Source organism: Crotalus tigris, unplaced genomic scaffold (assembly GCF_016545835.1).
Source record: "Crotalus tigris isolate CLP2741 ecotype Arizona unplaced genomic scaffold, ASM1654583v1 scf7180000018701.437623, whole genome shotgun sequence".
In the NCBI taxonomy this organism is placed as follows: domain Eukaryota; kingdom Metazoa; phylum Chordata; class Lepidosauria; order Squamata; family Viperidae; genus Crotalus; species Crotalus tigris.
In genome coordinates this window covers 47,604-115,224 of record NW_024097155.1, presented here as the reverse complement: position 1 = coordinate 115,224, position 67,621 = coordinate 47,604, and the positions used below count along the sequence as shown (strand labels likewise).

Here is a 67,621-nt window from a genome sequence, read left to right as displayed (position 1 = left end):
AGTCCATGAGTCGTAAAAGGCAAGGTTGCCTACCCCTGCCCTAGACCACTCCAGTCAAATAGCTGTCCAGTCTCTTCTTAAGAATCTCCAGTGATGGAGCACTCAAAACTTCTGGAGCTGGCCGTTCCGCTGATTAATTGTTCACACTGACGGGAAATTTCTCCTTAGTTGTAGGTTGCTTCTCTCCTTGATTAATTCCCATCCGTTGCTTCCTGTCCTGCCCTCAGGTGCTTTGGAGAATGGGTTGACCGCGTCTTCTCTGCGACAGCCCCTCAAATGTTGGAAGAACGCTATCCCGTGCCCAGTTCTTCTAATAAGTGTGTGTATTCCTGATGGGAACTGAAGAAGGCAGGTTGAAGAACACCTAACTTCACAGGACTATCTGACCTAGACAAATTGTTGTCACAGGTATTTCTCAAATACAGCCAGCAGGGGGTGTGCTTCAGACAAACAAGGATCCCTGTGAATGCAATATCTACAGGAATAATGGTTTGTTTCCCACCAAGATGTTTCACTTAACACTATTAAAATAACGTTTAGGATAGAAATAGATAACATGAAGGCTCAACACACAGGCATAAAGATAGTCCTTGATGTATAACTATCAACTGAGCGACTGAAGTTATACAGCACTGAAAAAAAATGATGTTACCTAATTTGGTAATGAAATGTCAGCAAGAAAACCATCAAGCTCGGAGAGCACCCAACACCCCACCTCAGTCCCTTCTAGCGCTGATGCTATTACTTAGTTGGGTAATGAAATGTCTGCAAGAAAACAAGCAAGCTTGGAGAGCACCAAGAATCCCTATAGTTCAACTTTACGCTACAAATATTCTCTTCTATTGGCAAAATAATCCTGTTGAGTGGCTATTTTTGTTCAGGATTCGATTCAGGCCCGAAGAACAAAAACAACAAAAATACAGTAAATATTTTGATTCCTTTTCTCCTCCCAGTTCTAATCCTTGGACTTCACATCCCACTACACATACTTCCCTTATGACCGTTTCCATTTGCACAAATTAATGCCTCAACAAACAACCGGCCAAGAAAAGTGTGGAAAACAAGTGTGTGGAAAACATTTACAGGCAGGTATTTAGTTTACTTTCATTTTGGGCACCATGCAAAATGAATTGTGTTTAATAGCACGTCAGTATTAAACACTGCTAAAAATATTTCCTTCCAATAAAGTAGTAATATTTTGTCAATTGCTTTAATTCTTAGTTTTATGGCTGAGGATTTGAGAATGCTGGATTGCTGGCAACAAGCAGGCCTTACGGCTGTTTAATGATAACTGTTTAAAAAAAATGAAAAAAGCAGGGGTAGACCTCAGGAAATGATTGTTTAAAGTAGATTGGAAGAAAAAGTTGAACAGGAATTTCCTCCCGAAAAGGACGTTGTCGGAGGGAAAATGCAAATATTATTCAGCGCACACAGGCCACGGGAAGCAGGAAGTTGGTGAGGGACAGGTCCGATATAGTCTGGCAGGCAAACAGGAGAGGACACACATTTTGCTTATTAGTAATGTTTTTCTTTCCAATGCCAGGATAAATCACAAATCCGTGCACTGTAGGAATTTTGCAAAGCACTTTGATCCACTCTCTGACTTAATAGAAAACAACTTCCTTTCACTAGTCTCTCCCCTTCGAAGCGAAAAGTTTTATTGGATTTATTTTTTACAAATGCACTTCTCTTAAATCGCAACAGCACTTAGACTTATATACCGCTTCATAGTGCTTCACAGCCCTCTCTAGGCTGTTTACACTGTCAGCAATTTGTCCCCAACAATCTGGGTCTTCATTTTGCTGACCTAAGAAGATGGAAGGCTGAGTCAACCTTGAGCCAGTCAGGATCAAACTGCTGGCAGTCGGCAGAGGGAAGGAAGGAAGGAAGGAAGGAAGGAAGGAAGGAAAGAAGGAAGGAAGGAAGGAAGTTTCTCCGATGCCAAGTCAAACTCATCACTAAAGCAAATGGTAAAATCCTGCAAGGGAACCAGCATCCTTTCGCAAGCACATGAAGGAAGTTGACTTTGTGCTGCTTCAGTGCAAATCTGCAAGCTTGACTCTAGTCCCACCTTAGGCATAAAAGCCAGCTGGGTGGCTTTGAGTCAGTCACTTTTTCTCAACCCAACTCACCTCACAGGACTGTTGTTATGGGGGAGGAGTAAGAAGGTGTATTGGATATGTTCTCCATCTTCAGTTATTTGTAAAAATAATAAAAGCAGGATACAAATAAATAAATAAATAAAGTCCAAAACACAATCACATCAACCTAGGGGTTCTGAATACCTTACAGTTCCCATATGAGAATATTTGGTATAGCCACCAAATATAAAATATAGGTTACTTTCTATCTTCTATATTGCAATCTTTATGGGATGAACCTGACATACGAACACAGGTCACTGCTCGGCCGGTGGGAAAATCAAATGTTAGGATGTTCAGTGCCATCTCCCCAATCCTTCATGATCTTAAGAATTTTCAGGCTGAGTTGGCCATAATAGGAGCCTAAAAATGCATGTTTGGAAATGTGACAAGGATTGTCATCACTCTGAAATAGCACACGCAAACAATGGAAGTTGGAGAGTTTTGTTGACAGTGGAAACAGCACTAAATGGTGACATTTTCCAGATCATAAAAATGCTCTCAAATTGCTATCTGTGCCTTATCCAAGGTCACCAGCGGAGAAGGGTGAAGCCAAGGATTTAAAGAAGCTGAAGCTGAAATTGCGGAGGAAGCAATCTTGATTGTACAAGAGAAGGATGTTGTTTTTTTTAATGTACAAAAGTGTGCAATCCAGAAATAAGCAGACTCAGGTGAATTCTACACACTCAGCAACGAATCAAAGGCCTGAGATTAAGAATCTTTACTTCAAAGCTGTGGAACAAGAGTGAGATATGAAGAATGCAGTGAAAGAGTGAGATATGAAGAATGCAGTGCTCTTCATACAAACCACATGCTAACACAGCTCTTGAAACACAGGTCCACGGCTAAGCATGTAGGTTGGTTCCAAGTCTCAGATGAAAAACAATGAAGCTATTTCACAGCAGCACTGTGTGTCCCACAAGGTCAGAAGGATCAGTCCGGGGGTGGCAACTTCCTTAGGGTTATCTTGGAAAAAGTTGGGCAATTAGTCATGGTTTAATTCATATTTTTGGAGTCAGTTACTGAGTGGCACTTGATCTGCAAAACTTAACCAGGCTAGCTTTGGTTAGACTGCAAGGGTGGGTGAGATTATTCTACCTTGGACAAGCCTCCAAGACTGATTTTGATAGAGCCCACGATTCCTTTCCCCCATAAAGCAAAAACCGCATCAACCTTTTTGGCTGTCAAGCATCTCACGAATTCTTGCTCTTTCGTAAAATCTAAAACTCGTATCAACAGGATCCTTTGAAGATGCTCCTGAAACTTCAGAAGCTAAGCTCTGGGTCCATTGTCCAGCCTTGCTGATTGTTGATGGTTGCTAATCACTTTTGCTGCTCTGGCTTATAGCATCATCCCTTGCTAGTCATCCTTACAGTATGTAAATGTAGGCCAGGTATACTTAAGAGGCTTCATAGATTTCTGAAGAGGCCTCTGAATTTGATAATAAATATCCTAACCCTAAACCAAGTGGTTTATGTGATCGCTGGGAGTCAACTTGATGGCACCTAATAATTCATCCATCCATCCATCCTTCCACCCTACTTTTTCTTAACATATCTGAGTAGATTGACATGCATAGGCTGAAGCCGTCACCCCAAGCTTAGAATAATTGAGATGGCAAACCAGATCCCTGGAACTTCTTACACACAAACTTTGCTTTCCACCACACACCTGCATTTTTCTGGATGGTAGCCCATTTCAGCATCATGTTTTCCACCATGATTTCCATTACATTCCCCACACCCACTCTGAAACCTGGGAAAAATAAACGCCTATTTTATTTTATTTTATTTGGCTATGTGGGGTTTTTGTTCTCTACCTGGCATCGTTCAGGAAAAGCCAGCCAAGGCCTGATTCGTGATGATGAACCTGCTTATTTATATAGCCGGCGTTGTGACATACGGCGGAGTGAAATCTGCTCGGCGGAGCAAAATTGGGGTTTCCATGCTCATCAAAACAAAATAGTCCTAGCAGGGTCCTGAGAAAGTAAGGAGAGGAAGCAGGAAGAAAGCCGAAAGGAAAGCTGGCAGGAAACCACCTACCGTCAAGCTTTCTAGGGACTGCAAGCTGGAACAACAAGGAAGATCTGTTTTTTAATAGCCTGAGATGTTGCAGAGATGCACAAACATAACAGTGCCAAAGACAAGCTGGGTGGAGTAGAGAGAAGTACTGTCTGGACATGAAAACAAGCCAATGGAGGAAGGTCTAAATCACTGTTTTGTTTTGTTTTTGCGAGGAATGGAGTTTGAAGGCCATTAATGAAGGGTTCCAAGTTGGACAACCATTCTTCTGATATGGGGATTCTTGCTCTAGAGAGAGAATTGGTCTAGACCAGGGGTAGGCAACCTTGGCTCTTTTATGACTCGTGAACTTCAACTCCCAGAATTCCTGAGCCAGCTGTGCTGGCTCAGGAATTCTGAGAGTTGAAGTCCACGAGTCATAAAAGAGCCAAGGTTGCCTACCCCTGGTCCAGAAGACATCCAAGTTCCTTTCTAAGTTTTCTCTGGTGTGCAATCCAAATCTGGAGTGGGATATAGAAAGAGAGACTAACTTCCTAGAGATGCAAACCCCCCCCCTTTTTTATTATTTATCAGTACTTCTGAATTTATCTTCTGGTTTTTTTTTTTCCACTCATGCCTGCAATTTTTTTTGTTGTTGTTGCTAGCTCACGGATGATCACGGGATTACAGGTGGAAAGAAAGGAAGGAAATAGCAAAGCGTACATTTCAAACAATGTAGAGGATCAATGGAGACAAAGAAGAGGATATAATGTTCCAAAGGATAATGGAGATAATTGCCATTTCCTTCCCATCTAATATTTAGCATTCAGAAAAAGACCCTTTCCCACCCGTAGAATAAATAATTCGTATACAGAATATCTGGCCAATTTTATCCTGAACGGTGGGAATACTAACACCATAATCTATTGTTCCATTATTAAGCGAAAGCATAAACAGCGTTCCCTTCAAGCAAATTCATTATTCATGAGAAAAGGGGTACTATTTGCTGCTAATTACGTGGCTCTCTTCTGCCCAGGTTGTGAAAACTGATTGTAAAAAGTTGATAGGATAAAGATTATTATTATTAATATTAATAATAATAAAGTTGGAAGGGACCTTGGAGGTCATCTATCCAACCCCCCGCTCAGGCAAGAAACCCTGTACCATTTCAGACAAATGGCTGTCCAGTCTCTTCTTAAAAGCTTCCAGTGTTGGAGCATTCACTGCTTCTGGAGGTAGGTTGTTCCACTGGTTAATTGTTCTAAACTGTCAGGAAGTTTCTCCTTAGTTCTAGGTTGCTTCTCTCCTTGATTAGTTTCCATCCATTGCTTCTTGTCCTGCCTTCAGGCGCTTTGGAGAATAGCTTGACTCCCTCTTCCTTGGGGCAGCCCCTGAGATATTGGAATGCTGCTATCACGTCCCCCCTCGTCCTTCTCTTCATTAAACTAGACATACCCAATTCCAGCAACCGTTCCTCATATGTTTTAGCCTCCAGTCCCCTGATCATCTTTGTTGCTCTTCTCTGTACTCTTTCTAGAGTCTCTAGATTGAAAGAAAATTCACCACCAGAGGAAGCGATGAAGAAAGAGGAGGGCGAAAGAGACTTTTCTCCCTCCCACAAGCACCCTTTAATCCCTTGGTTTTAAACTTAAGGTTCATCAATAATACAAATTGTTTTCTAAAGGGAGTACTTGAGCAATATAGTTGCAAAGCTTACGCCTAATATTGCGTACCAGACTTTTAACGAAATGTTAAGTGAAACATTAAAAAAAACACCTCATTTTTTTTTCCCCTCGAATTATAAACCAACGTGTAAAAATTCTGGTCCTCCACAAATTCCTGATAAAACTCTCAGTATCCTCTCCCACCTTGAGAAAGGTAAAGAGGAAGGAATTTAATTTTCTCACCTCTGAGAGGGCCATAGAATTTTACTCCAGCTATGAAAAATGTCTTTGCCATTGAACGCTCACTGTTTGCAATCTGCTCCCAGGCTCCATTCTATCATGTGCTGCTGTTTTCTTTCTTCCTTCCTTCCTTCCTTCCTTCCTTCCTTCCTTCCTTCCTTCCTTCCTTCCTTCCTTCCTTCCTTCCTTCTTTCCCTCTCTCTCTCTCTCTCTCTCTCTCTCTCTCTCTCTCTCTCTCTCTCAAATGCTTTATTGACCTGTAATGAAATCTAATTACTTCTCCTAAAATCTGGAAATGAAAACATTAGCAGCCGGCTGAAATAACATGCCATCTCTGTAACCAGTGCTCTTGCTATTAATACTGGCAGTTTATCTTCAGTAATGAGATTGAGAGATTAAACAGCCAGCGAGCTGGAAAAATACTCAGGGTCTCTGTTAGCACCCAACCTTCCAGGGCTGATAGTTTAACCCATCGCTCCACAAAGACATTGTCCTGGATGTCATCCAGTTAGGAACAAGAGAGAAAGAGAACTTGGGAGAAGAAGAAAGAGAAGAAATAAATATATATATATTGGCCTCCAGGATAGCTGTGATTGCAGAATATCTTCCCTTGCGTCTAAAACTCATGGAAAGATGGGTGATCTAACAGTCTGAGGAGCCATAGGGAAATTGTTCTTTTAGCCCTGATTTATGGTGGAAAGTAAAAAAAAGTAGACCTCTCCTGATCTAACTCAATCCTTCTAATCTGTTTTTAAAAGGAAGATATTTTTAACCACCGCTGTGGTTTTTCTGACTTCTTGGGACTATTAGAGTTTCAAAAAAAAAAAAAAAAATCTCTTCTCAATACTTAGTGACTAATCTCAGATATTAAATATTTTAAGGTTTTATTTCCCCCAAGCGTTTTCTAGTCCATGCTAATGGGATAGGAGAGAGACAAAGAAAACGAAGGAAAGAAATGGCAAATAAAATAGTAAGGAATATTGCCCACTTGGAGGAGATTAAGGAGTTTTGATGAGATGCTTCACAGCCTCTGCAATTAAGAGTTTGCTTTTCTAATCTCAATATCATAACAAGTGAAGAAAACAGTCATCAACATCTTAAGATCACAAACGCTGAAAAGGAAACCAATGTGCTTTGTTTAGAAGAAGAAGGAAAAAAAGACAACCAAACAAGATGCTTTATAAAACAGCCACTCACAGTTCCTCACAAAGGGAAAAACTGATGTTCAAATTGATTACTGTCTCACAGGAACCTTGTTCACCCACCTTAGGAAAGGAACTAATATTTTATAAGCTGGCAAGAATGCTAGAATTTCAGCAACAAGACTAACCCTTTGATCCGTGGGGAGGATGAAGGAGGGATTGAAAAAATAAAAACAAATATATCAGAAAGCTCGGAGAGAAAATGCTCTCTTCACACAGAGTAACTAACTGCATCAAAAGAACAGATTAAGTGACTCATTAACAGCCTCCATTGACTTCATTAGCTCTAGCCCAGGTGACAAACGTTTCAGAAGCTTTGCAAGAAAAATGTAGAGCATGGCTGGCTGAGGAATTCTGGGAGTTGAAGTCCACAAGTCATAAAAGGGCCAAGTTTGAAGACCCCTGATGTAGAGCAAGATTCAGAAAAACATAGCGATGGCGTTTGGTGAGGGGGCTTCCATAGTCATCACCATCAGCCATTCAGTCCCACCCTTGATCACTGTATGGATCAGAAGTCAGAATAACATAGTTGGAAGACACTTGGAGGTCAAACCCCTTGTTCAAGCAGGAGACCCTGTACCAAGTGGTTGTCCAGTCTCTTCTTAAAAGCCTCCGATGATGGAGCACCCATAACTTCTGAAGGCAAGCCGTTCCACTGATTAATTGTTCTCACTATCAGGACATTTCTCCTTAGCTCTAGGTTGCTTCTCTCCTTGATTAGTTTCCAGCATTATCCTGGGAAACCTATATTTGCCTTCATTCATAAAAAAAGACACCTTCCACAACACAAAATTCTCTCCTTCTATGCCTCCAGGGTGTCATTTCAAGATGATGCTGGAAGCGTTCTTCAAAAAAAAAAAAAAAAAAAAAAATCACACGAGGGGTGGATAACTATAGATTCTTTCTCTGTCTCTTGGATTTTTCACGTCTGCATCCTGCAAGTCATTGATGCAAAGCAGTATTGACTAATCTATTTTTGACCGTGTTGTTGTCTCTTAGGACTTGAGTATAGTTGCTCAAAAGGCAATGCTGCAAACTATCATTTGTTGCCCTTTGGACACCAATGTCCTCTGTTTACATAGCATGACTCACAAAGGGGGGGGGAGCTCAGGCAGGAGAAGAGGAGGTGTACGGAGAGAGTAATGAAAGGGAAAAGATGCGAGAGGATGCTTCTGGCTGCAATGCTCTGCTGGAGGAGCACCAGGGAAGCCTCAAACCCAAGAGAATGACCATCCTCTGTCGGCTGAATCCATTTTATGTAAGGATTAAATGCTGAACGGAGAAGCAAATGGGTTATATTAGAATAACAGCCGTTCTTTCTCTGCTGGAAAATATTGCCCATCTGTGGAAGGCAAGATTTGGGAACCAAATAATAAAACACTGGGGCCAAGGATTTGTGGGGTTGCACAAATGGAAATATGGCATTATAAGGCCTGGGAAAAGAAATCAAATCTTTCCTGCTCTGTAGTCAGGAGAAACCTTGATTTAATTCCACTGTTCGGTTCATTCCATGAATTCATTATTTATTCTATTCTGAAATGAACAGTCCATCCTGGATGTAGCTTGGACCCAAACAACACAAGGCTTCATACATTACTGTATTCATTGTATACGTCAATGATTCTCAACCGATGGTCCGTGGCCATAGTCCGTGACCACAAAATGTATTTAAAGGGGGTCCATGGTAAAGAAAAGATTGAGAACCACTGATCTACATCACTGTAGAAAAAAAAAGAGGATGCTGGTTGGGACAAGTAAAAGCCAGCATCCCCCTTCTTTAATTTACAGCCCCTGCAAATCTGTGTTTTAGTGGAATTACATGGTGGTCTCCCACTCCTGAGGTGGTCTCAGGATGCCACCAGCAGTATTAAAAATGGTGTCTTGGTGGCCAGGTTTGAAAAGAGTTCAAAAGAAGAGTGTAAATCTGTGTTTTAGTGGAATTACATGGTGGTCTTCCACTCCTGAGGTGGACTCAGGATGCCACCAGCAGTATTAAAAACGGCGGCTTGGTAGCAAACGTTTGAAAAGGGTTCAAAAGTAGAGTGCATAACTCAGTCTCTTTCTTTGCAACTCCTTAGGTCCAGTTGGTGTGTGCCAGCTTAGGCTGGACACCTGGTGCCTCCAAAGGGTCTCTTTTGAAAGATGTGTGAAGAGGTAACTGCCAGGTCTCTTACCCCATGCGACACTTCAGGTCAATTCTCCCTCCAGCCTGTTTACAGTTGCAACAGATGCTTAAGGACTGTTCTCTTTTGTGATACGAATATGGAGTGCATCTATGGGAGTACAAATTTGGCTTTGTGTGCAATTAGACAGCAGGTATGGCCACATGAATTATGCATCCAACTTTCCCCTAAATCTGTTCCTGGGTAGAGCTGAAGGATGCCATAAAAGCAGAGAAAGACCACTTGTGAAATAACAATGCAAGATCATTGAAAGAAAACAACAGCATGACTTTAAAAAGGTCCCAGGTTAGTTTGTTTTGAGGGTGGGTCAGTGAGATTTGAAGCTCTCCGCCCATTGAAACATTTCCTTCCATTCTTCTGTTGGGATGTTCTGTCTTCATTGAAAAAAAGTACATCAATCTGGGGAAACACAGACAGGAAAACATCCCAGGTTTTACTTTAACAACCACACTTTATTGAAGCTGTTGGAGATAAAAAAAACAACAACAACATTGTTCTACAATGCTGTGAAAAGCAATTGAGTAGATGGTGAATCTTGGATGGAAACGTAGCTTCTAAGAAATGATGGAGAAATGGTGATTTGGTGATCATGACGGAATGTGCGGGAATTGAGAAGGATCTGGAAATTGTTCCCTAATACTTCATAAATATTAAATGAACAAAATCCCTCAAAGTGGCTGAATACTTTATAAAGAATAGAAGAATGGAAGGATGGGAGGGAAAAAATGAAGGAAGGAAGGAAGGAAGGAAGGAAGGAAGGAAGGAAGGAAGGAAGGAAAGATAGAAGGGTGGGAGAGAAAAAGGAAGGGAGGAGGGAAAGGAAGGAAATTGTACCTCAAAATGCATTTTTTTAAAAGAACTAAATTAGACTACTTTTTCTTTTAACACATTCCACAGTCTACAACCAGGAACATTTTTCATTATTTCAATATTTCAGTATTATTTACCTCACCCATCATCAATCTCCCACAATACAGCCACAAGCAAACAGCTCACTGTTACCTTGATTTGATGTTCCTGGCAACAGAGATGGGTTGAAAGAAATGAGGGAAGCCAACTTCAAGTCCTTGTCACTTTGAATTACTGCATAAACTCTGGGGAAGACAAGGTGCCTTTTCCTCATGAAGTTATTAAGAAGCCAGCTGATGGGTCATGAAATGGAGAAGCAGCTGAAACTCAACCATTTCCTTTCCTTTCTGCTATCCCCAGTTTTGGGAAGAAGAAGCCAGACAGAAAATACAGGGCTGCATATATCACTTAGGATAAATCATTTATTTTTAATATTTTTAGTCAATTAAAAAAAAATCCAACACTTATAAGTAAGTATCAAGGTAACAACGACAAGCCCATGGAACAGAGGTTTTGGGCACTCCAAAGTAATGAGTCACCCAAGTGGGATGTTCAACATGTTCAAAGCTGTTTAACCCCATCCTGATACGTTCTTGGGTTGGCCCCCAGGATGCAGAATTGTTAGCTGGGACATTTCTGTGGAAGACACCTCTGCAGGGTTTCTAATAAATTTCTAATACATTTCCAAGTCATTTCTCTCAGTTTGAGCATGGGCCAGATAGATCTGAAATGTAAACTTGGTGAGATTGAATCGGACAGAAAAAGAGTCTCTTTGGAGAAGGAGTATCTCCTTCTGCATAAGAACTGCCAGAAATGAAAAATAAGAAGAAGAAAAACAGATTTATATGCTAATATGTGTCACCCAAAGCAGACACTATGAGGCTAAGTGATGAAGGGAGGATGTTTGAGGTCCTTCCACACTGGAAAGAATTGATGGTATGACAGGTTGTTTTCCCACTTCTGAGCCAGGGATTCGACGCTACAGAAATGTCCTTTTTTTGTGATCAAGGTATCTCCCCTGCCAGGCAACAGACAATCAAGATGATCAGTTAGAAAAGAAGCTTTATATTGAGGTGGTTATTATTTGCAGAAATGTTAGAAAAATGTTTATATTTAATTGCTATTTATCAAATCACCAGCCACCGGCAATATAGTGGTCACTATCAGAATTAATAAATCACATGAAGCTATCACTTGCTTAAGCTTACGTGTAAGCTTTTAAAAAGAAAATTAGGAATCAACACACCTAATGAAAAGAAAGGAAGGAAGGAAGAAAGAAGGAAAGAAAGGAATGAAAGGAGAGAAATAAATAAATAAATGAGGAAAAAGTACAAGAAAACATAGAAAGTTAAAGAAAAATAGAAGAAATAAAAAAGTGCAAAGCAGTGGCTTCTGATATTCTTCACAGCAGTTGTAAGTACAACTATATTTTAGCCTGAAGTTACACCATAATACTTTTCTTCCTATAATCTATTCTACACACCAAAACTATAAATGACAGTTCATTTTTTAAAAAAATATTTATGCAAAAAAGTCCATCAGAGGTTTCCAGTCAGCCATGAACCTAGACAGTGTATTTTCTCTGATCCAAGAAGTTAGTGTCTCCATCTCAGCAAGATCTATCAATTGCTCCCTCTATTCTCCATCCTGGGTAGTATCAAAACCGAGGCCTGTTGACTAAAATGACTTTGCTCCCCTAATGCATGTTCAGTGAAATCCCCCTCTTAGAATTTGACAGCTGCCTAAATGATTTGCATCAGAAGCTTCCTTTAGCAAAGGCATTTTCCGGGACCGAGTGCCCCAAAGTCAAAACCAGGAAGAAGGAGAGACTGACTGACTGAGCGATGTGTACTTATTCCGTCAAGACTTAACCAAGCTGTTGACTGAAGATCCACCATGACAACTGTCAAACACCCCTAGAAGCTCAGTTCAGGGCTACCTCAGAAGCTTTTTGTATAATTGACAACTCTCCAACTATTAGTAATCCAAGTCAGAGGTCAGAATGGAAAGCTAAGATGCTTCTCAATGTCCAGATGCATTAAATACCACGAGGCCACTCTGAGCTTTCTTATATTGCCAATGACCAACGGGGTAGACCTTTTCTCACACATAAAAGAAGGCATGGGTGAAGATGCGTCTGTTAATTATAGCCTGAGTGAAATGAATAGCTCTTTCTAAAACAAAATTCCACATAGATCTGGGTTCAAAGATCACCCTGAGCTGTTGTGCATTGAACTGTAGTTTCCTATCTAAATCACAATTTGGGAGCTGTCCAGGATCACTTAAGTGAGATGGCTAGCTATATAAATCAAAATCAAAAATCAAATCAAATCATCAATGTCAATAAAGAGGGAATACAGGAACAGCAAACCAATGGAGATTGGATATCACTGAATTATGGTCTCCCAGCATGCTTAGGAAACATAAGCAGTGGTGAAGTAGGCTAGGGTCTGTAGTTCAGCTTCACTGAAATTTCACTGGTTGACTATTCTTGAGATAGCACCAGATCCTTCTATGATGCAAGAAGGCACAAATGAAGAGATGACCCAAAGAACAAATACACAATGCTGGGAGACACAAAACAGGCCCAGAGCAAAAACTAAGAGCAGGTCCAACTAAGAGCCTGGAACTTACCTTTCGGGTTTTTTCTTTCACCAATATGTATTAACCAATTCTTATTCCATATTATTTTCCTGGCAGGATTGCTTTTCCTGTGTTTTGAGATCCAAATAAAAAGAATAGCTCCAAGGGTTTTGTGCTGTTATTGTTTTGGGCAACTTCCTCAAATTTTGGATGGCTTAATTCAAAGTCTGACAACATTACCAACTCAATCTAATGTCAACTACCCTAAAAAAAAATGATGCTAGAGAATCTAAAAGATTAAAATAGACATCTGAAGACAAGAGGGAAACAGTAAAATCGAATGACAGCATACAAATGTGCTCTTTTACACCAATCTACTCAAGGATTTGGCCATAAATCAGACAAGGGACATACAGTTGCTCCATACGAGAAACAAATGGTGTGCAGACAGGTAATTCATTTATGAAAAATGCAATTGTTTGCCAGAAAGAGAAGCTGGCAGAGAGCATGTGATGAATTCTGTGCAATTTTCAGTGAACTCAAAAACAAAAGTCGAAGATGCCTGGGAGGTAAATGCATCATTCAAAATGCTTTTCAGGTGCTACCTTTTTTTTTTTTGGTCTCTTTTTCGAGATTAAAAAGAATACAACATATACAGTACAGATCATTTACTGCGGATATGGAGAAAAATAATACCAAGGTGGTTTAGCAAAATTGGTTTGAATGCAAAGCATCTCCTTTTTACCTGGAAAAATCGTTGAACCTCTCAACAATTGTTAAAGAACATCAAAGGGTTCTAAGGAGCTGAAATTTAATAGACCTCTAATCCTGATTTGCAAGAATTCTGAAAACACAGCCAATATTTCTGAGTTTCTAGAAGTGTGCAAACCACAAAATTGGAAATCTGATTCTTAAATTTGCCAGTCATTTTGAACCTATTCGATGGATTTATTCAAACAGAGCCAGTATGGTCTAGTGGTTAAGGCTCCAGGCTAGAAAGCGGGATACTCTGAATTCAAGTCCTACTTTAGCCATGAAAGCCAGCTGGGTGACCTTGGGCCAATCACCAGGAAACTGGGAGTCCTACTGCTGCCTTAGGCATGAAAGCCAGCTGGGGGACTTTGGGCCAGTCACCAGGAGACCATGAGTTCTAGTCCCGCCTTAGCCACGAAAGCTGGCTGGGTGACTTTGAGCCAATCACCAGGAGACTGGGAATTCTAGTCCCACCTAGCCATGAAAGCCGGCTGGGTGACTTTGGGCCAATCACCAGGAGACTGGGAGTTCTAGTCCCGCCTTAGGCATGAAAGCCGGCTCGGTGACTTTGGGCCAATCACCAGGAGACTGGGAATTCTAGTCCCACCTTAGCCATGAAAGCCGACTGGGTGACTTTGGGCTAATCACCAGAAGACTGGGAGTTCTAGTCCCGCCTTAGCCATGAAAGCCAGCTAGGTGGCTTTGGGCCAATCACCAGGAGACTGGGAGTTCTAGTCCCGCCTTAGGCATGAAAGCCAGCTGGGTGATTTTGGGCCAATCACCAGGAAACTGGGAGTTCTAGTTCTGTCTGAGTCATGAAAGCCAGCTGGGGGACTTTGGGCCAGTCACCAAGAGACCATGAGTTCTAGTCTTGCCTTAGCCATGAAAGCTGGCTGGGTGACTTTAGGCCAGTCCCTTTCTCTCAGCCCAACTCACCTCACAGGGTTGATGCTGTGGGATAAAGTTGGAGGAGGAAGGAGTGTTAGATAGGTTTGCTGCCTTGAATTACTTGTAAAAATAATAAAGGCAGGATATAAATAAAAACAAAAAGAGAGGCTGTGTGCCTGGGCAAATGGCCATTGAAGCTTTGAGGCAGCTGAGTCAGTTCGACACATCGAATCGATTTAGTGCTATATTAGTGTTTTGCCTCAGTGGCTTTCAGATCGATGCTTGGTGTGGGCCACACTCCTTGCTGATGCGTGCTTTGCTAAATAGTCTACAGATACGGCTTGCTGGGCCCTGCAGTGCCAAAGCCTTCAAAGGCTCAACAGCCAAATGATTCCAAGATACTTTGATACACAAGAATGAAACAAATCCTACGACAATGTTAGGGTCCGGTGTGTACTTTATCGGTTCTTTGACCCGCGCCTGACTAAAATATAAGGGAGAGGCTATCTCTATGTTGCAGATCCAGAGAATGTGGTTTCCTCCCGCAAAGGGTGTGTTAATCTAAACCCATGGAATATAGTCAACCGAGCAAATTGCTATTCAGCTAACCATGGTTTCTCACTGTGTAAGCACAGCTCTTATGTACCTGCCTTTGCTATTTGACCACGAAGGACAACAGGCAAATACAGGGTTGTCCTGTGTAGCTGGAAAAAGCTGGAAGAGTGGCTCTAATTTTTTACTCTTCTATTTCTTTTTTTAACAAGCAAGTTAAGTTAGAGGGATGTACATATGTGTGTAAGTAGGTGTTTGTGTGTGTTTTTGTGTGTTTGTGTGTGTGTGTGTGTGTGAGAGAGAGAGAGAGAGAGAAAGCAAGAGCAAGAGAGAGAAAGACATTTGCAGAAAAAATATAAATGTCCAGACTGAATTCTCTTTTCCCCTCTTTCTTAAAACTATCTCTATGCTCTACCTATCTACCTACCTACCTTTCCCTTTTGATGCAAATCCAATATTTCTCACTGCAGTATTTGGCAATAGAGGATATTTCCAGACCAACTCCGCTATAAAATAACTAGCTCATGCCACAGCTTGAAATACTCCAAATAAAGTAGACTTCCTCAGCAAGAGAGAGAGCATAGAGCTGTATGAAAAATCTTCCCGAAAGCAGGCGGGAGCTTAAGCTGGCTGCTTTTACATTCTTTGTGCTGGTTTAAAGTGGCCAACGTGCTTGTTCCAGGTCAGATTCGCAAGAGTCACAAAACAGCACCCAAGCAAGAAATCTATGTTCAGCAAGACACTGCTCAGTTGCTGGCATGGTGCATTTCATGTAATAGCTCTGTTGCCCATAAAATGCAACACTGTGATATACCTCACATAAGGAGTCCCTGGTGCTTTCTAAGCTTGGTTATTTTCTTAAAAATCTTTCGTGCTAGCACTGATGACATTACCTAGTTGGGTCATGAAATGTCTGCAAGAAAACAACCCAGCTCAGAGAGCACCAAGAACCTCACAGTCCTCCTCCTCCTCCTCCTCCTCTCCACACACCCCACTCTCCTCTAGCACTGATGACATTACCTAGTTGGGTCACGAAATGTCTGCAAGAAAACAACCAAGCTCAGAGAGCACCAAGGACCCTTCAGCTCAACTCTGAGCTACAAAAATTCTCTTCTCTTGATATCTAACCATGGTTAATGGGAAGAATCCAATGACCTGAGATTGCATAGTACATTGAATCATAAACTAGGGTCATAGGCTGGTTTCAGTTCCCACATCAATAAATTAATCTAGCCTTTTACTTAAAGCTAGCTGAGGAGGCACAAAAACTGGCTTGGAGGCATAATTATAGTGATGTTTCCCTTACAGCACTTATTGACCCTTCTCCACACAAATATGCTGTTGTCTTTTTTTTTGCCCTGATTTTTAAAATATGCACCAAAACTTCTATGGAGTCTCTTTTTCATCAAAAATAAAAAAAAATTGGATCGTCAATACAGGGAAGGTTATTTTTTTTGTAACCCAGTTTAGGAATACTCGAAGGAGAGAAAGCCAGAAGATAAGATTATTCCCTTTAATTGAAGTTGCCTGTGGTTAACAGAAAGCAAGGCCGGAGAACATCCAAAACACAAAGACGGATTTCTCCTTTTTGTTCCAAGCGGTGGCTTATCGAAGAAACCATAATCAATCAGGCTTACCTAAAGTCTAAGGCTGTAAACTGTGAAAGTCGAAGTACAGACGACGAAGAAATATCTTGTTACCAAAAATAAGGGGGGGGGAGAAAGTGCAAACCAACCGATTTTATTCCAACCACTCACCTCCAGCTTTGTCAGCTTTATGTGAAAAAACAAGTTCCTCCCATGAAGGTTTTAAAAGTTTTAGTTCTTGGTTCTCGCCCATCCATGTTATAGATGTAGGTCATCATTGATGGCCTTAATATTTCCTAATGAAGAGGACTTGACTCATAAGTGGTATGAAGGATATTTATGACACATAAGGATCCTGGTTTTCCTTTTGCATGCCACCGTATTCCAAGCGCAGAGATTTTTTTTCCTTTTCTTTTTTTCCTGTGTCAAAAGCGCCAAAGCGCTTCTGTGGTAAAAGGATTTGCTGGTGACATCACCACTATCCAGGGGATGCCCAGTTGAGGGTTCCTTTCACGTCCCCATGGAACTACCCACTGAACTTGTACCCATTCATCTCCTCGTATTCGCCCACTTTTGAACCCCTGGGCCAGGAGGAGCTAGAGCAGTGGTTCTCAACCTTTCTAATGCCGTGACCCCATAATACAGTTCCCCATGTTGTGGTGATCCCCAAGTGGGTCCCTCCCCCAATAAGAGGGAGTAGGACAGCTAGGGAAAAGGGAAAAAAATGGCGGACAGTGTGGTTTGGCGACCCCCGTGAAATGGTCATTCGACCCCAGATGGGGTCCCGACCCACAGGTTGAGAACCACTGAGCTAGAGCATGTGACGGGAGCCCACCCTACCTCACAGCAGCAACGGGTTTCAAACACAAGGCTGCTGATAGTCAGCCCAGCATTCTAACCTCATGAGCCACCAAACTCTATAACACAGAGATGCATCAATCAATCAATCAATCAATCAAATAAATAAATAGTTCCTCTCTTGAGTTAAGATCAAAGGACTTAACTTGTGGACTCAACCCATTATTGGCCTTCTTATGCTATTCTCTTCTTGGAAGGTTTTTGACTGGCTAATCTAGTCTAGAACCCTGGGATTTCTTTGTGGTTCCGGATCCGAGTGCTAAGACAACCTACCTCATACTGAGTAATGCAAAGTATCCCAAACGACGTGACGCCTGTCTTGAAGAGGAAGCCCTCAAACCAGCTAACCCTGTTTGTTTGTTGTTTGTTGAATGTCTACGGAGATTCTCAGTCATCCAGGCGATTGTCCCAAAGGTGCTTTTTCCCAAAAAATAAAAATCAACTGGACTTTCTTGTTTTTTTCTTTGAAACTGCCAAGAAAATCCAGTTGCCTTTGGGAAAAGCATCTTTGGGATTCCAGGAGATTGCCAAGTTGAAATTCCATGGCCCAAAGTGAGGAATGCTGGGAGTTGTAGTTTATTAAGATCTATGTTAATAACATAGTAACATGTTAATATCATTGTAGTTTATTAACATCTATGGCCACGTGTTTCTATCCCTGCCATAGATGAGGTGTATGGGTGTTCATTTAAGAGAATGAATGAGAAGGATGTTTACATAGGCATGCAGCCAGGAAACCGTGTTGTGCTTTCAACTGATGTGATCCTTTGAATGGGGTGGAGATGGGGGGGGGAGGTCTTCTGGGTCTTCTCCTGCCTCACTTTCTATGGCAAATGTACAAATTGGCATCTAGAAACTCACTGGAGGTGGTGGGGGTGGGGGATGGAGAAAGAGAGAGACAGAGAAACTGATTTTATGCAAAAGCGTGCCATGGATTTTAAATGCTGTCTCTTTCATTTAAGGTAACGTTATATGATGTATTCCCACTTATTTTATAATTCACGGGTTCCTGGACTGCAGAATAAGCTTAAAGGGAAGCTGAACCTCTAGAGAGCCCATTGTTAGTAAATCTAATTTTTTTTAAAGCTCCATAAAACCATTCTCCCATTACAACCCATCTTGACTCGAAAAATAAACCTCATCAATTTCAAGAGGCCTTTTGCTAACAAGCCAAAATTAGAATTGGAGAGAGGAGGGGGGGGGATGCAAAATTGCAGTCAGGCAGAGCTGGATAAAATAAATGGAGTTTAGCAGCAGGTAAGCTTAACCAAGATTTGAACTCTGATGCAAGAGAAAAAAGAAAAAAAAAGAGGTTGCTTTCTAATTTCAATTTTTGGGGTGGAAGAAGTATGTATGTCAGGGTCTGGATGTCCAGATGGTATAAATATGGATTGCTTTCTTTTTCTGTTTTGTTTTGTGTTGTTTTTTGTTTAACAAGCCACTGAAGTTGCAGAGAAAGATCCCTTAGGATGATAGCAGGGGAGGTTATATATTTGACAGCACCGGGCGACAGGGCTGTGTGTGAGTGTGCGCGAGAGACCGAGAGACAGGGAGAGAATCTAGCAGCAGATGCTTGCTTGGAAACTGAGCTGAATGACTTGTTTAAGATCTGACCTCATCCTTTCCCCCAGAATGGATTCACCCCACCGCTACAGTGAGTGAGATTCTTCCTCGAGTGGCAGAACTGTGGAAAGACCTGCAAAGACAGGACGAAAAGGAGAGAAGCAAAGTCAGACCTTAGGAAGACATGCTTTTCTATCTGAGGGGATGGAGACCAGCGACTGAGCAACTCAGAAGATAAACAGGATCCTATTTCCTTTTCTTAGAATAACACACACTTTTTTTTTTTGCTTGCTTCCTTGCTTGATTTCTGGACTGCCTTTCCTTTTATATATATATATATGTATATATATATATATATATATAAAACCTTCGGCTTGCCAAGATGTCAGTCTCCGGAAAAAAGGAATTTGATGTGAAACAGATCTTGAGGCTCCGCTGGAGATGGTTTAGCCATCCGTCTCAGAATGCCACCAGCCCCGGAGTCTGGCTGCAACAGGAAGGATATGAACACCGAGGGACCTCAGTTCAAAACAGGCTGAAGAATCACTCCTGGGACAGGAGTCGGCTGAAAAAGAACAGCAGCCCTCTTCATCCTAACCTCCTGGCGCCAGGACCCAGCCTGACCCCTTTACCCCAGCAACCGGCTTCTACCTGCCCCCAAGAGAGCCTTCCCACACCTCTGCAGGTAACTGAGGAGACGCCAAAAACAACGGGAAGCCCAGATCTGGCCGAGAAAGGAGAGGGCCACAGAAGCAGCCAGGAGTTACAGATGATTACCGAAGAGGACAGCAATGAGTCGGCCAAAAGGTAATCCTTTTTTGACTTCACCATTCAAACATCTGCAGTTCAAACTCTTGCACCTAAGAATAATCAGTTTGGTGGGAATCTATCCCAACGTCTTAGGGTAAGATATGTAGAGATTAACAGCAGTGTGATGACTCAAGATCAAGTACACCTCCTCCCAAAAGTCTACACCGAAGTGTCCAACCGTGACAACTTCTTTAAGACCTGTGGACTTCAACTCCCAGAATTTTTCTGGCTGGGGAATTCTGGGAGTTGAAGTCCACAAGTCTTAAAGTTGTCAAGGTTGGACAGCCCTGGTCTACAGTCTAGAATTGGACTCCAGAACTACAGTGAAGGGAGGGTTTGAAGTCAGGAGAGGAAAAGAGGACAAATTCATGGCTGAGTCATACACACACACACAACCTGAAGGGGTGGAATTAAAGCCAGGTATCCAAAGCATTGGCTCTAGAAAAGATGGGCTTTCGACCCAGTTCCTTGCTCTTTAAATGAAACTAAACTGAGTTGAAATACTCACTTCCTCTGTAGCAATGTAAACAAGGCATTAAAAAAAGGGTTTTTTTTTTTTGTGCTGTGCAAAATTGGGTTGTGTTTTGTGCCTTGTGCGGGGGTGGGGTGGGGAATATTCCTGCTTCATTTGTTTCTATCCCTCGCTTCTTCTCCTAGCGTTTTCAATAGCTCTACAGAGCATTTGATCTTCGGTAAATAAACCAGCTGCCAATTGTCCTTTGTAGACATTTGAATGAATGGAACACATTGGGATCCCCGGCTCTATAGACTCCGACATATTTACACCTACACCAACACACACACACTACACACATACGCACTATATTTGTACAGATGCATGTACACTTCCTGCTTTTGATCTTGCTGCAGCTGTCCATTGCCTCATTGATAAAATATAATTAATCTTGAACTGGGCTGAGATACAGCTTTACAAAGGTTTACTGTACTTTCAAACTGTGTTCATCTCCAGGGCAGTGTGTTGTAAGATGAAGCTAAGGCTGCTCTCTATTGCAGAATTGCACACTTAAGTTTGGACTGAGCTTCTTGGAATCAAGTTAAATGGTCTTCAGGATTCAGTAGGACTTGAAATGTGTGACAGGGCAAACTTAGTGGGCAACAACTTTGCTGTTAATGAGCAATAAATCCTGTTCAGGATTCTCATATACCCACAGTTATCTTTGTGCTTCTTTGTTATCCACCTACCAAATCCTATACTAAATTTGAGGGATCAAAAATTTCCCTTTATGGGTATGATAAATGTTTTTTTATCATACCCATATTATTATTTGACTGTGTTTTTACAGCAGTCTTCTCAATTATTAGCAAATCAGGATCATTACTTCTGCCCCTCTTTTGATAGTTCACATTTTGCTGGCAAACAGGAAATGTCAGGAAGGGATGAAAACGTGAAATCAAAGATGGATGGATTAGGGTAATTTTTGTCTTCACAAGACCAAACCTTGCAGTCTGTCACAAGCCTGGATAGATAAAAGAAAGTACTTCTATTCGTTTTTCAGGCAAGCTGAAGGGACTCCCTGCCACAAGCCATTAGATGGCTTTAAAAACAGTCAAATTAATGACTAGCTGTTCATTGATAATTCAATGCACTGTGTAAATCCAGAAAAATGAGTTAGTTCAGTAAGGGGATTGTCTGATGTGAAGGCAGCCAGTGACTTAAACACTAGCAAAAATCTTTAATTTCAAGGCAAAATTGGGACATCTTAGACTTCCATGGTATATCGGTGGCAGGGCTGGTGCATGATCCAAGCCAAAACTCTTTTGTTCATGTATGTACCAAAGCTTGGTCCATGATAACATTCATATCACCGTGCAGGTTTGCCCTCTGTGGGCGCCATTTTGCTTTGAATGATCATGAGAAATAGCCACAAAGTTTTGGGTACATAACTGGTTGCTGTGCCTGCAGGATGCTGGGCTACAGAGACGTGTCACTTTATTTTGCAGTACTGTAGATAACCGTCCATTATAAATGCTACTTTTATTGCCATTCTGGATGGCTTTGTAGCAGGCAGCTCCAACAGGGTACAGTAAGTCTTGGTGGAAAGCCTTATGAAGCTTCACGCAGGCAAAATGTTCTGATGGTTTTAGAAGATCATCTGAGAATGATGTCATCCGTTTATCCAGAACCTCCCTTGAAGTTTTCTTTTGTTTTGAGTCACTTTTCAGGAATTCCCTTTCCCTGTTGGTTTGCCAAAACTGGAGCGTTTCCAGGAGAAATAGAAAAGTAGAAAAACTTGGGAACTGATCTGACTTTTGAAGAAGTCAATGAAACCTAAGGCTTGTCTACTTCAACGTTATTTTCTCTCAATCAGAAACTTGTGAGATGTAGACTAAGGAAGCATTGAGGCAACAGTTGTCTCATGGGTCAACCTTTCCACTGTTTCTTCTCAGTTCAAAAGGACAATTAGGAGGTGAACTCCACTAGTGGATTCGTCTACCCCAAAGAAGTAGGAGTTTTCCCACCCGTTTCATCCATCGGAAAGCTAGAAGGGTAGAGATGTAGCCATAAAGACGTGAATAAACTTGAAGCTTTAATGTCAAACAGACCCAAGAGGTTCACGACTAGAGAAGTTCAGATACTGATCAGATGTGTGGATTGTTGCTTCCTGCAGACAAACCCGTTTAAATTCCAGGTCACATCTGTGTTTTCTGTACAGGTGACACTGAATTGGACCCACAAGCTAATAGAAGCGTAAGCTTATTTCAGGCTCCAGTAATGACTGCTAATCAGCATCCAAATAAGGTCAGGGTTGACTATGCAGAAAATCATTAAATCCTGAATCTGCAGACTATCAGTACAAGACCGAGAAGGTTAAATGTACACGAACCTTACTTTCAGAAAATAATGCCCACAGACCCGTGACAGTTTCAGCTTCTATTTTCTCCGTGGGAGATGATCAGATCAATAGTTTATTGTGCTTTTATCTATAACAAAAGGGAGACACGTGAAGAATGTTTATTAAAGTTAGAACACTGACATGCTTTTTTAAATTAAAAAAAGGTCTATTTTCCCCCTCCCCCATTTGGAATAGCAATTTACCAGGAAAACCATTTTGGCTTATTGTCACAAATACTTATGATCAGATCTTTAGTTTTCATGAGATGTTCTCAAGGGAGAGAAAAAAAAATAAAATCTGGGCCATGAGGTAAAAAGCAAGAGATGATTGTTTCTTTGGAGTCAGCTAGGCTTATTAGAAAGAGAACCGTGAAATATCCAGGAGTTGAAGTCCACAAGTCATAAAAGGGCCAAGTTTGAAGACCCCTGACTGATTTAAGACACTGAGATAGTGGCACAGCTGGTCTCCCAGAGTTGCTGGAAGTTTTCAAGAAAAGATTGGACATTCATTTGTCCAGGATAGTATAAGTTCTCCTGCTCGAAACAAGAAGCAATGGACGGAAACTAATCAAGGAGAGAACTGACCTAGAACTAAGGAGAAATTTCCTGACAGTGAGAACAATTAATCAGTGGAACAGCTTCCCTTCAGAAGTTATGGATGCTTCATCCCTGAAGGTTTTTAAGAAAAGACTGGACAGCCACTTGTCTGAAATGGTGTAAGGTCTCCTGCTTGAGCAGGGGGTTGGGCTAGAAGATCTCCAAGGTGCCTTCCAGTCCTATGATTCTATAATTCTAGCTGGACACTGAATCCAATGATTTTCTGCTCTCTATGACTAATAAGCTAGACCTGTGGTATAAACAGCTGAAGGAGCAGAAGGAGCACAGAGAAAGGACAAAAGACTTAATAGGGAGTAGCAGACCTATCCGAAGGGCATATGCTTGCATTGCTAACAGATGGTTTAATTAAGTGGTGAAAGTCTTTAGTATGTTGAAAGAGAGAAAGAGCTGAGAAGGAGCTCTTGCCCCAAAGACGGGCAGAGGTCAACCCATTCTCCAAAGCACCTGAAGGCAGGACAAGAAACAGTGGATGGAAACTCATCAAGGAGAGAAGCAACCTGGAACTAAGGAGAAATTTCCTGACAGTGAGAACAATTAACCAATGGGACTTCTTGCCTCCAGAAGTTGTGGGTGCTCCGTCACTGGAGGTTTATAAGAAGAGATTGGACAGACATTTGTCTGGAATGGCATAAGCCTCCTACTTGAGCTGGGGGTCAGACTAGAAGACGTCCAAGGTCCCTCCCAACTCCATTATTTCGTTATTCTCTTAACTATAAGGACATACAATATTTGGGGTGCACAGGATGCTGGCGATCTTCCTTTTGATGCATAATTGTTCATCGGTCCAGCTTGTCCAATCAAGAAGAGAATATGGCCGTGGGGGAAGAGTTTTGGACAAACAGAATCCTCTTCCACCCCATTTTAATGGTTGAATAATGAATGCATAACCATTAGACCCCCATGCTGGCAACAGGGAAAGACTTAGTTTGCTGCATACTACCATTTCATTCCTCAACTCATTCCATACATAGGTGTGCCTGTAGTTGATCTGCAGATTAGAGAGAATGTGTAGAAAAATGTTACACTGGGCAGTTTCCCCAGAAGCACCTTACAGTGGAAATTTCTGCAGCCGCAGGCAGGATGGATGCAAATACTTAGAATACTCGTTTCTTGTCTACCAATTAATCCCAAATTTCAAGCTAGGCAACATTTTCTAACAACCTTTCTACTACATCCATGCAGCCTTCCTGCCATATCTTGGCTTTCCTTTCTTTCCAGGACAGGAATTTTTCTCAGGACCCGATTTGTAGAACTGATACTCAATTCCCCATTGGAAAAATTACAATTACAATCGATGTATAGGGATTGATTGATTGATTGATTGAATGAATGATTGATTAACTTTATGCTATCCATCTCTCCCACAAGGTGAACCTGGATGGCTTGCAAATTATAAAACACACAAAAATAATTAATAGTTCCTTTCTCTTAGAAAATGCAGTCATTCACATCCTCATTTAAGCCAGATTTAACTTCAGGTTTTTCTATTTCTTTTTTTTTGCTTCTGTTTTTCTGTCCACCTCATCTCAACAGCTAGCATCTTTCTTGCCTGGATATTTTAGATTCACTGTTTCCATCGCCATCCATGCTGTTCGTGTTCTGTGAAGTTGGTTTCCTAGCCAACCTCATACACTGTTTCTATTAAAAAAAAAAAAAAAGTGTCTGGATCTGTCAATATTCCTCCCTTGCAGTTCTTCTTGCTGGAGTCAGAAATGCTTGTTCAAATAACAGAGACAAAAGACAACAGACAAAAGCCAATATATGATCTTTAGTTTACTGTAGGAATTATATTATTTAAACAGAGCAGAACAGCTCCTGGACAAAGTAACTTTGAGGGTGATATTCTCAACCATGCAGGTCAAGAGAAAGCACTATATATTTTTTCTGGGCACATATTTAAGAGCTACTGTATTTTCCGGCGTATAAGACAACTTTCTCAAGCGTGGAAATTGGTGCCGAAGTCGGGGGTCATCTTATACACCGAGTCGTTTTATACGCAGGAAATTATGGTAATTTCCAGCATATAAGATGACTTTCTAGGCATGGAAATCGGCGCTGAAGTCGGGGGTCGTCTTATACGCCGAGTCGCCTTACACACCAGAAAATACAGTAGATTGAATATTTATTTATTTATTATTTATTTATAGCCTGCCTTTATTATTTTTTACAAATTATTCAAGGTGGCAAACAATAACAATAAACACGTGAGGTGAGTTGGGCTGAGAAAGAGGGATTAACTCAAAGTCACCCAACTGGCTTTGTTGCTTAAGATGGAACTAGAGCTCACCATCACCTGGTGATTGGCCCAAATTCATTGGCTAAAGTGGGACTAGAATCCTGTCTTTTGGTAATTGGTCCAAAGTCCTATCTGGCTTTAATGCCTAAGGCAGGACTATAACTCCCTGTCTCCTGGTGCTTGGCTCAAAGTTACCCAGCCAGCTTTCATGCCTAAGGCGGGACTAGAACTCCAGCTTCCTAGCCCGGTGCTTTAACCACTAAGCCAATTTGCTCTCTATTTATCCTCTAGTTTTCAATTAGAAGTGCTGTTTTGAAAGTAATATCACACTTTCCTGTTACTGCCTTCTGGTGCTTTGGAAAATTTTTGTGGTGGCCCCTCAAATATTAGAACGTTGTTCTCACATCTCCCCTCGTTCTTCTTTTTACTAGACTAGACATACCCAATTCCTGCAACTGTTCTTCATAGTTTTTAGCTTCCAATTCTCTGATCATCTTTGTTGCTCTTCTCCGCACACTTTCCAGAGTCTCAACATCTTTCTTTCCCAGCTGCTTAGTCTGGTGAATCTCCTTCTGTTTATCTTAAACAAGGGAGGTCCAACGTGGAAACAATATGTGTTTATTTTAACCGTTTTCCTCTATTTAGGATGGAAAAAGAAACATAACAGAAGAACATTTTTCCCCCTTGCCATTTATAGTCAGCAAACCCTTTCAACTTTGCGAATATTTTGTTAACGCTTGGGAAAAACAACTTTTTGGGAAAGATTCTGCAGAACACAAATGAAAAGACAATCCAGTGCCTGCAAGAAGAGCAAGTGGGTCAAAATAGTGTTTGGACCGGACTGGATTTCAATCAACAGGCAACTGTACACTCATTTTCAGAAAAACCTAAAACAGTTTATAGAAATGCAGTCTAAAAGCACTTAAGCATTAATGGACAATTGAAGGCTCTTTGATGACTGAACCATGCATTTCTAAATTATTTATAGGAGACTATAAATAAACTATAAATAAAGGAGAACAAGCTATTGGTAAACATGTCCTGGGCTTTAGAAGGTTGTCCTTACTTTGTGTTGTTAATCAAATAACAGAACATAAAAGTTGGAAGGGACCTTGGAGGTCTTCTAAGCCCCTGCTCAAGCTGGAAACCTTATACCCTTCTGGACTAAAAGTTGTCCAGTCTCTTCTTAAAAACTTCAGGTGTTGGAGCATTCACAACTTCTGGAGGCAAGTTGTTCCACTGGTTAATTGTTCTAACTGTCAGGAAATTTCTCCTTAGTTCTAGGTTGCTTCTCTCCTTGATGAGTTTCCATTCATTCTTGTCCTTCCTTCAAGTGTTTTGGACAACTGTTGACCCTCTGTTCTTTTTGGCAGCTCCTTAGATATTGGGACTCTGCTATCATGTCACCCCAGGTCCTTCTATTCATTAAACTAAACATACCCAATTCCTGCAACCGTTCATCGTATGTTGTAGCCTCCAGTCCCCTAATCATCTTTGTTGCTCTTCTCTGCACTCTTCCTAGTGTTTTAACATATTTCCATGTCTATACTCCAATATTAATGTCTGGTTCTGAGCAATATTGAATTTTAGAAATGTACTGCTATTATTTTTAACTATATTGTACTGCTATTATTTTTAACTGTAGAATCTGTATTTTTTTTTCCCTGTAGTCTCTGTAACCTTCCCAATCAGTTCTGGTGTAAATAAGAATAAATTAACCGTTTAAAAAGCCTTGAAAGAACAGGCTTCATGTGAACTACCTCAAAGTTTCATAGGAAATTGACCTGTCACTTAGTTTAATAAATAGTAGGCTGTTATCTTTCTTGGCACCTTAAACTAAACTCAAAAAGTCAAGCAGTTCAAGGTTATAAATCTGCAGCTGTAGTAAATGTGTCAAGGAAATTTCATTTTCAATTCTGGTTTTCCAAGTTTGATTCAAATGATGTCAAGCCTGATGGAATTGGCAACCAGGATGGAAGGAAAAGAGAAGTTGTAATACAGTCCAAATAAGATATCCAGGTTTCCAAATTAAATGTTGTGGTCTAAAGTAAGATCCAAACTTGGGCTATGAGAATGTTACTGTATGGTTACCCAGAGAATTAAGCTCTGCTTGAGTATAATTAAGGCTGATGAACTCTACTGAATTTCTGAGCCAGACTACTTGAGGCATTAATCAAGTCCTGAATTAATCAACCTATGACAGGCATTTTTTCCATGTAAACATAGGATCCATAAATGAAGGTAGCTGTGTTTCTGTGGGTGGGTTGGAAGAACCAAAAGGTTCAAAGGTTTGGTCCTTCTGTGTCTACTCTACTAAATGTCTCCCCATGCTCTTCTTCGTCAGAGGAGGCTTCAAGGAGAGTTCTTCAGACATTTTATATACATTTAAATTTTGTTTTTTTCCCCCTCTCTCCATTAGACTTCCCAGTCTCTCTTACATTTTTTTTGTCCTTCAGTGAAGAGTTGGCTTATCTAAGAGTTTGCGACTGTATCATTTAGAAACACACAAAAATTACTATTAAACAGAAGGCCAGTTTCTGTCTATGATATATCATTCAACCAGCTTAGCAGGTTAATTGACAATTTACTTAATAAAAAAAAAGAGCTAAAATAACTGTGGCTGGAGCACCATTTATTATTTATTTACAGCATTTCTATCCTCTGGCTCAAAGACTGCAGGTGGGCAACCTTTAAATACAACTCATGAAATAATCATGCTAGCATAACTATTACAATAGTGATATAAAAATAAGGAAAAGGTAAAAATATATATTTGATTCACATATATTTTTCCTTTGTTCTGACTCTTGAAATCTAGTCATTATTAAGGTTCTATCTACAAGATTTGGGGAGAGGAAGGGAAGGGAAGGGAAGGGAAGGGGAAGGAAGGAAGGAAGGAAGGAAGGAAGGAAGGAAGGAAGGAAGGAAGGAAGGAAGGAAAGATCCTAAAAGAGGGAGGGAGAAGAGGGAAAGAAAAAGGAAAAGGAAAAGAAAAAGGAAAGGATGTGTTGATAATGCAGTAAATGGAAGGTTGAAAAAATAAAAATTAATACTGGAGGATGATTATATTTTGAATCCTTTTACACATCTGCATCTCACTTATCTATACATTTTTAGCAACAAACATTGCATCTGGACTCAAATTTCCTAACAGAAATGAGATCAGCCTTCAGATCAGCACAGAATGTCCAGTTTTTTCCTTTCACCTCAAGCTGCAGCCTTTTTCTGTTTTTCTTATCCCAAATAAAATCACACTTCAGTGTAGATTCAGGCATCTCTCCTTCTGTTCACCAATGTTCAAAGCTGCCAATGCCTATTAATTCCAGTCAGTATCTTTTATAATCAGGGCCTGAAGAGTGAATGCAAGCTGTTGAATTGCTAAAATACACAAGTGAGAGAAAAGGATTATTCTGAGATTTTTTTTTCCATATGGCAAGATATTCCTTGGCATTAAGTTTTCAGACCAGCCTAGCCAAATTCTGGCCAGGATCTATTGTAAGACTCAAAGTTAACAATTGGAATTGTCTTCTCATAAACAGGAGCTGAATTGGTGAGATTCTACTATTAGCTTATTATTAGATTAGCTCCTGCAGCATGTTCAGATCTTAATCTGAAGACTCAATCAATCAAACCATGAAGACTCAATCAATCAAACCATGAAGACTCAGTCAATCAGTCTGAAGACTTGACAGAGACAGGTCCCATCTTGTTACAAACGGGATGATGCTGAACATGTACAGAGGAATTCTCATCGCTTCATGGGTATATCTATCCAAGATTTGGTTCATCCTACAAGAGAAGTATGTTCTTCTTGACTTTATGTTGGGTTTTTCTCGTTTTATTTTATTTTTTGCATTCCATGCTGCACTTGCCAACCCTCTCTTCCATCACTTCCATAATGTCCTCTTTTGACAGCAAATACAGTCTTTGGCATAATCAAAAGAACAGCCTCAAAGGTATTATCAGGACAGCAAGTTGCTTTTCCAATGAGGCTGTTTCTACGGAAACCACCGTTTCTAATTATGGTGGGCCTTTCTGACAGCCTCTGCAAAATGACACATCACTTTGGAGGTGTGCATCATGCTGCACACATTCTCGGCAGCTTCTCTTGTTAGTGCTCAGTTACGAGTGTCCACAACAATTTTTGGGCGAGGCTCTTGATATGATGATGATGATGATGCTATTTGTACAAATATTTCCTGATAGAACTTTAGCTGTACCTGCTAAATATGTAAATGCAAGTAGTTCTCCATGCATTACAACCAGAAGTCTGAGGGATCAAATGGGAATATGGGCTAGGAAATTCCAAATTCCAGTAAAAAAAAACCACAGTAAATATGTCAACTTGGTTTTAAATCCCATGAGTTCGTTGCAGTTTGCTTGGAACTAAATGGCTGAAAGAGTGTATTCTGAAATCAAACTTATACGAGCATAAATTCCTTGAGCAAATCCATCCCGCTGTATTAAAAAAAAAAAAGGATCTTTCTGAGCTGAAAAAGCAGACACAGAATCCAAGCAAATATGGGAATGCATTTTCCTATGCAAAGCAGTCATTCTTTTGGTCTTCCATCTTTGCCATTCATTTGGCAAGTCATTTTCTTATAATCATTCTTACCTAAATCAGATATTAAAATGTATAAGCAATTACAAAAATAAAGAAGATTAATTGCAAAAGCAATTATAAAAGCAGCTGGGTGAACAATTACTGAATCTTGCATAATTAGATCAGTAGCTCACAGCAAATAAATCAGATTTTTTCAGGCCCTAGCCTTTCTCTTCTGGATTGGTGCAATGGGTCCCAAGTTACAATAATTCTTCTGCATTTTGTAGCCTTCTGACTTGGGCAACTAATCAAACCATAATTGGCTATTTACCTGACAAGCCAAGCAAATTATTCGAGCTGCACAGCACTACCACAGTTTGATTTATTATCCTGAATGTGGAGGCATGTCTCTTGAGATATTTGGATGCATAATAAGATGTTCATCAGCTCACAATTATCCAATCCTTTCTAATACTTCATCAGAATTACCTGGAACCGAGGACAACCACCAATCCCTATTTGACAAAGCTGAGTATAGCTTATGAAACTTGGCTCACAAACCACACAATCAGCCACAATGTGCCTGGTTAGTTACGCTGTCTGTATGTCAATGGGGATTCTCAGTCATCCAGACTGTGGTTGTCCCAAAGGTGCTTTTCAAAAGACAACCGGACCTTCTCGTTTTTTTTCCTGAAGACGTTTTGCTTCTCATCTAAGAAGCTTCTTCAGTTTTGGCTGAATAGTGGGGTATTCAGCCAGAGGTGGCGCAGCACTTAGAGTGCAGTACTGCAGGCCACTTTAGCTGACTGTGTTCAGCAGGTCAGCGGTTCAAATCTCACCGGCTCAAGGTTGACTCAGCCTTCCATCCTTCCGGGGTAGATAAAATGAGGACCCAGATTGCTGGGGGCAATGTAAATATATATATATACATTGCTTACTGGTGTATACCGCTTAGAGAGTGCTTGCACTTAAAGCGGTATATAAGTTTCATAAATAAATAAATAAGTAAATAAGTAATGGAAGGATTTATATTCTTTATAGTCCTGGTTGCTAGCACTCTCAAGGTTAGTCATTAGTTCTTTGTCACTCTGCAGTTCTGTTTGCTGTTTGTAGCTCTATAGCCTGTGGCTTGTAAACATTCTATAATGGTCTCAGAGCTATAGGTGAATCTTCAAACCATGGCTGATGCTTTCACTGGTTCCATATCTTTGGCTTTGACAGGAATACAAATAATAGAAAAGCAGGCTTCTGTTAAGAAAGCTTGGTTCACCTTACAGAGCTCCCAAGAAGCTGTGTCTTGGGAAATAATTGGGTTGTGGAGGAGAAAGATGGAACTTGAGAAGATGTTATAATGATTCATGAAGGGATAGAAGAGGAAAGAGGATGAAATAACCTGGGGGCAGCCACTGTTGTTTCTATTTCTTTTGTTTGAAGGCTTTAGAAGTGATATCCCCAAAGTCCCAGAAGTTTAAGCTTCTTTATTTGAGGGAAAGGAAACTATGTGCATGTACAGCTATGTGAGGACAATCAATGTTACTACAATAAATCCTTTGAGTCTATCAATAGAAAACACAAAGCTACTCCAAGCATGGAAATAAGAGCAGGAAACTACAAAATGGGCTGAAGCAAATGCTTTCCAGGTAAAGTCCCTAATCATGCCACAATAAATATTCTACTTAGAGAGGGTGGTGAACTCCAAACTCTGTAACTTCAAGACAGAGCTGTATCTTCATTCTGTCTTCATCTGAAAAACAATTACACCAACAAGATTCAAATAGCTACCTCCAGAATACTTTAACCCTCTTCAGCAATTCGCGTTTTCTGCAATCCAAAATGCAACGCCAGTAATTTACAAATTAAATAGGAGTGACATGATAGCAGTCTTCCAATATCTGAGGGGCTGTCACAAAGAGGAGGGGCCATCCTATTCTCTAAAGAGCCTGAAGGCAGGACAAGAAGCATGGATGGAAGCTAATCAAGGAGAGAAGCAACCTAGAACTAAGGAGAACTTTCTTGACAGTGAGAACAATTACTCAGTGGAACGACTTGCCTTCAGAAGTTGTGAACAGTCCAACACTGGAAGTTTTTAAGAAGAGACTGGGCGGCCATTTGTCTGAAATGGTGTAGGATTTCCTGCCTGAGGATGGGGTTGGACTAGAAGACCTCCAAGGTCCTTTCCAACGCTATTATTATTATGGATCATCACACAGTCAGCCAGATGTTCAGACTGGATTTGGCATTTTGTCTACCTATCGAGTCCTTACCCAGGACCTGGGATAGGCAGATGTGGATGTTTGATGGTATTACAGGTATCGTCACAGGATGGAAGCAGTTCCTAGCAAGGCTACCTTTTGCAATTGACTAATGGCAAATTTGTCAATACCAATGGTGTTCAAGTGGTGCTCCAGTTGTTCTGGGATTGCACCCAAGGTGCCTATGACTATTGGTACTACCCTTGCTTGCTTTTGCCACAGTCTTTCTATTTCTATTTGTAGGTCTTTGTATTTTGTTATCTTCTCCAGTTCTTTCTCTTCTATTCTGCTGTCTCCAGGCACTGCCACGTCCACTATCCAGACTTTTTTGTCTTTCTTATAGACAATTGTTAAGTCTGATATTATTATTATTACTATTATTATTATTATTATTATTAATTATTTCCCTAGTTTATGATTCCAAATAAAAATGAATTGTAGGGGAATATCCTTAATCTACTTCCTGGGTCTCTGAATGTGGTAATTTCCGTAGCCAGCAATTACCTTGTTTAACTCAGTTCATTCCATCTCTAACAGGCTATCGGTGAGCAGTTCCTCTTCCTCCTCCTCCTCTATGGGGGTGAACAGTAATGGAGCCGACACCTATTTTCATTCCACAAACCATGCCGAGCAAACGTTCCGCAAGATGGAGAACTACCTGCAGCAGAAGCAGCTCTGTGACGTTCTTCTGATTGCTGGAGAGCACAGGATCCCTGCTCACAGGTACCTATTTGGCCCATTCTTCCTATATCCCAGAGGAAACATCGACCGGCCTGGATCATATGGAATTCAGATTGTCATACAAGTTCTGGAAATGAATGAGATTCTGCAATCTCATAAGATCTGATTACTGTCACCTTCTGCCAGGCGCAAGAAACTAGACCCACATGTGAAAGGTTCAAATGAACCCTAACCCTAACCCTTTATTGTGTTCTGCCCATTGTACAAGAATCTCCTCTGAATGCTCTCCTTCCCTGTCTCGTCTCCTCCCCATCTCTCTCTCTCTCTCTCTCTCTCTCTCTCTCTCTCTCTCTCTCTCTCTCTCTCTCTCTCACACACACACACACACACACACCTCTCTATCTAACCTACCTATCTCTATCATCCATCCATCTGTCTGTCTGTCTGTCTTTCTGTGTCTGTCTATCTGTCTGTTTATCTATCTATCTATCTATCTATCTATCTATCTATCTATCTATCTATCTATCTATCTATTAATCTATCTGAAATTTATATAGCCACCCATCTCATCAAAGGCATCCATAGGTGGTGAACAAGAATATATGATGCTTTGTGCCATGAGATCAAAGAACATTGGAATTAATCTTATTATGGTGTTCTAAAATAAGAACTGTTAAGAACTGGAGACATACTTTAAAAGCCATTAGAAGCACAAAGAAAACCTATTTTGTCACCATATCATTGGCTTGCCTACCTTTCTGGCTATTGTAGAGAAATCGCAACTAATCCAGCTGACTCTTTTGAAATCTCTGTGCTATAAACCTGTTTGTGTAACTAGCTTCCCAAAGGGTAGCAAATGACCCAAATGTCATTTGCAAAATGAAAGCAGGCTCACAAACCATAATGTAAGTGTGCAAAGGCAATAATGGTTGGCTTTGGTAATTATGTCCATCAACTTCCAAACAGGAAGATTTTGAATATTTTGAATATTTAACCGGGTATCTTGTTTGCAAGGGGATTCCTCTTTGTCTGGAAAGCAAAATATTTCTCCAGAAAAAAAAATAAAATAAAAAATATGACTATTGATTCACTCTTTTCTGTAGACTTCAGGGATGTTGAACGCTGAGGATGGGTCAAGTAAGCAGAACTCCACTGACAATTCTTTTGACTGTTAAATGTTTTAAAGCAATACAAACTCTTCAAGAATGACAATGTATGCTTCCGGCAGTATCAAGAATGGATTGAAATGCTTACCGTTTCTTTTTTCTTTTGGGATCAGGCTGGTTCTGAGTGCCGTGTCTGACTATTTTGCGGCAATGTTCACCAATGATGTCCGCGAAGCAAAACAAGAGGAAGTCAAAATGGAAGGTGTAGATCCTGACGCACTGAAGGATCTTGTGCTCTATGCCTACACGGGTAAGTTCTCAACTAGCCTCCATAGCTTGCAGGTGTTCCCATGTGCCCTTCCTTAGAAGGGCATGGAGCCAAACATTTCTCCTGAACTTTCCCCATCCCCCTCCTCATCTTCTCACTTGATTTATTGGCAGAAAATCTGTTTTTCTAGGATCCAATCTGGGTCGGTCGATGGGACCAGAGGCTTCTTCTTCCAAGCTTTTAAACTCATGCTGGAGCCCATCCTCAGGGAATTTCTCTCTAGCAGACACAGGATAGGCCCCAGCACAAGTTCAAAAGCTTGGAAGACTAAACTCTGGTCCTGGCGACTGACCCAGATTGGATCTTGCAACATTATCCTGGGATACTATTCTTCTAGTTAAAAAAACAATAATTTAATGGAATTCTTTTGGGTGGGAAGCAGAGTTGTTATAAATTAAGGGAGTTTGTATGTTCCACCTTCCATTTCCCTAGCAACCTTCTTGAGGAGGCATGCTTTCATGAAGATGTTCACTAAACTTCAGCTAGTTGGGTTTGCAAACCATCTCCACTTGAAGCTCAAAAAACACAGCCCCAAAAATTCAAAAGCTGACATAGCTCGGCCCATCAGCTAGGATGAGCCAGACACATACATTCAGTAAATATTTGACACATCAAATCAAGTTGTTGGTTTAATACTGGGGGGGTCTTGACAGAATAAATGGATTTAGAAAGATGGTGAAAAATGTATTAATGATTTCATCAAGATTGCACAAACCAAGCTTAGCAGGCTGGGCAAATATTGCTGATTAAGAACGCTGTGCAAGCTTAGCCACTAATTTCCAAACTAGACTAAACCTAAGTTATCCCCACATCTCACAACTTTCCACACGTCTCAGGACAGAAGGCTTTTTTCAAAAAAATGTAATTCATTTTCTCATGCTCTTCCTTCCTCCCTCCCTCCCTCCCTCCCTCCCTCCCTCCCTTCTTTCTTTCTTTCTTTCTTTCTTTCTTTCTTTCTTTCTTTCTTTCTTTCTTTCTTTCTTTCTTTCTTTCTTTCAAACTGAATCACCTAGGCATGCTGGAGCTAAAAGAAGACACCATTGAGAGCTTGTTGGCTGCAGCTTGTCTTCTCCAACTGTCACAAGTGATTGAGGTCTGCTGCAATTTTCTCATGAAGCAACTTCATCCTTCAAACTGCTTGGGAATCCGGTCCTTTGGAGATGCTCAAGGGTGCTCACAACTCTTGCAAGTGGCCCATGTCTACACTATGGTAAGGATGGGAACTCAATCCCACACATTCACTGCTTGCAAATGCATTGTGCTGAGGGCTGCGTTGGAAATGGGCAGAAAAGATAAGAATAACAGATTAGCAGAGTTGGAAGGAACTTTGGACCTTGGACCTTCGGATGCAACCTCCTGTTCAGGCGGGAAAACCTGTACCATTTTCAGACAATTGGTCTCTTCTTACAATCTTCCAGTGTTGGAGCACCCACAATTTCTGGAGACAAGTCGTTCCACTGATTAATTGTTCTCACTGTCAGGAAGTTTCTCCTTAATTCCAAGTTGTTTCTCTCCTTGATTAGTTTTCATCCATTGCTTCTTGTCCTGCCTTGTTGTGCTTTGGAGAATAGCTTGACTCCCTCTTCTTTGTGACAACCCTTCAGATATTGGAACACTGCTATCATGTCATCGCTAGTCCTTCTTTTTATTAAACTAGACATTAAACGACATTTCTTTGTGGCTGCCCCTTAGATATTGGAAAAGGTTGGCTGAGCCAGGAGCAAACAGGTTCAGATGTTATCCAAGCTCAGAGACTCCAGCAAGAGATTTCCATTCCTCTTTAAAAGTTTTACTACTGATCTGGAGTCTTAACCATTTCCTGCTGGCTTCCACAGATAAAAATCACTTCCCATAAACAACCAGTGCTATTTTTGAAGTTTGCAACGATTCTTCCCTGGCTCCTTTTTTTAAAACATCACGAGAGGGCAGGAAGGTGTGAGGCCATCACCTCTTTTGTAACTCCCACCAAAGGCCCTTTTCTTGCATTTTTTTTTTAAAGAAAATGCATATTCAGCAAGTTGAGGCACTGAAGAAAACAGTGTTGTGCAGGGTCAACAGCTGCTAGCAAGCAACTGCCTTAACATGCAGGTAACCCAGAGAACTTTTCTTTTTATGAGTTCCCACTGCTAGCATTGCAACTCTATAAAAGAAAGGCTAGTGGACGACCCTTTTCTTAAGTTGCTTATAACTTCTGATTTAATGAACTATGAATCCAAAAATGTCAGGAAACTGGTATTTCTAAAGAGAAAACCAAAATTAGGCTACTTTTCCAAAACACCTGAGGACAAGACAAGAAGTAAAAGATGGAAACTTACCCAAACGAGATCCAATCTAGAACTAAGGAGAAATTTTGGAAGAGCCTTACCATGGGGAAAAAGCGGGAATATCTCTTGTAAGTCACTGTGATTTTTTTTAAGTGGTTGTATTTTTTTTTTAAAAAAATGACATTTAAATACCTTTTCTTTTATTGTCTTCTTAAGGAACACTTCACCGAAGTCGTAAAGAACCAGGAGTTCCTCCTACTTCCTGCTGCTGAAATTGCTAAGCTCCTTTCCAGTGATGATATTAATGTCCCAGATGAAGAATCAATCTTCAAGGCATTAATGATATGGGTTCGGCACGATTTAGACAATCGGCAACAAGATCTTGGAATGCTTCTGTCTTACATAAGGTTGCCCCTTCTTTCTCCAGAGGTAGGTTCCAAGTGGTGGACTATGAATATTGTCTGAATAGGTTCTGAGGCTGGAGAAGGTGGAAGGAAAGAGAAGAGGACAACCACCAGCAAGGTGGATGGGCTTAGTTACAGTGGAAATGAGTGCAGCAGGTACAAAAGATCAGGTTCACATGTGAAAGTCCAAATAAACTGATTTATAGTTAGGCAACATATGCACAGGAATCTTCTCAACTAATAGTACCTGCTTGGAGTCAGATAACGGTCAATGGAATTCAAGGGGGGGGGGGTTAAACTTAGTCAGTTTATGGCTATATAGAGATTCTAGATTGATACCTCTTTTAACTTCACCCCAAGTTCTGCCACTCCTTCTCCTACAACAGGTTAGGGATAGATTGTCATGGAGAAGCTCTATCTATGTGGCTTCTAAGAGTAAAAAAAAAAAGACTTTAGTCCAAACATGCAGTTAAAACCCTATTATCAGTGGTGGGATTCAGCCAGTTGGCACCAGTTCGGCAGAACCGGTAGCTAATTTTTTGTTGTTCAGGCCCAGAATGGACTTCCGGAAGCGGCATCCACACAGAGAACCGGTTGTTCACATATTTGAATCCCACCACTACCTATTTGGTCCATTTCTAGGTACAGTATCTTATGTAGAGTTCATAGGAGCTGCAATAGATTCAGAGAACGCAACTGGAATACACAATATAGAGTCTTCACTAGGGTTTACCAGACATCTATGGAGCTCCATATTTAGTGGACATGCACATTAGCTGCACAACAGTTGACCTGGTTCCTAGTTCAGTTAGCTCTGGAAGATAAAAAACAGTATTAATAAGGACTTGCTGATAGAAATGATTTCCTGATTCTTTCAGTAGGAATAATAAGATTATGTTTGCCACAGCTTTTAGCTGATCTGGAAAACAGCCCCATGTTTACGACGGATCTTCAGTGCCAGAAACTCTTAATGGAAGCAATGAAATACCACCTGTTACCAGAAAGGAGATCCATGATGCAAAGTCCTCGGACAAAGCCCAGGAAGTCCACCGTTGGTTCTCTCTATGCTGTGGGAGGCATGGATGCCACCAAAGGTAAAGTCCGCTGTCTGATGAGGTGGCTTCTGAGATTATATGGAGCTCAGATCAGGATAAGTTAGCTGACTTCTACAATGTCACTGAACCAGTTGTATGAAATGTGGGATCTGAATGCTACATGTAGTCTATCAAACTTGCTTTGATGATCCCAAGATTCCCACAATGTCTTGCCTTTAGAGATGGTGGTTAAGTGGGGATTAGGAGGAAGGGGGGAGGAGAGGGAAAAGGAGGAGGAGCAGGCCTGTCATATCCTTGTGCTGTCTGAGCTTGTTTGTTTTCTTGCAGACATTTCATTGCCAAACTAAGTAACATAATCAGTGCTAGAATGGAGTGGCATCTACAGGGAGGAGGAGGAGGAAGGGAGGAGGGGGAGGAGGAAGAGAGAGAGGGGAAGAGGACAGAGAGAAAGGGAGATTTGGATTTCAATTTCCTCTTGTAGAAATGTTAGCCTCACACTTACAGGAAACCACCTTAGAAAAGCAATTTTTGAAACAGGTGGCTGCTGCGGAAATAGTTGTAAAACTGAATGTCTGCACTGATTTCAAGCAGGGCGTTTGGCCACCCCCTTTCATTTTATTATGCCAGATGAATATCAATATTATACAGATGTACTGGATCGCCAACTTCTAAATTGAAAAGCATGGTGCTTTACATTCTGTAGATTAATATTTAAAAAAAAAGATCGCATTGCAATCCTTGCAAAATCATAATGGCCATAGGATATATCAAAGCTGAAGTTATGGTCCTTAAAATCCATACCGAGCGCCTTGCCTTTCAAATCGGAAAGAGGGGAGTGGAGTAATTTCAAATTTCATAGGTATAAATAGGGCATTCTGCTTTCCTGTGGCAGGTTGCAGTATCCTACGGTGCCCAACTGCTTTTTTTAAAAAACACAAATGTATTCTAATTTTAAAGCATCGGGGAAAATGAAAGAGGAATAGACAGATGTCTTTGCTTTTGAAATATATAGCTCTTCTTTCTGAAAAAAGATGGAAGGATGTATTTTAGATGTTACTCCCAGGAACGCTTGAAAAATTTTGATCTTTTGCAAATTCTAGTAGGAAATTGATCGGTTAGACAACAACCAGGTGAAATAATTCAGCTTTCCCCCGAGTTTTAAGAGTGTTTCACCACAATGCTTGGCTCAGAAAAATGAAAATAAAAAAGGGGTAGAAAATCCCTTAAATGTTCACATTCCGATACAATTTTTCCATGCAGATTTTAAAAGAAGCAAAGCACCCTTTAGAGCAGTGGTTCTCAACCTTTTTAATGCTGTGACCCCCAACCGGTCGTAAGTCGAGGACTACTCAACTGGTGCAGCCCATTTGCAGAATGGGACTTTTGGCGGGCTCAGCCGGGCAGAGACAGCCTGGACAATTCCTATTGGCTTTTGAAAGCCGATAGAATTAGACTCCATTCAAGAGAGTCTATTCTATTGGCTTTCAAAAGCCAATAGAATAAAAGGGAGTAGCATAGCTAAGGAAAAGGGGAAAAAATGGCAGACTGCTTTGTTTGGTGACCCCCGTGAAATGGTCGTTCGACCCCAAATGGGGTCCCAACCCACAGGTGGAGAACCACTGCTTTAGAGCTATCGTTTTAGTCAGACGGAAATCCTAGCAACTAGGAAGGTGTTCTTCAAAATCATACTTTTAGTCTGATGCCAATATATGCAGATTAAAATAATGTACTATTGAATGAAACCATTACAATTAAATCAACTGATTAAGGAATCAGTAGGAATGTGATTTCCCTTTTTTCGGCTACTGCTACTTTTCTATTTATCTTTCCAACAGGCACCACCACCATCGAGAAATATGACTTGAGAACCAACAGCTGGATACAGATTGGAACGATGAGTGGAAGGCGGCTGCAATTTGGTGTGGCTGTGATTGACAACAAGCTCTACATTGTGGGAGGAAGAGATGGCTTGAGGACATCAAATACCGTTGAATGTTTCAACCCAACAACTAAAGTCTGGACTGTGATGCCCCCCATGTCAACCCATAGGCATGGCTTAGGTAGGATGGACAGAACCGAGATTCATGAGGAAGTATAGTGAGATATAGATAGATAGTCCTCAACTTACAAGCATTCATTTAGTGGTGGAAATTACGACACTGAAAAAAGTGACTTTTGACTGGTCTTCACACTTATGACCATTGCAGCTTCTTGATAAAAATTTGGGCACTTGGTAACTGCCATGTATTCATGATGGGTACAGCATCCTGGGGTCACCTGATCGTCATTTGGGATCTTCCCAGCTGGCTCCCAACAAGTCAGTGAGGGAAGCTGGATTTGCGAAAGGAATCCATGCGATTCATTTAACAACTGCAGTGATTTACTTACCAACCATGGCCAAAAAAAGGTCATAAAATCAAGTGTGGCTCACGTAATAACCGCCTTGCTTAGCAACAGAATGTTGGTCCCAATTGTTGGACATTAATCAAGGGCTACCTGCAGAAATGAAACCATTGGTGTGTAAGGATCTGCACCAATATGGCATTCCCATTTCTAGTCCCAGTTGTGGTTTTAAGTTCAGAACAACCTGTGTGTGTATGTGTGTGTGTGTGTGTGAGAGAGAGAGAGAGAGAGAGAGACAGACAGACAGACAGACGGACGGACAGACAGACAGACATCAAGGTTAAGATTTTGACTTCTGATTTAGTATAAGCTTCAGCTATTCATGCAGGCCTGAATGTATTGAGATGAGCTTACAAGAAAAACCAGAACTCAAGAAGAGTTAGTAATATTTACTGAAGAAAGTTAGGAAGCTGTAACCCAAGTATTTCATATCTTCAGTGCTCCAAGAGTTACCCTACTTATAAAAAGGTGGTTCACCCCATTTTTATGTTCCTTATTCTTACCATGTCATGGCATTGACTCCTTCTCCTGAGTGGACGGTCAAATTTCTTCTTGCTTTTAACTGATCACGTGAGAAGTACATCTGGCATCAATGAGTGGCCGGACAAATAATTAAGATTTTGGATTTTGACTTGGAACTGGCTAATAGTTAAGATGTTTGTGGATGCACGTCATTCACTATTGTAGAGCTGGTGCCTTCTTAAACAAGTGTGCACTGTGGTTCTAAACCCAATATTATCTATTGACCTGTTGTGCATGTTTCATCCTAAGGGGTAGCAATGCTTGAAGGACCCATGTATGCTGTTGGGGGCCATGATGGATGGAGCTATCTAAACACAGTTGAACGATGGGACCCCCAGGCTCGGCAGTGGAATTACGTGGCAAGCATGTCAACTCCAAGGAGTACTGTGGGAGTTGCAGCTTTGAATAGCAAGTACGTGTGGCGAATTTTCTCTTTAATCAGCAATGCATAGGCTGTTCTTAGTTTAATATCCCTTTGAGCAGTCCCCCTACTCACGATGACTCATTTAATTCTGCCTCCAGCTCTGCCTTCTCTTTTCCTACAGTTAACTCTGTGAGTGTTGTCCTCATGTGGTTTATTGCCATAGGTTGTATGCAGTTGGAGGGCGTGATGGAAGCTCCTGCTTGAAATCCATGGAGTGTTTTGATCCCCACACGAACAAATGGAGCATCTGTAATCCAATGTCCAAAAGACGTGGAGGAGTTGGCGTAGCAACCTACAATGGGTTTCTCTATGCTGTGGGAGGCCATGATGCCCCTGCTTCGAATCACTGTTCTCGGCTTTCTGATTGTGTAGAAAGGTATGAGCTAAAGATAGAAAAATATAGGTGTGGGAATTGGGATTGGGCTATGTGATGTTTCTGTTCAGTGATGGGATTCAGCCGGTTCGCATCAGTTCAACAGAACCAGTAGTTAAATTTTGTTGAGTTTGGAGAACCAGCTGAATGCACACCACTTCCAGAAGTCCTTCTAGGCCTCCCATCCGTGCAGAGAATGATTTGAATCTCACCACCGTATCTGTTGGATCTCAACCGATACTGGTCTTATTAAGTTTCTAAATAAATCTACAGTTTAATGAAGCAATGACCAGCTGAGCCACATTCAAGGGAATAGAAAATGAGTAGAACCATCCTATTGTATCAAATTTACATATATTTTTCTTAAAACAAAGCCAATGGTTTGACATGAAACCAATTGTCCTCCTCTGTCTCCTATACTTAAAAAGGCTTTTTAGCTAACTATAAATAATGGCTTTGCTATAATAAGTTCTCACACTTCTTTCAAGAGTTTGGAAAGACTCCTAAATTGTGACTGATTAAAATATGCAAACATATTAAATTAATGAGCAAGTAATTGCTAAGTTAGTCCATATCCCTAAATGGGATTGTGATTTAGAGCAGTCTGCTAAGAGATTTTTGCACTGTCTTGCAGATTTATCAGACATCTTTCAAGTAGAAATACCCAAATTTTTGCCACACCGCTCATAGAATATAACTAGCAACATTTTAGATTACGACTAGGCTATTAGTCTAGAAAGCCCTCTAGTGGTTGACAAAGAGATAATTGGATTTCCTATTTCCCCCCTCTATTAATAAAAAGAAGTATTCTACAATTTCTATTTAGGTTTCTGATGAAAATACTGGAGTAGTTTAGCCATTGCTTTATTCTTCTTTTTTAAAAAGTTTTTCACTTGAATCTACAACCCTGATATTCCCTGGTAGGTTTCTATCCATGTACTCACATAATCTGACCCTAGCAATTGAACTTTTGGTTCCAAATGTGATCATAAGTTAGGATTATCTCTGCTCTGGATAATGTGATTTATACTTTTGTGATTTTAAAACATTCTAATGATAATAAAATGGTGTTTCCCCCCCCCCCAAAGCCCATTTCCAAACTATATTTAGTTCAGTCACATGACCATGAGATGGGTGGTGGATAAATTTAATAAATAAAATAAATATCATCTCCCATTTAACAGAGGAGCACTCCTATCACAATTCTTTGATACAATACTTTTGTTTTGATCAATCTCCCTTTTGTGACTTTCTAAGAAAGGCTATCTAAGCCAGGCATGTCAAACTGACAACGTCACGTGACGTCATGCAACGTATCTGGACTTTTTCCCCATTGCTGGCAATGGGGTGGGTGTGGTTTTGGAGTGACGCATCCGGCCCACAAGCCGGCAGTTTGGCATGCCTGATCTAAGCCAACTATCAAAATGAAGCCAGAAGGAAAATTATAACCATGAGCTAATGCATCTGAGATACTTTGAAAAACCTCCATAGCTTATATCTGAGGTAAAATACAAGAAGGGGATAGATAACTTAGTTTAGTAATAGCCATAAAAGCAAAGGTTTTGCCTTTCTCCTTGAAGTTAGCATCTGTTAACATTGTCTTATAATATTTTAGGTATGATCCCAAAACTGATACTTGGACCACTGTAGCACCTTTGAGTGTTCCTCGCGACGCTGTTGGGATTTGTACCCTCGGAGATAGATTGTATGCCGTCGGTGGCTACGACGGGCACACCTATTTGAACACAGTAGAATCTTATGACACACAAAACAATGAATGGACAGAGGTAATTCCTTAGTTACTGTATCTCTACCCTGATTGCTTAGTTGTATCCCTCTCACGGTGGGCACGACAGTTCAGAAGTTAAAGCTGAGCATCTGCGTTTAAGTTCTGAGTGCTATGGGATGGGGTGAGCTCCCGTCCCTTGCCCCAGCTCCTGTCCACTTAGCAGTTTGAAAGCGTGCAAACGAATAAGTAAATAAAATCATGTTGACACCTCAAACTTTTGCTAAAGGACAAGGATCTAAGCCAGGCCTTCTCTGTTTTATAGGAAGTGCCAGTCAACGTCGGAAGAGCCGGTGCCTGTGTCGTAGTTGTGAAACTTCCATGATGATCGTCTTTAGGTGTGAGTACATAGCCAAGCACAGCTCTACAAAGCAACCCTGACCGAAGGGAAGAGCTTGTATTCTTGAACAGAAACACTTTTCATGCTGCTTTCATTTCAGAAGAAGCGACAGGGCCGCGTTAATGGGAAACCAAAGTATGCGGATAACAATTTCTTGAATTCCGAAGACGGGCTCTGCAGGTGTCCCATCATCATGCTGATGGACACCACAGTTCAGAGGGCAGTGCTGGGTACATCAAGTGCTTTTATTTCATTCTTTTTATTTTAAAGAGAACAAGACATCTACCTTGAGATAGTCCCATTTCTGTGTCGGGAACAGCCAACGTGCTTTACAACATGAGCGGCACACTTTGGCATAGAATTTCTTACTTTGAAACCTTCTATTTGGCACAAAGAAACAGGCAGATGGCCACTTTGAATCCTGAACTTTGAACCCTTCATTGCTGGAAAAGTTGTTCCTGGCTTATCCTAGACAGCTGGATTTTAGGAACCCTTTGATTTTTTCCACAGTGCCACTGATTTTGAGGCACGATTGGGCTTTGTAGAGAATGAAAAGAGCTGATTAAAATATAGATGATTTGGCATCTGATCATCCACAACAAGACAGGTTCACTGATGGATGAGAAACCACTAGAAGACTTTTTGACCAGGACTTTTTTTAAAAAAAGGTTTTGGTGGCAATCTTCCTCTCTGGACTCCTGAGGCCATCAAAACTGAAGGTTCCTGAATTCCCTTTTCACTGGTTGTAAGACCAGATCTTCTTTTGCCATTCCCAAGATCAAATTGTGAGTCAAAAGTTTGTGATTTCAAGAGCGTTTTGCTGGGTAAAAGAATGAGGAAAAAAACACTCCCTGCACACAATGAGCAACTTTTGACAGTTTTTCGATAGGCAGGGTGGGAAAAGACCCTGCAATTGTTGAGATAAAGTAATTTTCTGTACCTCAAAATAAACATGAGAGCAGTATCTGTACAATTCAGGCGGGCGGTTTCTTAAATTCCTAAACTCCAGATCAGACATGGTTATTATGATAGTGGCCCAGAGGCTTTTATTTTCTTAAAAGCCAGTTTAATGATCTAAAAACCTCCACAATGTGTAGATCTGTTCTGTTTTCTGTTTTCTTTTTCCTTCTTTTCCCAAGGTCACGGTGACATTCATATTATTTATTTTCGATCCTTTGGACATCGATGAGAACCTGGAACACATGTGCAAATGCAAACCTACACCTAATGATAGTTTGTAACTCAAGATATAGGCACAAATATATACAGTATGTTCAAGAGGGACAAAATCATAATTGCAAAAATAATAACAGAGCTTTGCAAGCAGCCTACATGCATAAACGCATACTTTGGGAGATATGTACCTGAAAAATATATCATGCAAATTCCCTTTGGATAAATATCTATTAAGTGAGGAAATGGGTCCGCTCGCTATTATTAGAATAAAAAAAATGAGGAGAAATTAAAAAAAAAATTGCATTAGCCAGACATATTTGGAATGATCTCACTGAAGAATTTCGCAATTAGTGCAAATATTTGCACCTTAAAAACCTTGCAGGGGAAACATCCTTGTTTTCCTTCTAAAAATAACAAAGTCTTTCAGGAAATTATGCAATTTGCAGCGGTGTCCATTTGTTGTGAAATGCTAGCTTACAATATGAAGACACTTTATATCTTGGATGGTATTGTAAATGTGGTTCCTTGAGCGGCGTGGTGGCCTAGTAGAGAAGATCTTCGCCTCCCATTCGGAAGGTTGAGAGTTTGATCCTAGGTAGTGGCAAATGTTTCTTTCCTAGGGCGACAAGAAAAAAATATTTGCTGTGAACTTCACATAGACATCAGGAAGGGCATCTGGCCAGTAAATGCTCAGCTCCACCCAGCCGACCCACCTGAATTAAAGAGCTAGGGTCATAAAAAGAAAAAGAAATGTAAATGTGGTTGTTTAGAACCAATGATTAGGCCATTTCTGAAAAACAAAGGAAAAAAGAGAGATTTCTAGGGCAGAATCAGAGCACAAGCAGCATTGATGTTCCAATTTTCACGTTGCCTTGGCTGGACCAATCCATTTATCAAATCCATTTTAAGCCATTTATCTTCCTCTGGAATAATCACTGCAGGTTAAGGCTCTGTTGCTGACAAGGCATTAATATGATCACTTTGATGGAATGAAATTTATACACAAACACACAAGATCATATTGATATGACTGTGACCTCAGCTATGGATTGCCAATCGAAAGACACGGTCAGGGAAATAAACTAGAAGAGAACTAAGAGTTCAGTTTATTGTCTTTATCTTCTAATGGGAAAAGTGCTAGCAGTGGATGGAAACTCAGCAAGGAGAGAAGCCACCCAAAACTAAGGAGAAATTTCCTGACCGTTAGAACAATAAACCAGTGGAATGACTGGCCTCCAGAAGTTGTGGGTGCTCCATCACTGGAAGTCTTCTTGAAGAGATTGGACAACCAATTGTCTGAAATGGTTTAGGGTTTCCTGCTTGAGCATGGGATTGGACTAGAAGACCTCCAATGTTGCCTTCCAACTCTCTTATTCTGTTAAATAAAAGAACAACTCAGTCATCACACTTGTGTTATAGGCTTGATTGGGATAGCACAATTATTTTAGAAAAATTGAGAGGAGGAGGAGGAGGAGGAAGAGGCTAAGAAAACCACCCAACTCAGAGGTCATCAAGGACCTCACAGTTCAACCTTGAGCTACAATATTCTCTTCTATCAGTATCAGGAGGACAAGAATTGTCTCCAGTTCTCCCAGTTGCAAACTCCTAAGTTAGAACCTCAACAGTGTTTGCAAATATTAATGTTTACATTTATGTCGAGATTAAAATATTGGTTCTCCTTGAAAAGGAAAACTGAAGCACTACGTGTGTCTCTGAGCAAAGTTCAGAGCTGAAGAGTCTCTGAAAAAAGTTTCATTTTTATGATTTCGTGTATTCTCATCGTAATAACAAGGAGATGTCACGTTGTTGAGAAGCAATGTTATCCCATTTAAAAACAAAGACAAACACTTTAAGAAGGTATGCTTTAACTATTCTTCAAACAGCATGTCTCTTTTTTCTTTGAAAAAATGTGGGCATGGTTTAAGAGGAAGAAAAAAGGAGATGTCAAAACAAAGACACAGATTTCCTCATCTTGCTAACACCTTCTTTCCAGAAATGCTCTTTATACTGTCTCATAATTTACAGGAATAGGGAGAAAAACATAAGCAAGGTCTATTTTGAGAGTTGAAAAGGCAAACTGGAGGGAATAGCACTAGCGCTTAGACTTATATACCGCTTCATAGTGCTTTACAACACTCTCTAGCAGTTTACAAAATCAGCATATTTGCCCCCAACATTCTGGGTCCTCATTTTACTCACCTTGGAAGGAAGGAAGGAAAGAAGGAAGGGAGGAAGGAAGGAAGGAAGGAAGGAAGGGAGGAAGGAAGGAAGGAAGGAAGGAAGGAAGGAAGGAAGAGTAATAGCACTAGTACTTAGACTTATATACCGCTTCACAGTGCTTTACAGCCCTCTCTAAGCAGTTTATAGAATCAGCATATTTCCCTCAACAATCTGGGTCCTCGGAAGGATGGAAGGCTGAGTCAACCTTCTGGCTGAATGTAGAAACAGCCGATAGCCATTCCCAAATACAAATTATACAAATATGCTTACATTTGCATTTACTTGCAAGTGAAGGACAAAAATTGGTTTCAAAGTGGAGGGAGAAGTGTCCTTAGTCATCGGGGAATGCAAGAAGCCATTACAGGGAAAAGATTGGCTACAGATTGTTTGATCACACAAAGAAAGGACATGATGACCCCAGCTGAATTCCTTATCTCGCAAGTGATTGAACTTGCAGCTAAGAAACAAGGACACGGCCCTGTACTCTTAGATATTGGCTGACATTGCTTTCAGCTCCAAGGTCTGTTACATCTTCTTATTGTGCCAGATAATTAGTTCTTTTTAAAGCCCTTACAAGATTTTAGCTCATTGTGAGCTATGTGGGTATGTCTTCTTCTTCTTCTTCTTCTTCTTCTTCTTCTTCTTCTTCTTCTTCTTCTTCTTCTTCTTCTTCTTCTTCTTCTTCTTCTTCTTCTTCTTCTTCTTCTTCTTCTTCTTCTTCTTCTTCTTCTTCCTTCTTCTTCTTCTTCTTCTTCTTCTTCTTCTTCTTCTTCTTCTTCTTCTTCTTCTTCTTCTTCTTCTTCTTCTTCTTCCTACCTATCATCTATCTGTCTATCTATCTATCTATCTATCTATCTATCTATCTATCTATCTATCTATCTATCTATCTATCTATCTATCTTAGTATTCAAATGTACAGTACACCTTGTCCCAACACTGCAACATAAAACAGCACAGTCGACTGAAGCAAACCCAATTGTTACCACTGACACTACTGGGAAGAGTGTATTAAGGGTTGTTGTGTTGTTGTTTTGTTTTTGAGGTATTTGGTTTTTATTATTTTCCCAGAATATACAATACCCAGCAATTAAGTGAGCAGCTCTCAGTTTATACGGACATTACATGTGATCAGTGGCTTGAATGATCAAACAGCATTAATAATACATCGGACAAATATTTGGTGCAGCATTTGTTCAACCCAAATAAATAAAGGAAGAATTAGTCTGTCTGCCACAGGGAAGAACCGTTTTCTTTTCTTTTCTCAGCTAAAGTTTTCAATGGTGAGATGCCTTGGCTGCACGTGGTGAGCCTGTCACACAAAGAAGTTTGTTCTGAGAGTGTCTTCACACAGCAGGAGCCTATTTGCACAACAATGCAGACACTTTTGCACAGGCTCAAACCACTGCATAGAGGCAATCCTAGATTTATGGCCTGGAATTTTGAATACAAGTCGTCCTTGATGTACGGCAGTTTGTTTAATGACTGTTCAAAGTTACAACAGCACCGAAAAAAGTGACTTACGGCTATTTTTCACACTCCTGCAGCATCCCCAGGGTCGTGATCAAAATCCAGACACATGGCCATTGGCTCCCATTTATGACAGTCGCAGTGTCCCGGGGTCATGGGTTCCCCTTCTGTGACCTTCTGATAAGCAAAGTCAATGGGGAAGCTAGATTCCCCATTGCGGTTAATTTGGCCATAGGTCAAGGGCTACCTACATTAAGTGATATAGTCATTAAGAAGTCCTCACGTGACCCACAGAGAAGCACGCCAGCAACTCCAGGTTGGACATTGGTTAAAAGCTTAAAGGGGAGAGAAGAAGCAACACAGTGTTTCAAGTGAGGGAAACTCACAACTTCACTATCCCTCCTTGGAGATAACCCTTTTGTATGTCGTAGGCAGCCGAGCTTCTGTAGGATAAAGAGGAGTGAGCAAACTCTTAAAGCCCGTGGAAGCACTAAAGGTTTCCCCTGTCATCTTTGTTTCTTAGCCGAAGGAACCAGCATTGTCCGAAGACACTTCTGTGGTTATGACCAATAGTCCAAGATGCACAGAACGCTGTTACCTTTCCACCGAAGTGGTACCTATTTTTCTACTTCCATCTGCATGCTTTCAAATTGCAGGAGTTAAGGCAAGTAACGGGAGCTCACCCTGTCGTATGGCACCTAGGTCTCAAACCCTGGGCTGCCAAGTTTCTAAGCTCAGCGTAATTGTCACAGTTGCAACCATCCTGGCAATAAATGCATTGCTCACCAGATGGTGCTGTCTGATCGCCTTTAACAGAAGCGGCCAATTACCTTTTCGAGCTCTCCTGGAACAGCATACCAAAATAATAATAATAATAAATCCCCTTGCACAACTTCCTTGGGGTCCTTGTGATTTAATACCATCAAGGATTCATCTGCATGTCACAGCTTATTTGGCTAGCATGCTCACATTTCGCTACACTTATTTTGCGTGATCTCTCTCTCTCTCTCTCTCTCTTTCTCCTCTTTCTCTCTCTCCTCTCTCTCTCTCTCCTCTTTCTCTCTCTCCTCTCTCTCTCTCCTCTTTCTCTCTCTCCTCTCTCTCTCTCCTCTTTCTCTCTCTCCTCTCTCTCTCTCTCTCTCCTCTTTCTCTCTCTCCTCTCTCTCTTTCTCTCTTTCTCTCCTCTCTCTCTCCTCTCTCTCTCTTTTCTCTCTTTCTCTCCTCTCTCTCTCCTCTTTCTCTCTCTCCTCTCTCTCTCTCTTTTCTTTCTCTTTCTCTCCTCTCTCTCTCTCTCCTCTCTCTCTCTTTTCTCTCTTTCTCTCCTCTCTCTCTCTCTCCTCTCTCTCTCTCTTTTCTCTCTCTTTCTCTCTCCTCTCTCTCTCTTCTCTCTCTTTCTGTCCTCTCTCTCTCTCTCTCTCTCTCTCTCTCTCTCTCTCTTTCCCCCCCACTTCTCTCTCATTGCCAATTCTGAGCAGACCCCACTCCTAATTCCCCAGCTGGTGTTTGGGTTTGGTTCTTTCTATTTACTGGGCTAGCTTGTTGGATTAAAGCAATATGACAACAGTGTAAACAGAATATAAAGCAGGCCGGGCTGTGTGTGATTGGAATCAGAACTGACTCAACATTCATTTCATTTAATCATCTTTCCTCATGAGCAGCCACTATTTAGCATTTATTTAGAAACACCACGGCACTGGAGATGCGGATAATGTAAGATGGGAAATGGCTGAATGCTAAAATTAAAAGGGATTGAATGAAGCAACAAGTGAGCTTGGGAATATCTGGATGTATAATGTCATGCCATGCAATATAACACAGCACACATTATTTTTACATTGAGAGCTATGACTAAGGCACATTTCTCTGACTCAGGCTCATACAGTATCATGCATCTGAGAAGATGATAAGAGCAAAATGAAATCTCCTCCTACTGTTAACTATTCAGTTGTACCTTGCATGGTTCTGTTCTTCCTACAGCAAAAATATTTCAAAGCAGTGAATAAGAGTTAAGGAAAATAAATACGAGAAAGGAGAATATTTATAGTTCAGGGTTGAAATGAAGGGTCCTTGGTGCTCTCTGAGCTTTGTTGTTTTCTTGCAGACATTTCATGACCCAGCTAGGTAACATCACAGGTGCTAGAAAAGAGTGGGGTGTGTTGAGAGGAGGAGGAGGACTGTGAGGTTGTTGGTGCTGTCTGAACTTTGTTGTTCTCTTGCAGATGTTTCATGATCCGTGCAATGATGATGTTATCTAGTTTGGGTAGTGAAGTGTCTGCAAGAATGCTCAGCACCAAGCTCAGAGAGCATCAAGGACCCCTCAAATAAATAAAATAATATTAGCACTTAGACTCATATACTCCTTCACATTGCTTCACAGCCCTCTCTAAGCAGTTTACAGAGTCAGCCTATTGCCCTCAACAATCTGGGTCCTCATTTTACCCACCTCGGAAGGATGGAAGGCTGAGTCAACCAATATTCTTTGTTATGGCCATTGAGCAAATCACCCTGGCCGTTAAGCGAATCATTCAGTCGCTATGCAAATATGGCTTTCCCCATTTACTGATTGTTGGAAGCTTCCTGGAACCAGTACTTTTTAGAGTTCAAGGTGCTAATCAGTAAAGATTCTACATGCATCAGGCATGGGTATCTTAGTAACCACCTTTCCCCAAAAGTTTTTACCCATCCCACCTGAACTGCTAAGGGATACCTGTTAAGGAGTCCCAGAAGGAGAAGATCTGATGATGATGGTTTTCTGAGCAGCCGTCTTTGGCCTACCTTGATCCCTAAGGAAAAGATGACCCACAGTGTCACAGTGTTCTGGAAAAGCAGTTTCAAGGGGCTTTTAAGGTCTCCCAAAGGTAGAACTGAAGAAGCTTCTTGGATGAGAAGTGAAACGTCTTCAAGGAAAAATAAAGAAAGTCCAGTTGCCTTTTGAAAAAGCACCTTTGGGACAACCAGGACCTGGATGACTGACGATCTCCATAGAAGCTTAAAAGATGATTCTTCTGAAGGCCCTTCAGGAATTAATTATAACTCAGCCATGCCATGCTCGATACAGTTAAGATTATGACTTTCAGCATTTGAATTTTAACCAGGAGAATTAGCTTTGGACTTACTGTTTTAATTTATTACTGCATTGACATTTATCGGCATGTTCTCATGCTTCCTGGAGTCTTTTTTTTTGTTTGGTTCCAGGCGGCAGAGAAACCCAATAAAGAAACAAATATATTAACAAAAGACATTATTTAGCCAGGAGAGTTAATTTTGCCCATCTCTTTGGATTATATCGTGGCTTGAATAATCACGGCTTACATCCCTTCAAACACCTACAATAGCCAACCCTAAGCTGAGACGTAGTAAGACATGACTCCTCACCTCAGGCTTCTTCCATTAACACAGCTTAGTTTCAGCGAAGCTGGTCTGATCAATACATCCCCATACGCCAGCTTCTATGCTTGGCCATAACCAATTAAACTCATTGATCTTTGAAGACCTTCGGGGCAGGCAATGCAGTTCGCCTTGTTTTTGAGTGTGCTTTACCATTCATTAAACATGATGTAAAAATCTAGTTGTCTCATTACTAGGATATAATTGGATTTATGCACAAGAAGGCCCGAGGAATATAATGGTAATGAAGTTGCTCTGTCCCTCTCAAAAAGATTCTGGAAAATTTCAGAAGGGATGGGAATGGAAAGAAGGAAGGTCAGATTTGAGTGAAAGACCAGGCCTGCAACTCTAAAACACTTAGGGGATACCCCAACATGCACGCACCCCCCCCCCACATACACACATGGCGAAGAGGACAAGACCAGTGAGCGGAACCCTTCTTGAAAAGAATCTGAAGATTCACAGGCAGTTTAGGATGGACTTTCCCACTTGGTTTCTCATGGGATTTGTTGTTACTCAAAAAGCTGGAAAATTTTGGAAGTTTAACGTGGACGCATTTGGAGAGCACCAGTTTGAGGAACACAACTTATCTATGTGTCAGGGTGAGTTTTTTTCCTTACGGAAGACCATATTTCTGAACTGAGAAGTAATTTAAAAAAAATGAGAAGAAGGCCATTAAACTAATAAGCCAAGGATTATCTGTAATTGATTCTTCAGGGAGGAATTGACAAGTGTTAGCAGTCAACAGTCAGATACTGTATATAGGAGTATAGTAGCTTGAGTGTCTGGAAATCTGGGCCGGATGTTGGCAAGCCCCCATTTGAGACCCAACTGCCTTGGGACGGGGTTGAGCTCTCGTCCTTCACTCCAGCTGCCATCGGGGATATGAAAGGAGCCCCCAATTGGGTGTCCCTTGTGTGACAGTGATGCCATCCTTTCAAACCAGATGCGCCTCAGTGCTTCAGACACGAGTGCAAGAAATTCAGATATATTGGATGACTAATGCTTATATTAGCTAGGAGATTGGGGACTGTAATCCCATACTTCTATTTTACACCAGGCCAATCAAGCATCAGATTAGATCATGATCCTGTATTTTTGAAGGAGCTGCTCTACTCAAATTGCAACGTAAAAGCACGGTTGCTCATCCGAAGAGGGAAGGACAGGTGTTACGCCAAGCATATTTGCATCCCTGATTAAAACAGAGGCTCTCATTGACAACATGAAAATATTTAGATCTTTCCCATATTTTTTTCCGAAAATTGTTTTTACTCATTAAAATCACAACCTCAACTTATGCCACAATATACAACTCTAATTAGCAGGATTACAGCACTCACCGCCAGAGAGATTCCATATTGCATGCTAATCCTATTAACATTCTGTCAAAGATAAGTTAAATGTTTTCTATTTACAGTAATGCTTACTCCAATTAAGAAAGATTAGTGGGCTGATATAGGATCACCCATTCTTTAGGGGTGAATCCATAAAACATTTGTTGGTGGTGGTTTTGAATGGAGGGGGGCGGTACACAATGGACCTGATTCTGTTATTATGGCTGACCTAGTGAGTTAGTCCATTGCTTGAGTTCACACGATACATTTCATGATGATTTAATCAAATTGGCTTGACACAACAGGCCAAGCCAAAATAAAGCTAATTGAAGTTAATACTGACCAAGCTTAGCATGTACCGTAAACTGCTGTTTTGAAGACATGGAATAAATTGCTTTATTCCATGTCTTCTCTATTCCCCAGAGTATTGGGTTCACACTGACGTTGAACTGAATTCTATAAGCTTAAAATCCTCTCCAAGTTCCATTGTTTTGGGTGGATCTTTTTTTAGTGGGAAAAAAATTAGATAAGGGGAAGTCAGATTCACTTAGCAACTGGGCTACTAATTTAGCAGCCGCAGTGTTTCACTTAAAAACGGAAAAGTGATAAAAAGGAAAGTGATAAAATGAGGCAAAACTCATCTAACCAACTGATTTGCTTAGCAGTGGAAATGTTGGACTCGCTTGTGGGTATAAGTCGAGAATTACCTTTATAACAATATGGTTCAGCCATCATGCTCTTCATCCTGGGCGATTCTAAGAAGTCTGAGTTAATTAGGAAAAACAAGTGAAATATGGAAATGGAACTGTATGAATCAACTAACTGCACAACACCACAACAAGAAAATATTGCAAAGCTTAATCTACTTGATTGTCACGATGGCACAGAATTATTTTAGCCAACTCCAGAATCAAAAAATTTTTTTTCCTTTTTTTGCAGCAGAAGGAAAGAAGTTACATTACTGGAAGAACTGTAACATCAGCAGTGGAGCTTTAAAGAAATCTATGCATCAGACTGTCCAGCTAAGATTAATTCTGCATTTCTGAGGATCCCCCCCCCCCTTATTGGTTACTTTGAAGAGGAATATAATTTCCTTGTGATACACTGCACTTTAAATTATGGTTGTGACCTCTCTCCTTAACTTAATCTTAACATAGCTTTTGTCTTTTGGATAAATGGAAATTTGTGTTAATCTTTTATTAGATATACTTACTTTGAATTATAATTGGATGACCTCTGAAGATAATCATACATTTTTGATCAGGGGCCCAGATGAAAATAGAAGAATGTGAAACATTAATTATGCATTCCTTGAAGACTGGGCAGTATTGAAGAATGTGAAGCATTAATTATATATCCTTTGAAAACCGGACAGTGTTGATGTGACATATATAGCATTCCCCATGACTGAAGATTTTTTTTTAATGATTGGATTTGCAAATTTGCAATGGGAAAGGGCTCAAGAAGCTGAGATTGCATGAAAACATCATATACCAATGACATTTCCAAGGAAAGAGTTTTACACTTATAATCTGTTCCATTTAGGAGTAAACCAAGTAGCCCTAAAAGTATAACTTTTTCTCGTGACCTTAAGTGTTATTTTTAAAACTGCTGATTTCAAGTGAATTTGCTTACAAACTTCTAGACAGAAGCAGCTTCTTTTTCAGTTGTTGTAACAAGCCCAGAGAGATGGCTGGATAATGCAGCTTATGAGTTAGTCACTATGTGACACTAAGTTTTGAAGAGCTGAACAGCCCTTATGAGTGTCGCAATCTTCTCTAATTACTTTCAACAGCCCAAATTAATCTCATTCAGAATTTACTGTGTGATGGCTCTGTACCAACTAACTACTGATATTGCTATACAGCAATGGATACCCATTGCCCACAATATTGATATCAATGAGTAACAATGAGTAACAAAGCGATGGAGAACTTGTTTGATCCGAGTTGAGCAGCGCTGGCACTAATAGGTGAATACAGGTTGTGAAATTCCCAAGTGGTCAGGCAAAGAGAGGATTATCAAAGAGAGTTCCAACCTAGAACTAAGGAGAAATTTCCTGACAGTGATAACAATTAATCAGTAGAACTACTTGGCTCCAGAAATTGTGGGTGCTCCATCACTGGAAGTTTTTAAAAAGAGACTGGACAGGTGTTGGAGGGCAGAGCATTCTGGTATGCAATGGTCCATGGGGTCACAAAGAATAGAATAGAATTGGAAGGGACCTTGGAGATCTTCTAGTCCAGCCCCCTGCTCAGTCACTTATTTCAGATAAGTGACTGTCTAGTCTCTTCTTAAAAACCTCCAGTGGGGAAGTGCCCACAACATCTGAAGGCAAGCTGTTCCACTGGTTGATTGTTCTCACTGTTATGAAGTTTCTCCTTAATTCCAGGTTGCTTCTGTCCTTGATAAGTTTCCATCCCTTGCTTCTTGTCCTGCCTTCAGGTGCTTTGGAGAACAGCTTGACCCCCTCTTCTTTGTGGCAGCCCCTCAAATACTGGAATACTGCTATCATGTCACCCCTATTTCTTCTTTTCTTTAGACCAGCCAAACCCAAATCCTGCAGCCGTTCTTCATATGTTTTAGTTTCCAGGCCTTTAATCATCTCAGTTGCTCTTCTCTGAGCTGCTGGCAGGCGGGCGTATGAAGATACAGGTCTGCCCGAGAGCATTGTTTTGACAGGGGAACAGCAAAGGGAAGACAAACAACCACGTGGCCAGGCCTGAGACCCTAGTCAGCCATAGGAGGAAGGGGAGGAACCTGAGCTCCAAAAACAAATGATCTGTTGCAAACTTACTTTGGATGATAAATCTCCTGGCCAGGAACATCTCATTTCATGCATGCCAAATTTTACTCTCTTTACAGTGAATCCTGGTAAGGATTCAGTTTTCCAATTACCACTCCAGCATTCTTGAAACTGATGATCAAATCAAATTCACTCTCATAACTTTATTTAAATCTTTCCTCCTCCACTGAGCTATAAAAGCATTTTCTTCAGGAAAAGGAAAATGTATCAGGCAGCGAATCGCTGCATGCTAACGAACCTCTCTCTCAACGCCTGTGGACGGAGATGCTGCTTGGTTCCCTTCTTCTCGTTAAATACAATCTGGCCCCTAACATTAATTATCAAGCTAACTTGTGTCGCGGTTTAATTATGTTGTTAAAATCAATATGGCTTCTGTGAGTCTCTAATCAGAATAAGAATAAGAGAGATGTAGGTATTTTAAGGAAACCAGGCATCTAAAGAACACGATGGCTGGACACCATCACTGCAGCCAATTTTGGTCATCAAATCACAAAAAAGATGTTGAGAGACTGGAAAAAATCCAGAGAAGAGCAACTAAGATGATGAAAGGCCTGGAGACCAAAACGTACGAAGAATGGCTGCGGAAGTTGAGTTTGGCCAGTCTAAAGAAAAGAAGAAATAGGGGAGACATGATAGCAGTGATCCAGTATCTGAGGGGCTGCCACAAGGCAGAGGGGATCAGGTTGTTCACCAAAGCATCAGAGGGCGAGAAAAGAAACAATGGTTGGAAACTGATCAAGGAGAGAAGCAACCTAGAATTAAGGAGAAACTTCCTGACAGTGAGGACAATCAACCAGTGGAAAACCTTACCCCCAGAAATTGTGGCTGCTCTATCACTGGAAGTTTTTAAAAAGAGACTGGACAATTATCTGACTGAGATGGTATAGGACCTCCTGCTTGAGCAGGGGGCTGGACTAGAAGACCTCCAAGGTCCCTTCCAGTTCTATTCTATTCTATTCTATTCTATTCTATTCTATTCTATTCTATTCTATTCTATTCCATCAAAGCTGAGACCAGCCAGAACATAGAACAACTCAAAGAAATTGTGCAAGATTGGAAGATGTGGAGAGACATAGTCCATAGAATTGCCAAGAGTTGGACTCCAACGAACTCGTGCAAGATTGGAAGGTGTGGACAGACATAGCCCATAGAATCACCAAGTGTCAGACTCGACTGAATGGATAACCATCATCATCATCATTGACTTTGGGTCCCAAAGGCCCTTGGGTTTTGATGCCAAATGAGGTGGGGAATGGTTCCTGTCTGAAAGTTGTCTTCAGACGAGGTAGCTGTGAGAGAGGAAACTGAATCTGGATCTAAGCCAGTTCCATGCGGCCGCCCTTAACTGGAGGAATGGTCCATGGATCCAGGTTACATCCATGGCCAATGGTTTCACTCTTAACCTAGACCAGTATTTCTCAACCTTGACAGCATCAAGAGGTGTGGACTTCAACTCCCAGAATTCTCCCGCTGGCATGCTGACTGAGGAACAACCCCCTTGCTCAGTAATGGAAATCCTGGTTCAATTGCGGTCGTAAGTCGAAAACTATTTGTATAGATATACCTACACAGAAGGACAATGCATTGGAAAATAGAACGCATCCTTGAACTCCAGGTGTTGAGTAGCCTGCTTAATATTTTAAATCCCATTGATTTTATTGGTCTTATTGTGAATGTAACTAAGTTTAGAACCCTTGGGTTAAATAATGAACACAATGGGATTTTCATAGCCCAGTGTGTACTTTTTTTTAACGATAAAGCATGCTCTGTTCATCCTTTCCTGACCTCAGATTGTGATGCTTTTCCCTTGCAATGTACCCTTCAGGTCTGTCCTTGTTATCTTTCATACAGCACAGACACAATATTATGGCTCCAAAGGGTTTACCGAAGCATTCAAAAGCATCTTTTTGTTTTTTAATGTAGATCCTATACTTCTTTTCCATTTATGGCTGTCACAGCCCTAATTGCAGCTTAATATGCTTTTCCTCCTCCCCTTCCCCTTAATTTGGTCTGCAAGCGTTTCCAACTTTTGACCAATGCCGTTGGAAAAAAAAAAAGAAGAAGCAGAAGTAAATTTAGTATTTGAAAGCGTAAGCAAATGGAAGCATAATTCTAGGCTGACAAAGAATTATGCCTCTCCAAGGAAGCCAAAATGCACTCATTTGCATTTCTGTACTCAGCTACAGGGGCTACGAGGTGTCGATTATGTTCTGCCTGTGACCTTTTTAGTTTTTAGGTAATGTACCTCAATTAATTGTCTGTGGCATCATAAAGAACCTTTTCTGCTGCAGTATGATTTGGAAAGCCATAAAATTCTTCCTGTACAGCTGAAGTATGAAATGTGCAGCTGACCTTAGCACTTAGCAATAGCTCACTGAAGCTAATGTAGACTTTCTAGCAACATAAATTACAAGGGGACCCAAATCTAACTAGCGCTCAGCTAAAGTTTTTCTAGCAAAGGCAGCCAAATTGAGGCCAAATCCACGGGAAAGATGGTACCTGCATGCTGGTATTAAAGCCAATTTTCTAGTTTCCCGGGTGAAAGAGGAAGAAGAATTGGAGGCCTCCGATCAAGATCTGTGGAGGAATGCTACACAAAGGCCTATGAGTTTGTTGTAGAGTTGTTTGAGAAATGTACTTATGGGCTGAAGTATCGATGGAGATTCTCAGGCATCCAGGTCATGGTTGTCCCAAAGATGCTTTTTCAAAAGACAACTGGACATTGTTTTTTTCTTGAAGATGTTTCACTTCTCATCCAAGAAGTTTCTTCAGTCCAGCTCTTCTTCAGAACTGAAGAAGCTTCTTAGAGGAGAAGTAAGACATGTTCAAGGAAAACCAAAGTTTAGATGCCTTTTGAAAAAGCACCTTTGTACTCTCAAGGTAGGAAACCACAAAACTAAGCAATAGAAGTCTCTCAAACGACACTGATTAGCATCCTAAGAAGAAGGAGGTGAAGTCTCATATATCTCAGCAGCCTACGTCAATCCAAAGCCACGTTCTTGCCAATATATAGTGAAACTCAGCATCTACTTTGCCTGAACAGAGAAAGAAGTCCATGTTCAAAGGACTTGCACTATGGATTCTGAATTTTGGGTTGCTAGGTATCTATCTGTGTATGCAAGAACACATAGGAGTAGAATGTCCCAACACATAGGAGTGGAAAAAATGCTCCTAAGCTATCGTTTTAAGGAAAATGTTTTGCAAAAAAAAAAAAAAAAAAAAAAGCCAGGGCAAATTTACTCGAATGCCTGCATCAGAGTGTCTTAAGCATAATGTCTCAGGCTTCATGGTCTGTGATTTGCAAGCCTTTGTTTTGCAAAGGACAGCTAACACTTTGATAAAGACGATGGTCCTGACTTAACATTGCTTTGCAAAATCCATCCAGCTATTTTCTTCTGCAAAACAGGCTCTTTGGAAAACCCAGAGAATTAGTAAATAGATGATTGCATATTCAACATGAATAATAGGTTGCTTATAGGCTGCTTTCAATTTAGCTCAGTCAGCTAACCAGATAATCTGCAGTGCTCACTTTTAAGATCATTTTAGCTTATTAAAATCAATAGAGCAATAGACAGATCATGTCCCAGCCCTGAAGCTGTTTTAATTCAGGCACAAGCTACCAATAACTTTCTGTTCTGGGCAAGTTATCCAGATTGCTTTGCCTACTTCTAAATGCAGTAAACCCGTTTTGTTTTATTTCAGGACCCTTTTTATTTAGCCGAAGGGACCCAGGACATCTGTCTTATCTCTGGGCTGATGCTACAGCTCATCAGGTTCTCTACACTTCGTTGAGTAGGCTTGGTTCTTGCTAAGCTAATCAGCTTCTTTTTCGCTACAAATTAAACCATCAGATAAGGTCAGATAACTTTTGTATGGACAGAGACTGTTTACAGAGTGTGTCCTGAAATTCTCTGGTGGCTTCAAGCAAAAATGAGGATGACCTAACTTAGCTTTTGAACTTCAGCAGTGAAAACTGGAGATAACAATAACTTAATTGCATCAACCATCTCTAAAAGCTTGCACCACTGTCTCATCCTCATTTACCACAATAACAGAGCTGGAAGGGACCTTGGAGGTCTTCCAGTCCAACCCCCTGCTCAAGCAGGAGACCCTATACCAGGGGTCTTCAAACTTGGCGCTTTTATGACTTGTGGACTTCAACTCCCAGAATTCTTCAGCCAGGCACGCTGGCTGAGGAATTCTTCAAGTTGAAGTCCACAAGTCATAAAAGGGCCAAGTTTGAAGACCCCTGCCCTATACCTCTATGCTTGTCCAATCTCTTCTTAAAAATCTCCAGTGTTGGATCACCCACAGCTTCTGAAAACAAAACAGCTTCTTGATTCCACCAAGACCATCCTCTTGTTGAGCTAAGTATATTCCTGAGAACGTCAGATCTTCACCTTCTGTGATCCTTTGGAGGCCACAACAGACATCCGACAACGACAAAGATTTATTGACTTAAGTACTCAGGACCATGCGGCTCAAGCCATTGATTAGACAAGTTGGAAGTGTGGAAATCAGGAAATTAAGAACTTGACATTCAAGGCCCAAATGCATCTAATTTTAGGTGCTGTTATGGGAGATGGTCAAAGTAAGCAAAGGTTTAAAAAGGTCTATTATGATAGCAACTCTTAAGCCAGAAGAACAACAGAAGAATTCATAAAATATTATTGGTTACCTATGTTACTCCTATTCTCAGCAATGAAGTGATTGGAGAATAACAACCATTAACATAAATATATGCATGCTTTTATATGCAACTTATTAACTGGAAGATAAACAATTGTAAAAACTAAGGTAAAGTTAAGCATTGGATGTGGGGAAAAAAAGAATTATGCATATTCTATTTAAAGGACAGCTTTGAGGACTGGAAAGTTACGTTTTTCTTTGTTTTATTTTGCTTGGAGACATTTTACTTCTCATCCAATAAGCTTCTTCAGTTCTCCACCATTCAGTCAGAACCGAAGAATCTTCTTGGATCTGAAGCGAAATGTCTTCAAGAAAAAGCAAAGGAGTCCAGTTGCCTTCTTGGAAAAAGCACCTTTGGGACAGTCAGTCAATTGAATCACTCTATTAATCAACCAGTAAATGTGGGCACAAACAGCTGTAGGATTTTTAATATGAAGATGCTCTACCTTTAAATTGTGACACTTTCCCTACGTTGGGTGAGATTCTTTTCAATCTCTCCCAGGACTGAACGAAAATGAAGGAATGAGAGAGAGGAAAAAAAGTCAGTTCAGCCAGAGATAGGAACTTGATCTCTAGATGGCAGCAGAACATAATCTACAAAGGAAATGTTATCCTCAGTTTGCTATCGCTCCTATGCGGTCTGATTATTATGAAAACATAATCACATTTCCTTGCGTGGGCATTTCTATACATCATCAAAATATCCTCTGAAAATTATATAAACAAATCTGGGAGGAAATGTGCTTCACAAGCAAACACGCTGATGTATTGAGAATAACCAACTCCTATTTCTTTTATTTTTCCTTCTATAAGACTTCCATGTGATTTTTTTTTTAGCAGGCAATGAAGATGGAGGCTGGGTCGCCCGCTTTAGTCATATAATTCATGCTAAACACAGCATTCAGCCAGGTTGGGCCCATTTGCACCAGTGTGCCATCAGCCCAGTTTTAAAATAGAGAACCAGGTGGATACCACGCTAGGAATCAGGACAGCGTCCTTTTAGCCCTACCTTAGAAACCAAGCCTGCCAATTCAATATTTTTTGCTCAGGTTTCTGTAAGGTAAGGAGGCTGACTGATGATTGATTCGTTTGCAAATGCTACATTTCCTGAGCGCTTGAAGGAAATGATTTAAGACACCAGACTAGAGATCAGAAGATGGTGACCTTGGGCCAGTCACTCACTCTCAGCCCTAAGAAGCAGGCAAGGGCAAACCACTTCTGAAAATTTGCCAAGAAAACTTCAGGGACTAATCCAGGCAGTCGCCAGGAATCAACATTGACTTGAAGGCACAAAATAAATAAATATAGAAACAGAATATAAAATAAATAGACTGCTCCATGCAAGCTGTAGCTGAGTCTTCTTTAAGTTAGTTGGCTTTAAACCCACCCCCTCCTCCTTCTTTTACAAGACACCTTGCAAGCTAACAAAATGTGGCATATACAGTGTTTCTTGTAAGCCAGCGACTATAAGTTTAATTTAGAAGATAGAAATGTATTTATTTATTTGTCAAACACATTTATATCGCCCCCCCAACTCACACATGGTGATTCCAGGAGGCTTACACCACCAGTGGCTGAAGACCACCGTAATTTACAAGCATTTGCATCCATAAAATATATCATGGTGCTTCAGCCTGACATTCGGCTGGGAAAAATATACAGAGGGAGATATTCAACAAGGACGTTTTTCTCCATTCCTTGATTAATACGTCCTTGATGAATTCGTACAGTCTACATCTCTATAAGCATTAAAAGGTAGGTGACTTTTTCTATAGGAGGCATTCCACTGCTATAACAACTGCGTGTGCGGAAGAGAATCATAAGGAGATAGCTTAAGTTATATATATATATATATATATATATATATATATATATATATATATATATATATATATATATATATCAGCTCAGCTTTCAGAAATGACAGCAAATTCAGCCCTTCATAATTATTATGATTATTTCTGTGATTACTACTATAATTACATAGTTATATTTATTAATAGTACACTGGCATTCACACATACACACACACACACACACACACACACACACAAAACACCACAATACACATACTTCTTAAGCAAATATAGACAAATTATGTCCAGGACACAAAATCTGGCAAACCATATCCCATTTGCTCGACAGGTGGTCCTTGACTTATAGCCACAACTGTATTTAAAATTTCCATTGCCAAGCAAGACAGTTGTTAAGTGAGTTTTGCCTCATTTTACGACTTTTCTTGGCACAGTGAATCACCCAGTTTTTAAGTTAGTAACATGGTTGTTAACTGATTGGCTTCCCAGCTGAATTTAGAATAGAGTAGAGTAGAGTAGAGTAGAGTAGAGTAGAATAGAATAGAATAGAATAGAATAGAATAGAATAGAATAGAATAGAATAGAATAGAATAGAATAGAATAGAAAGGGACCTTGGAGGTCTTCTAGTCCAGCCCCCTGCTCAAGCAGGAGAACCTATACCATCTCAGACAAGTGACTGTCCAGTCTCTTCTTAAAAACCTCCAGTGATGGAGTGCCCACAATTTCTGGAGGCAAGCTGTTCCACTGGTTGATTGTCCTCACTGTCAGGAAGAGTCTCCTTAATTCCAGGTTGCTTCTCTCTTTGATCAGTTTCCAACCATTGTTTCTCGTCCTTCCCTCTGGTGCTCTGGTGAACAACGTGACCCCCTCTGCCTTGTGGCAGCCCCTCAGGTACTGGAACACTGCTATTTCTTGTCAGAAGGTCACACTGCGACCATCATAAATATGAGCCAATTTTCAAGCATCTGAATTGTAATCACATGACCACAACTAGCCACTTTAGAATTCGGTTTAATGAAATGGAAACTTCTCAAGCTTATGTTTTCCAGGACATCATGATCTTTCCCAAATGTTTTTGCAAAAAAAAAAAAAAAAAAACTTCTTGGATTTTTCTTCTTTTAAAAAAACTGCCATAGGGACTTGATGCAAAATTAAAATTTGCAGAAGGATTTCCCTTATGTTTGCCTCTTATAATTAATACTTGGTCACACATAAGGCTCGGCAGTGCTGCCATTAGCTATTGCTGAGAAAGACAAATGAGAAAATGAAGGTTGAACAGGATAACTTTATTCTCCGTTTCAGGAACACCATGAAGTTCTTAGCTACCATTAAATTACTAGGAGGATAGCAACCTATTCATTTGTCTGAAAAAACAAACCCTGCACATTTTCTAGCATTCCTAATATTGTTTAAACTTAAGCAGTTGATTTTTGGCAAAAAATTACACAACCATTTCATTTATTTTTGAGTTTATCTTTTAAATGACATTATGAAGTAGGCTGTCAACCTGAGTCAGTTGGCTGTCAACCTGAATTCACTACAGAAATGTTTCCTCACCAGATAAGCATATTAAAAGCTCAAAAGTATATTTTCTGAAGCTGTTTTATCTCCGATATGAATTTTGCTCCATATCTGCTTCCAAGTTATGGTTCGATTTGCGTATGCAAAAGTCAGTATTTCAAGCACAGGGCAGAAACCCATAATATTCTCATTAGAACTGAGACAGAATGCAAAGCCAGGACAGAAACTAAATTTGATTTCATTCCCATGCAAATTTAATTAAAACCACATAGCATCCATTCATTCCCCCATCAGATGAAAATTATAATTTGGACCAATAAAATTGGTGGTGTCTGAGGACCCATAATCCAGGTTTTTAGAAGCTGTTTGTACACCTTTGGTGTAAGCTATTTATTGGTTTGATTTAACTAGGTATGCCATCTACTAATCAAGGTTTTGGGAGCATCATAATTTGTAATTAATCTGAAGAAGCAGTTCTAGAATATCAAGCTTATGGAAGGAATCTCACTTCAGGAAAAGTACAGGACTGGGAGGGATACTTCCACAAAAATAACATTTAAAAATGGATAGTTCCTGACTTACCTTTTACAGAACGAAACAAGTCATTTAAAATGGACTGTTTTTTTTTTTCCAGGGCAGAATCAAGCTATTAGTGTTTCGTAAGTAAAGCACAATCCAATTTTCCTAGGTGAATTATCTAGTAGCCATGTAATGCAGCTAGTGTAGAAAAACCCGAGGATGTATACTTAGGGATACTGCATTCCCTCTAAAAAATATGTAGGATAATAGGTCTGTTATACAGCAGACAAATAGTATTGATAAAACGTGGCCAAATGATTTAACAGGAATAATTTAATGGAAAACTATAATTGCATTAGAGGTTATGAAAAACCGAGGACTAGCCCCTGAAAATTATTGCTTTACAACAATTTATTTAATGTTTTCTACTTTATTTCTTTGGAAAGAATTCAAGTAAGCACAGAGGACTTTCCCCATCTGCCAATATTTGTGACAAGCCCATTGGGTAAGATTACCTCAAAGAGTCCCTCAGGATCACTAAGGTAATTTGTGGCTAAATTTACACGCTTGGATCCTAGTTAACCTTGTCATCACTCTGCACTATTAGCCCTCCACTAGTCAAACTATTTAAAGACCTTATCTCAATGGCCTGCAAAGAGAAGTATCTCCATAACAAGCACAGGCAGAACAAGAAAGTCGACAGGTCTAGGACAGCTAATAAACTCAGTGTAATTAAAATTAAATTAATTTCAATTATTATGGTTGCTCCCTGGATAATTAATTTTATCCTATTACTTTAAACATTACAGGAGCTTTGGGATCACAACAGAGGCTTTGAAGCATCAAGTTGTGTACTCCACAGTTCTACATCAAAGTCTTCATCTTTCTAACCTATGATATGCCCAAATTATTATTCCGTAGGTTGTCACCTATGAGGAGGAAGATCTCTCTCTCTCTCTCTCTCTCTCTCTCTCTCTCTCTTTCTCTCTCTCTCTCTCTCTCTCTCTCTCTCTCTCCCTCCCTCCCTCCCTCCCTCTCTCTCTCTCTCTCTTCCCGTGGATTTTTTTTCCAACTAGGAAGTGTGAGGAACCAGAGGGATTCTGAGTAACAGAGAACCACACCAGCATTCAAGCAATTTCAAAATAAATGCCACTGAGATAACTTCAAAACAAATTTCCAGCATTCTAGGTAAAAATGCCTCAAGTCTCCATGAAATTCAGCATGTGGAGAGTGTTCACCTCTATTCTGCATGGAATATTGCAATTAATATATCGTGAAAATGCAGGAAAACTAGCATTAAGGCTGCTGGAGAATTAAATGGGAAGCACAAGTAGACACACAAACAGAAAGAAAGGGAAAAGAAAGAGTCTAGAAGCTATTCATTGATTATTTATGATACAGTACCAGGAATTAACTAGTCATTAGGACATAATTTTCCCACTTGGGTAGAATCCTGGGAACTAATTAGTTTGCACCATGTCAATCCCAATCAATGACAGAAAATTATCTGCAGTTTGGGTACATCCACAGGTAGAGATGCTGGATGAGAGAAAATATGGAGAAAAAGGTAATTATATTCATGGAACCTAATCTGTGTTTTTTTCCCTTTTTAGTCCATGTGTCCTACGTTACTGACCTACTGCCAATTCCAAAAATTTGAATTTTGGTATTAATGGGAAGCAGCTATTCTGTTCTTCTGCTCAAAAGCTTGCAAACTAGGCAAAAGCTGTATTTGTACCAATTGAATAACTAGATTAATGCCATTAATCTCATTCAATGCTATTATACCTTCTTCTGAGCATAGTGGATGGATTCTTGCCTGAGTAACAGATGAGTGCTGAGTCAAGGTTGAATGAGCTTTATAAATTTATGCTGAAATGATGAGATATTTGAATTAACAGGAGGACATGCAAAGGTTGGACCCATAAGCGACAGTTCCCATATGGACTATCTGATATTCCATCTGGTTGTTATCATAAGAATAGATGAAAATTGGTCCTTCTGCCCAAAAGAGAAAGCCATCCAGCCCATAGTGAGGGTGGAAGAAATGAGAAGCAAAAATTAAACTCTGAGCTTACCTCATATAAGACTTATTTTAGATGACACTGAAGCTGCAGGAATATATTTTGTAGATGGTCTTCTTATTAGGAGTTCCTAGATCTTTGCATGCTTGTTCATTGTTTCCAGGGAAAAGCTAAGAAGACCAAACTGATTCTGATGGATTTCCTAGAATGAAAAGTTGGAAAAGATATTCAAAAATGGAAGATCCCAAGCTCATATTATTTTAGGAGGACTCCAATCTCCTCCTGTGGTGGAGCTTTGATCTCCATTAGGGAGAGGAAATTATCTAACAATAATCTGCTTCTTCTTAATGCTTCATCCAATGTTTGTCTATGGGGATTCTCAATTGTCCATGTCATGGTTGTCCCAAAGTTGCTTTTCCAAAAGGCAACCAAATGAAGAAATTCCAGTTGCCTTTTGGAAAAGCACCCTTGGTTCATCCAATGTCCTACGCAAATTTCTTCTGTGTCTTTCAAACATTCCCATTTAAGCTGGTGCAAGAAAAATGCCTGAAATTGTCTGCTGTGATTGTGTTGGATATTTGCCTTTCACTGTACAACTATCT

The 67,621-nt window shown here is 40.5% G+C and overlaps 1 protein-coding gene across 3 annotated transcripts; it reads left to right on the top strand.

Annotated features, from left to right (window-relative positions):
* Window positions 1-19,006: 19,006 nt before the first annotated feature.
* Window positions 19,007-46,491, top strand: LOC120313575 (kelch-like protein 4). 3 transcript variants are annotated; one of them, XM_039355632.1, is made up of 12 exons: window positions 19,007-19,869; window positions 32,913-33,098; window positions 34,336-34,472; window positions 35,504-35,700; window positions 36,971-37,183; window positions 38,066-38,252; window positions 40,049-40,273; window positions 41,388-41,550; window positions 41,726-41,938; window positions 43,551-43,722; window positions 43,987-44,061; window positions 45,201-46,491. In XM_039355632.1, exons 1-11 carry the CDS (start codon window positions 19,445-19,447, stop codon window positions 44,044-44,046), a joined length of 2,178 nt encoding a protein of 725 aa, XP_039211566.1. In that variant the 5' UTR covers window positions 19,007-19,444; the 3' UTR covers window positions 44,047-44,061; window positions 45,201-46,491. The 3 variants fall into 3 exon arrangements, with proteins under 3 accessions (XP_039211566.1, XP_039211565.1, XP_039211564.1); XM_039355631.1 differs by lacking the exon at window positions 45,201-46,491 and adding an exon at window positions 44,162-45,034 and having other exon boundaries at window positions 19,010-19,869; XM_039355630.1 differs by lacking the exon at window positions 45,201-46,491 and having other exon boundaries at window positions 19,010-19,869; window positions 43,987-45,034.
* The last annotated feature ends 21,130 nt before the right edge of the window (window positions 46,492-67,621 follow it).

Bases quoted from the DNA above. Each gene is read 5' to 3' on its own strand.
- LOC120313575 (XM_039355632.1), top strand. From the start codon at position 19,445: ATGTCAGTCTCCGGAAAAAAGGAATTTGATGTGAAACAGATCTTGAGG. The intron at 34,473-35,503 runs GTAAGTTCTCAA...TGAATCACCTAG, and splicing joins TGTGCTCTATGCCTACACGG to GCATGCTGGAGCTAAAAGAA. The intron at 37,184-38,065 runs GTAGGTTCCAAG...TGTTTGCCACAG, and splicing joins TGCCCCTTCTTTCTCCAGAG to CTTTTAGCTGATCTGGAAAA.